The sequence below is a fragment of the Prenolepis imparis genome, unplaced genomic scaffold (genome assembly GCF_030444845.1).
Source record: "Prenolepis imparis isolate NDT839.2.m4 unplaced genomic scaffold, iyPreImpa1.0 SCAF_15, whole genome shotgun sequence".
Taxonomy (NCBI): Eukaryota; Metazoa; Arthropoda; class Insecta; order Hymenoptera; family Formicidae; genus Prenolepis; species Prenolepis imparis.
The window spans coordinates 6895176-6956123 of record NW_028141173.1 but is presented as its reverse complement, the minus strand read 5'-3'; the positions used below and the strand labels follow the sequence as shown (position 1 = coordinate 6956123).

The 60948-nt window shown below is 32.1% G+C and overlaps 7 protein-coding genes and 1 pseudogene across 7 annotated transcripts; 4 read left to right on the top strand and 4 right to left on the bottom strand.

The window, feature by feature from the left end:
- Positions 1-3607: 3607 nt before the first annotated feature.
- LOC145945949 (cytochrome P450 4C1-like) lies at positions 3608-10446 on the bottom strand. Its single transcript, XM_083055259.1, has 11 exons — positions 10239-10446; positions 8952-9042; positions 6612-6797; positions 6271-6364; positions 6073-6175; positions 5751-5856; positions 5408-5514; positions 5283-5351; positions 4842-5010; positions 4467-4646; positions 3608-4406 (listed from the first exon to the last, which is right to left on the bottom strand). Exons 3-11 carry the CDS (start codon positions 6697-6699, stop codon positions 4243-4245), a joined length of 1080 nt encoding a protein of 359 aa, XP_082911385.1. The 5' UTR covers positions 6700-6797; positions 8952-9042; positions 10239-10446; the 3' UTR covers positions 3608-4242.
- Positions 10447-12667: 2221 nt separating this feature from the next.
- LOC145946239 (uncharacterized) lies at positions 12668-13494 on the bottom strand. The gene is made up of 2 exons (XM_083055766.1): positions 13439-13494; positions 12668-13304 (listed from the first exon to the last, which is right to left on the bottom strand). Exons 1-2 carry the CDS (start codon positions 13492-13494, stop codon positions 12668-12670), a joined length of 693 nt encoding a protein of 230 aa, XP_082911892.1.
- Positions 13495-15415: 1921 nt separating this feature from the next.
- Positions 15416-17147, bottom strand: LOC145946133 (uncharacterized; annotated as a pseudogene).
- A 5274-nt stretch (positions 17148-22421) lies between these two features.
- LOC145946238 (uncharacterized) lies at positions 22422-26410 on the top strand. The gene is made up of 4 exons (XM_083055765.1): positions 22422-22924; positions 23003-23387; positions 23505-25644; positions 26343-26410. Exons 1-4 carry the CDS (start codon positions 22422-22424, stop codon positions 26408-26410), a joined length of 3096 nt encoding a protein of 1031 aa, XP_082911891.1.
- A 688-nt stretch (positions 26411-27098) lies between these two features.
- LOC145946237 (uncharacterized) lies at positions 27099-30744 on the bottom strand. Its single transcript, XM_083055764.1, has 3 exons — positions 29976-30744; positions 29432-29844; positions 27099-29378 (listed from the first exon to the last, which is right to left on the bottom strand). Exons 1-3 carry the CDS (start codon positions 30742-30744, stop codon positions 27099-27101), a joined length of 3462 nt encoding a protein of 1153 aa, XP_082911890.1.
- Positions 30745-32209: 1465 nt separating this feature from the next.
- On the top strand, positions 32210-33254 carry LOC145946236 (general transcription factor II-I repeat domain-containing protein 2-like). The gene is made up of 2 exons (XM_083055763.1): positions 32210-33106; positions 33225-33254. Exons 1-2 carry the CDS (start codon positions 32210-32212, stop codon positions 33252-33254), a joined length of 927 nt encoding a protein of 308 aa, XP_082911889.1.
- Positions 33255-34706: 1452 nt separating this feature from the next.
- On the top strand, positions 34707-35678 carry LOC145946235 (uncharacterized). The gene has a single exon (XM_083055762.1). It carries the CDS (start codon positions 34707-34709, stop codon positions 35676-35678), a length of 972 nt encoding a protein of 323 aa, XP_082911888.1.
- A 7616-nt stretch (positions 35679-43294) lies between these two features.
- Positions 43295-44663, top strand: LOC145946234 (uncharacterized). The gene is made up of 2 exons (XM_083055760.1): positions 43295-44228; positions 44406-44663. The coding sequence occupies exons 1-2, from the start codon at positions 43332-43334 to the stop codon at positions 44661-44663; spliced, it is 1155 nt and encodes a 384-aa protein (XP_082911886.1). The 5' UTR covers positions 43295-43331.
- The last annotated feature ends 16285 nt before the right edge of the window (positions 44664-60948 follow it).

Below are 60948 nucleotides of genomic sequence, written 5' to 3'. Positions count from 1 at the left end.
ACTTCTGAAGAAATTCATAATACATATGTTTGGGCGTGTGGATTGTACACATGTATATGTGTATATGGGACCTACAGTTTAACGCCGGTTCCAAACGGCCAATGATGTTTTTATTTACATCTTATTGTTAGAGAAGTTCTTATGGCAAGGTGTACTTACTCTCAGTGATTTGCCATTGCCTTCCGAGAGGAGAACGAGCGAATGTAATTTTTTGGTCTTACCGGGGATCGAACCCGGGACCTTCGGCTCTATAGACTATGTTCGCCCTCTATAGACCACGCTCGCCCACTTGTAATAATAATACACCGATAAAATAAAAATGAATAATAACAATATCGTGATAAACATTGTTTCCTTGATCTAATATCCTCAACGGTATAATTAGGTTCAATCTTTTTCAGGTTCCTGTTTCTCTGATTCTTGGATTAAAAATTATTGTCACGAAATAAATAATATTAATAAAAATTCAAGAATATTAATTTAAGAGTAAAATTCAAGATTATTGTTTATTTAAAAGATTTAAGATATTTAAAATATAAAATATAAAAGGGAAGTGTAAGTTTTGTGGTAATTAATATTGTAAATAAATAATAATTACTTATAATATAATTTATCACAAAATTTATACTTCCCTTTTTATATTTTAAATATCAATTAGGAACTCAATTAACCATATCAAGGGACACGATAGTGTCTCGCGCAAAGTTTAATAAGCGTAGCGACCGCGAGGCATGCCGTGTATCTATACGCAAGTTCTTTTTAAAAAAAGGTAAAAAAAAAACTTTTTTTTAACTAAAATTTTTTATTTTTTATTATTTGTATTAATTTATAATTTTCGCATAAGTTTTTAATTTTCAATTCTTTTGTATAAATTTTTATTTATTTGGCGCAACTTTTTGATGTCATTATTTTTTTTAGAAATATTAATTATACAACACAAGTTTACAGTATTTTAAAACACACTGTGTTTTCTATAACACTTTCACATGGCGCGAAAAATTGGCGCTTTTTTCTTACCTTTTCTTAAAAAAGTAAGTCTTTATGGATAAACTAAACGATTATTGAAATGAGTTAATGGTATATTTTTTTTGTAGTTAATGACTTTAAAGAACTAAAAAATATGATGAATTTGTTTATTTGTAATGGAAAAACATTATTCACGTAATAAAATAGTTGTATATTAAATGAAAACGTATTTTAATCAATTACTATGTGTTTAATTATTTCCTCATTTATAGTATAAAATAAAACCTCAAGTTTATCGATTTTTAAAATCTTACATTAATTATGATATTATTAATTATTGTTCAGATTTTATAATAGATTCTTATAAAATGTTATTTTATACAAATATTCCCGAATACTTGATAAACTTACTGACACGTAATCAGCTAAAACACCACTCAATATGTTTAAAATACAATTGCAAATCTCGTCAAGCAGATATACACATGTCAGCACAACAAATCTTCGCGAACTGACGATGCAAGTCTGAGACATATATATTTATAATCCTTCTTCCAGTCAAAAGCATTTTGATAATTAAAGTTTCATATCTTAAGAAGCAAAATGAACCCATTGAATATCAAATAATATTATACACTCATCAAAAAAATTATCGCAACACTTAATTAATATCAAAATTTAGCATAAATTCAAATAAGCGTATCTCTGCGAAAAATTGTCGTATTTCAAAAATTTTTTTTTGTTTTATAGCGTAAAGTTTCTACTTTAAAGAACTTTCGTTCGATTTTGATTTTATTCTCTCCCCCTTTCTCCAACCCTTTAAAAGGAGTGACATGTTTTTTTTTCAAAAATTGCATGGTTTGACGAATTTTACGGAGTGTACTAAATTTTTTTCGCAAATATCATAACTATCCTAAAATATGGACCTTTTCTACAAATTAAAAAAAAAATTGAATACCGTACGATTTTTTTTCGCGAAGTTACAGCATATCAAAGTTATCTATGCATTTTGCCTATGTATACAATTACCGCTAACATTAGCATTATCCGATGGGCATTACGGGGAAGTTGCTGGTCGGATTTTGCCCATCGCGTGTGTGTGTGTGTGTGTGTGTGTGTGTGCGTGCGTGCGTGCGTGCGTGCGTGCGTGCGTGCGTGCGTGCGTGTGTGTGTGTGTGTGTGTGTGTGTGTGTGTGTGTGTGTGTGTGTGTGTTGGGGCAGGGATATATGTTCGTATTTAAAATTGTGTATTTCTACCTCGTCTTCGGATGACCTTTTATGGGAAGATGGCTGCATGATTTTGAAAAAGTACCAACCAATTTCCAGCAATTGGAAGCAGCCCTACATCGAATATGGTTCGAAATTCTGCAAGCCACAATTAGAGCCTGTATTAATATGCGTGAGCGCCTGCAAGAGGTCATCCGAAGACGAGGCAGAAATATACAATTTTAAATACGAACTCATATATCCCTGCCTCCCCCCAAACACACACACACACACACGATGGGCAAAATCCGACCAGCAACCTCCCCGTAGTGCGGGGTATCGGGTAATGCTAATGTTGGCGGTAATTAAATATATAGGCAAAAATGCATAGGTAACTTTGATATGCTGTAACTTCGCGAAAAAAAATCGTTTTTTAATTTGTAGAAAAAAGTCCATATTTTACGATAGTTATGATGATATTTGCGAAAAAAATTTAGTACACTCCGTAGAGTTCGTCAAACTATGCAATTTTTTGAAAAAAAAAAACACGTCCCTTTTTTTAAAGGGATGGAGAAAGGTGGAGAGAATAAAATCAAAATCGAACGAAAGTTCTTTAAAGTAGAGACTTTACCCTTTAAAACAAAAAGAAAATTTTTGAAATACAATAATTTTTCGCGGAGATACGCTTATTTGAATTTATGCTAAATTTTGATATTAATTACGTGTTGCGATAATTTTTTTGACGAGTGTATTTAGGTAGATAATGTTAAATTCATGTTCATAAATAAAAAATAAAATATGATATTCGGAATGAATAAGTCTTTCTCACGTCATAGTTGTAATGTGACGGTTTCGGTTCATAATCTTTGAAACATTGGTCATGTTTTATGTATTACTTCAAGGTTGGTCAATCGAGAAGTAAAGTAGAGTAGTAGATCGTGGCTTTAAAATATACACGTTACGTAACGAAGATAGTGACATGATGAAGATGTCCGTCACGTTACAAAACTAGGCGTGTATCTGTATATAAAGATATTATGAAAATATAAAATAAAAGTTGAAGAAAGTAATATAATAAAAATTATAAAAATTAAAAATTGAAAAATTATAAAAATTAAATAGCTGCCAGACTTGCGTGAACATTATTTAAGTGTGGTAAACTTACGAACAAACACAGAAAATAGCTATAAAGTAAATGATTGGTAAGATACATTTAAAATGAATCTCGATACAGATACAAATACAAATACACAAATTAAAATATATATAGATACAGAGACTCAGCTACTTTAAAAATATCTCAGATACATATCAGATATTTTTAAATTATATTTTATCATAATAATTATAAATATGCACAAAATATACTGAATAAATTTTTTATTTATTAATATTTTTGTTTACGATTACGTTATTCGTTAGTCTTAATAACTCATCAAAAATGTCTCAAAGATATCGTCACTCAAACTATTTCTCCGTGATACTAAAACTTGATCACCAATGCTAAATAATCACTCAACCGGTGTTGACGTGACGATATATAATTGTGTTAAACTTTAAACTTAAAAACAAATGTTTCATATGAGGAAAACGTGTGATATATTAATGCAATATCTTTTTGCTTGTCTGACAAATAGAGAATGCCGATAGCACTGGCAGCTGTTTCTACGCGATGTCTTGATCTTTTAAAAATTTAAAGAATTGGTCAATTCAAAGAAATACGTGAAAATGTATCTAAAAATGTATCTGAAAAAATCGACTCAGATATGTTTTAAATCTAGATACAGATATTAAATTCGAATATATCTCACTCAGATACATGCTCAGATACACAAAATGTATTTAGACACTGTATACATGTAGCTAGATACTACCCAACACTGCTTACAAGTATATTTTCTTGTATTACAAATATAGTTTCTACATGTATAATTTCACGACAAATTATAAAGTTTACGCATAAAATATATATTTTGTTCAACATATAATATTCATAACGATTTTTTTCATTTTTGCAATACATCAACTTCTTTACACTTATGTGGTATTTGTGTTAGTTTCCAATGATTGTTAGCATCTGATTGGAACGAATTTTACACGAACTGGATGAGAAGGACGAATTATTATATCTGCCCTCAGCCGGACATCGTTTATATGATCAACTGGCTCCAAGTAAAAATTGTGCACCAAAGGAGCTATCATAGCCTTTAATTCCAGCAGACCGAATCGTTGACCTACAATTGGAAATGTATTAAAATTTATTGATACGAGAAATAAAATCGCATGTAATTTACCTATGCAATTCCTCGGTCCTGCGCTGAATGGTAAATAAGAGTAAGGATGACGATTCTGAATTTTCTCAGGCAAAAATCTATCCGGATCAAATACATCTGGATTTGGCCAAAAATTGGGATCTCTGTGAGTTCCATAGATATGAAGATGTAAAATCGTTCCAGCAGGCACGACATATGACTCTGAAAAAAATATTATAAAATTAGATATTATCTCTACAAAAATAAGAGTTTTCTTGAGAATTAAAATGGACATAATATTTTGTATGCTTAAAATGTTAAAAACCTTATTTCAAACTTATTTTACATTTAATAATACTCTTCGTGTAATGTGACATTTTTGAAGATTATATAAGAAGGAATAAAGTGATTAATTACGTAATTTTACGTCTTCCGTTGTTACTCGTGATATGAAAAACACGCTCGGATACAAACGTAGCGCTTCCTTCAAACATCTTTCTAAATATGGTAAATTTTGCAACAATCTCATGGTAAGTTTCCCTCCGTTCTCTTGCATCGCAGAATCGACTTCAAACCTCACACGTTCCTGTGCCATAATAAATAAAATTTATTCCTCAATATTCTAGTTTTTTTGTGCAGAATAGCAATAAATAAATCCTTAATAAATCAAAATTAATTTTTTTTAATTTTTATTTTAGAGACGTTTTAATTTTTTCGAAATATATCGATATACCCATATCGATATTTCGATATGTAGAGAGAAAATATGCAACGAAACTTAATGCCTGTACTGCTTTGAATAAAAATCGTAATAAAAATAAAATATCACAATATATTGAGATTGTGAATTAAAAATACCTGGATATCTTTATGTTCAGCTAATAATAATAAAGCGAAAGTCATAGCCATCGCTGTAGTATCATGTCCCTGCAATTGGAGTATTATACGCTTAGATAACTTGCACAAAAAATTATAGACAATACCTCCAACACAAAGGTATCGACTTCCTCTCTGATGTCCAAATCAGACAAAAAATCCTGGCGAGATGCGTCCAATAAGAGATCCAACATGGCTAGTCGCTTTTTTTTAACTAGAAATAAAAAAGACATTAGCGTCAATCTCATTTTGGCATGTTATATTTATTACCATATATTATATCGTTCTCGTTTAAAATTCAAACTTTGTTATAAATAATAATAATTTAATTTTATGCAGAAATATTTTGCATCATTACGATTATGTGCTTAATGTAAATACTACAAGCATAATTGGTAATATTAAATTGCACACAGAAACTTAAATTAGAATATTTCGATTCTTACGTACTTCCAAATACTTCTGCATCATCAATCTCCGTTTTTTTGTCATTTTCAAGGTTTCTCAAGTATCGGCCATTGGTGCGTTCGTGATAATGTCTTCTTTCAGCAATAATCTACACATATATTTTTTTTTTAAATAATGTGTTGTATTAAATAAGAGTTGTGTAAGATGTTGTGTAAAAATACATTATCTTATATTGTAGATATTAATAATATATAGTTATTAATATTCAATTGCGTAATCTTGCGAAATGAAGATTACGAAATTTATTGTAATTTTATATAAACGAGAAAAAAGAGAATCTTAAGTGATATGATTTATAGCGTACTTTTTCCGTAAATCCATACAATATTTTCAAAATCTTTTTTTGCTTTCTTCCTTGTGGCGTCAATGCGAATAACAATTTGTTATGGAGCAAAGGTCTCAGTATTCTAAATCGTAATTCAATAAGGATATATAATTCTAATAATTAAATGTGTATATATATATATATATATATATATATATATTATATTCGTTGAATTACCTATAAATTATTATTTCGATTATCTGATGCATCGCATCTCGATACTGTTGCTGAAATTCGCCGAGTTCTTGCAGAGAGATGCCCATGGAAGTTTCTGCAAAAACATTCTTTATATGTGTATGTACAAGCTCGAATATTTAGCCGCGAAAATTATTACAATTGAATATTCCTTTGTATATAATAAATCGAACATTATATATCTTATACGAATATTAGTATCAATGATACAATTAAAAATTATAAGTGTGTGATGTTCATATGCGAATAAATTCTTTTTCTGTTTTAAACTATTGTTATTTAGAATTAAATCATCGTACATAATAGGACAATAAGAATCTTACCGCATATTGCGTTTAGCGTATGTTTACTAATAAATGGTACCAAATCTTTTACAACTGTGCTTTTTTCGTTCTTCAAAGAATTTGTCATACAATCGCCCTCCTTGATCAAGACATCAACAAACTGATTTAATATATTGAAATGGAATGCAGATGTTAATAACTTTCGCCGCGTTTGCTACTTAGTGCCTAAAATGAAAACAAGGAATTGTGATATAATACATATATATATATATATATATATATATATATATATATATATAGGGTGTCACTTAAAGACTGCCCACTAAGTACATAGCGTTATTCTCCTTACCAAAAAATAAGTCGAAAAGTCCTGATCAATTTTTTTTTTAATACTTAATAATGGAGTAATAATTCAGTAATAATTTAGTATTGGAGTAATAAGTCACTTAATAATAGAGTAATAATTCAGTAAACCCTGATAATGTGTACTCACATACACTGTGCGACACTCACTGACGTGCGCCAGGATAAAACTCGGCGCTGTTTGACCGTTACTTTACTGAATTATTACTCCATTATTAAGTGTTCTAGAAAAAAAATTGTTCAGGACTTTTTGACTTATTTTTTGGTATGGAATAACGCTATGTATACTTATTGGGCGGTCTTTAACTGACACTCTGAATATATAATATCTTGTATATATAATACAAATGATATTATATAAGACGTTTTAATGTTTAAGTGCCCAATCCTTAAAAAATATTAATTACGTTTTTAATTTATTTTTTTGTATCACAAAATTCTTATATAAACTTTTAAATTTTCCTTTCTTGACATTTTTACGGTAAAATTAGTTACAAGAATCATTTTGAATGTAATTACATATTTTGTAATTGAAACTTTATGAATTGGCAAATAGACATAAATTCAAAATTAATATAATAAATATAATAATAAAAGTTTGGTATGTAATGGTGTACATCACGAGGAAGTTGTTCAGTCGGATTTTGCATGAAAATGCAGCACTTTGCTGTATTTGCGCATCATGCGATTGATCAACCGATAAATTAAAAAACTCGCCCCACGTGTACGATGTATGTCAGATCAGTTAGTATTAAATCCTGATCTATACATATATTAAAAACAAGAAACATTTGATTTTACGTAACGCAAGTCACCGTACACACGCCACACCATCTCACTTAATATTGATGCACACATGCATGCATGTATGATGCATCATACACATGATGTGCAAATTCCGATCGAGTAACTCTTCCTCGTGATGTATTATACATCAGATAACGTGAATGCCGGTGGCATTAGAAAAAATCTTACAAAACACAGAAATGATTAAGGAAAAATATATAATTGAGGAAAATGATTGAGGAAAAAAATATAATTTTGGTTAAAATTGATTAAAATATTATTAAATTAAAAAAAAAATTTTTTTCAATATTTTTTTTCGAGAAATACATTCAAAGATAAAAAAATGACCACCTTATTAATGACAATATTTTTATTTTTCTTCAAGTTATAAATATTTGAAATTTTCGAAAATTGTTAAAATTAATTTTTTTTTAAATGTGTAACTCGGAAATCGATAAAGATAAAAATCTAAAAAAATTCATGGAAGCTACTTTCAATGGATACAAAAACATATAAAAAATGAAGCAAGTCAAAAATGGTCGGGGAAAAAAGTCATTGATTTGGCGTGGAATGCCCCATATGTTTGCATAAACGTATGCTAAAGCTATGACAACAATAATTTAAAATTGAGTCAGCTATAATTTGCAATGTTAAAATAACTATAAAAATGTTGTTGTCCCCTAAACTTACTAAAAATTATAGTTAAATTGTGGTAATTGCAATTATTTTTTTCTCTCAATGTGATAGCTTAGCTCCTAGGTACGATAGAGCAATGTTTCTTGCACCATTTTAAACAGGAAGTTTCCTACTTCAAAACCAATGTGGTGACATTTTTGGTCCCGTCCCTCCTTTTTCTATAGACCGCTACAAAATCATGAAATTTCCAGACTTTTTTCACGATCCGATTTTGGGTCTCACAAGAAAAATAGTTCGATGAGGCGGACAATGCAACCTTATCCATCTTAAAGTCAAAGCTTACACTCGTTCAAACGCGCCTAGAAACATTGTCCTACGATCTCCCAAAGCTGAGATGTGGCTTCTTAAATATCGGTAAAATTTGCAAGTTTTAAAGCGCTCCCCTAATTGTTTTGCGTAATGTAATACTCAAATTTAATTATGTAAAATTATATTTGATTTGCTATAGAGACAAGCCGATTTATAACAGATTGTAATAGTAAAATAAAATAATAATAAAGTAGATATGCTTATACTTTAACGTCATTACGTTACCTGTACTGGTGAGAAGACCTCTGTTTAACCAAGGATGTAACATATCATATATACGGCTTTTCTCGATGTGTTTGGTGCTACTTAGTATTGTCTGAAATCACCGAAAATAATGTTAAGATAAAAACGTCAACATATTATTATAACACACTCAATCTTTCAGATACACACAGAGATTTATTATCTCAAATTATTATATAATCTTAATTAAATGTTTCTGATGTTCTTTCTTTTCATATATTTTTAAGAAACATTTTTTACCAATAAATATATTATTATAAAACAAGAATGCAAAATTCCAAAATCTAGATAAATTGTATAATGTCTACAGAGAATTAAATTTCATTTTTTACTTCTAAATCATCTGGATGACGAATAGAAACAACGGGAAGGTAATGTTACGTCCAGACTCGAGGAAGGGTGAGTCAAAGGAAGGGCGTAACTACTTAAATCTCGATACACGCGACGGGACGAGTGTTCGAGTCGAACGAATGCGGTAGGCCTGAAACAGGTCAACGATCCCAAAGGCCGCTCTTACTCTGTTTAAGGGACTATTCGTTCGTTGGTCCCTTTTCGACAAGAGAATTTAATCTCTTTTGCACGGGATGGGACCTAGTGCGATTTTTGATCAGGATAGATGGGTACTTGAATAACTTACTAATTAACAAAAAATTATCATTTATTTATGTGAACACGAATATATATATATATATATATATATATTAAAGTACTGGTATGTGTTTGATTGTGCGTGTGTGTAGATACAATTAATTTTATCGTTACGGTTCATGTGTGAGATCTATGAGGGAAGGAGGTGAGGGAGGAGAGTCGTAAATAATTATGACGGGAGGGGTAAGAGAACTGGACGGATATCGTTTCCGAAAGGATCTAGGAGGAGATTGGTAGTACAGGGTCATCTGTAGTTATTGGAATAGGTGAAAATAGAGAGGGGGAGTAGGATGGTCTTGAGTCGGAGGACGAAGGACCGGACAAAAAGAAAAAAGAGAGACAAGTACAGGTGGTTGGGGAAGTACACGATAGAGAGGGAGAGGGTGAACGTGGAATGTACGTGTGTTTGGTTATTAAATTAAATTCTTCCTTAAGGCGGTAGTATTGTGCTACTAAACGTTCCGCTCGCAGCGGAGTACGGCCGAAATCGTTGCGCTTCCACTTATGGGCGCGCTTGATCGCATTACAGGCAACGGAATTCACTGAGAATTATGTTGATTTTAGTCGCGTTGTTGGACTTTATTTGTTTTTGCGGGATTACGTTTGAATGAGTGTACTTACTATTTGATGTGATCTAGTTGCTGAACGGCGCTGACAAATCGGCTGGTTCTCAGGATTACTGGGTTCCCTCGAGTTCTCGAATGTGTCGATGAAGACGCTGGGTGGTTGTTAATTATTGCTGAGTCCGATCGTTACACTAATGGTTATTACGGTGCGCAAGTGCGTAACTGCCACGACGTAGGCGGAATTAAAAAAGAGAGCGTTCTTGGAAGATCTCTTCTTATAGAGCAAAGGGCGTCTTTTTTTCTTGTGACTCATAGTCATATGTTCGGTGTTTTAATCCCTTTTGCGCAACGTATTGCTCTCTTGTATGAAGTGTTTTTTCTTAATTCTGATCTTTGGTCCGCTGATAGCGTGTGTCGATCGTGATATTTCAACATTACATGACTTATTGATCAAAGTGTAGGTTTCGTAATCTCACCGGTCGAGTTGTTTCACAATTACTGTCTTTCTCCGTTTAATTCTTATAACTAATTTCGGTCTTATAATTAATATGTTCGCGGAACGCGAATCTGCGTAAATCGGGGAGGAGAAAAGAATCGTGCAGTCCACAGGACGTAACAGTAAAAAGCCCAGAATTTGAAAATGGGATAATATTCATTAGTGAGTTTACATAACAGGTTCCATAGATACTCTGAGAAAATATAAATATAGCTACAAAAATTTTTGTAAGATTATTTTTCATCATTATTTTCAATGTGTATCTTTACACTATGTGTACTTTTACTTATATGTATACCGTTTTTTAGATCCGTTGAAAGCAGACTAATTAAGAAAATGGAAGAATACTATTGCAAAGAAAAATGCTGATAAGCCTGAATAAATTATTTTATAAGTAATCAGCATGCAATAATATTGATAGATATTTGTTCAAAAACAGAATTTATGAATTTGACTTTGTTTATATATGTATGCGTATATGACGAGTTGTATGTTCATTAATGTAAAATAGATCATAAATTTCGTATTTACCTGGTGAACCACGTAAGGGTAATAAATAGCCAATAATCGGATAGCCTGATGGTCCCGGTATAAGATTAATGAGTCGTCCGTTTTTTCCATAATGCAAGTAATAATAATACACCAATAAAATAAAAATGAATAATAACAATATCGTGATAAACATTGTTTTCTTGACGTAATATCCTTAACTGTATAATTAGGTTCAATCTTCTTCAGGTTCCTGTTTCTCTGATTCTTGGATTAAAAATTATTGTCACGAAATAAATAATATTTATTTTACCACAAAACTCTTTTATATTTTAAATATCAATTATAAACTCAATTAATCATATAAACTTAACAATCATTGAAATGAGTTAATAGTACATCTTTTTGTAGTTAACAACTTTAAAGATTTAAAAAATATAATGAATTTGTTTGTAATGGAAAAACATTATTTGCCTAATAAAGTAGTTGTGAATTAAATAAAAACATTTATAATCAATTATTATATGTAATTATTTCTTTATTTATTGCATAAAATAAAATTTCAAGTTTATTAGATTTGCAAAATCTTACATTAATTATGATATTATTAATTATTATTCAGATTTCACAATAGATTCTTATAAAATGTTATTTTAAGCAAATACTTCCGATTACCTGATAGACTTTCTGATACGACAATCAGTTAAAACACTGTTCAATATGTTTAAAATGGAAACCTTGTCAAGCAGATAAACACATGTCAGCACAACAAATCTCCGCGAACTGACGATGCAAGTCTGAGACTTATATTTATAATCCTTCTTCAAGTTGTTTCGTCTTTGCTGTGATAATATATAATCGATAATTTCTGTTATCTCCTCTGACAGTAAGACTAATGAGTTTTCTGAACGGAACGTTTATTCAATATTGATTACAGAAACAAGACTATTACAAGATATATACGCGAGAAACGGAACAATGCAATCTGTCGAGAGCGAGAGATGTTCTCATGAAAACAGTCGACATCGAACTATATGAGTGTCGTCGACGATAGATGGCGCAAACGTTATATTATCGAACAGCTGATTTCGAAGTAACTTGGTGAGACAAGACGCGCGGCAAGACGAGGTTTGGAAAAGAAACGTAAACACGTTCTCTCGGGAAGTCGAGCTGCTGCACGACTTTCGCAGAACTATAAGCAAGAATTACATGACCCGATAAACTTAGAATTAAAACAGATGGACGGGAATTAAATTAGGTTATTTGAACATTACCGCCCGCCTCAGGAGCGTGATGAACGCCGCTGAAGTATTGCTTGACAAATAATGTTGATACCATACAATACAATAGATATCGCGTTGGAAGAAATAAGTTAAGGAGATTAATGACGATGAGCGCAATGGATGAAAATGATTGCGATAACGGTAGATGCGACGGAAATGGTCACTGAGTATGCTGGGCAAACATTTAATTACGGCTAGATATCGCATAATACAGGTTTACATTGATGCGTCTTGCGTTTCGATTGGAAGCGGACACAATTTTACGACGGGTCGTTTGAACTCCGACGCGGCGGTACAGAGGGTGACGACGCGAATTAGACCGTCAGACCCGGGATGTACAGCGATCACTCGGGCTAATGGCCATTTTGACGGTAGATATCGCTCGTCGAGGATTAACACGAGGGATCCGATGGAGATTGAATGAGATGACCGTCGCCACTTGTTACGAGTCTGAAACCGCTGAAAGTATTCCGTCGACCAACGGTGCCAAAATCGTTCCAGCATATGCCGGAGGAGTTGCCACCGTGATAAACGCGAGATCGCCGTTTCGGCTAACGATGGTTCCGGAATAACAATCAGAGATTCGCCGACGAGAAAATGAGCGGGAGTTAACGCAGTGACGTCAGCCGGATCGTCAGAGAGAGCGCATAGTGAACGCGAATTCAGGACGGCCTCGATCTGAGTTAGAAGCGTGGTGAATTCTTCATACGTGAGCACGGAATCGCCGAGAACGCGCCGAAGGTGAAATTTAGTCGATTTTACTGCAGCTTCCCATTTTCCACCGAAGTGTGGCGCCGAAGGAGGATTAAATTTCCACTGAGTACTATCGACGGCAAGGAGCTGAGCAAGTAAGCTGAGCAATAAAGTTACATTGTGTCATACAAAAAGAAACATCCGATCAACTTTTCACAAAAACATATTGCAACAACAAATAATGACAGTATCAATATACAAATAGAAGCCAATATGTTTATTAACAAAACAAACCATCCTTTAACATTAACAAACAATAAATGGTTTATCAACCTATCAAACACAGACATTCTGCCCAATGTCTCCAATCTTTTACAACTAGGTAGCAATTTTTGCCTTCCCAGTACTAACAAAAAAGAGGCGATTCACGAATTTATTAAAGATATAGAAAGTAATACTAAACGCCAGAACATCAACAATTTAAGAACAATCCGTAATATAGCCATTCCACAATTTTCACAATTATTAAACACCAAATACAAAACAGACCATATACAACAAAAGTTACTTTCAATGCAAAAAGAAACTAATAAATTTTGCCATAATAATCCCAACATAATTTTCACACGGGCAGACAAAGGCAATGTCACTGTTGCTATGGACAAAATAAATTATGTTAATAAAGTAGAGAATCTCTTGAATGATGAAAACACATATTCAATTATTTAAAAAAACCCATGTCAAAAAACAGAAAGAGAACTTAATAACATGTTAAAAACATGGTTAAATAAAAATTATATTACCAAAAAAGAATAATACAAATTATCCTCGAGCGATTCTCTCCTACCCAAAGCTTACGAACTACCAAAAATACACAAAGAGAACACTCCTTTTAGAATCATAGTTTCTTCCATTAACACAGCATTATATTCATTAGTTTCCTTTATGCACAAAATATTACTTTCCAGCCTTCCGACAGCAAAAAGTCACATTAACAATAGTTTTGATATGTATAACAGTCTATCAGGAAAAAGAATAGACGAAGATGAAGTGATGATTTCACTGGACGTAATCTCACTTTTTACTAATATTCCGTTAGATCTTGCAATAAACAGTATCAACATCAGATGAAGACATATCATAAATTGCACAAAAATACCACAGACAGAATTCACACATGCTAACACATTTATTTTAACATCAACATATTTTTTATTCAACGACAAAATTTATAAACAAACTTATGGGACCCCTATGGGGTCTCTATTATCTCCGATGATAGCTGATTTAGTTATGCAAGACCTTGAAGAAACAATATTTAACTCTATGGATAAAAAATTTTCATTGTATTTCCGATATGTTGACGATATAATATTAACTACTCCATCGAAAGACATAAGAAAAATTGTTAATATGTTTAATGACTATCATGAGAGAATACAATTTACAGTAGAATATGAGAGGGACCGTTGCTTAAGTTTTTTAGATCGTTCAATCATAATATTAAATAACAGAATATATTTAGACTGGTATCAAAAAGAAACGTTTTCTGGCAGGGTTTTATCATATTTTTCTAATCATCCTCATTGCCAAAAAATCGGAATAATTTATAATTTAACAGACAGGTGTCTACTATTATCACACCCACAATTTTACAATAAAAACATTAAATTAGTGGTCAATATCTTACTTACAAGGGACATGTCACAACTGTCCGGAACCGATTTGATTCTTCTTCAAATATGTTGTTAAATACACAAATCTAAAAGACACGTATTTTTTTATGTGCGGATATTGAGTTTTAAGGGGTGAAACACCCCTTTAAAGAAAAACGGTATTTTTCTTTAGGATCGAATATCTGGTAAACTATAAGAGGTAGAAAAAAAAGACGTACAACAAATTTTAATGGCTTGAAGAGTACTTTAAAGTTATATGAACAAAATTTTGTTATTTTTATTTTTTTTTAAATGCCCCCACCACTTAATTTTTTTTTTCAAAATTTAAAAAATTTTTTTACCTAATTTAAAGCTTATTTTTTTCCAAATTCAACCATGTGTAATAAAGTTATGTTACGAAATATCATTTTCGAAAATTAATTATAAACGCTCCCGTATACACTCATCCGTGCTATGTGCGTAAGTAATTACCGTCGAACAATAAGATATATAAAAAATGTTTATGTATAATTTTTATTTATGTTTTCTATGTATTTATAACTGCGTATTGTGTATATTTAGATTAAAAAAAATATATATTTGCATTTTATATTATTCACTCATTATATACATTACAATAATGATATTCGACAAAAAAATGTTTCAAGCATAATGACTTCTTGCACCAAGAACATTTTACTACAGCTATATTATTGCAACCTTCGATATCACATTTTGTTGACGTTTCGTCTAAACTAAAGTGTACTGGATTTTCAAATTCGTCTGGTCTTTCATTCGTATAACCACTTTTAAACCACGAATATTTAAATAAGTTTTGATATCGTGGGGATGACAATTGATTATGTATCAAAGATTGCAATTTTATTATATTATTTCGTTCATGTAAATTTATATTACTTTCCAACAGTAAAACCGCATCTGAAAATCTTTTAGCAAAATTTTTCCAAATTCTGAATCCATAAACATCTAATGGTTGTATTTTCCCTGTAGTTCCTTTCGGTATTATCATAGTAGTAATATGTGTTCCTGGAGGTGTTAAATCCGAAATAATATTGGGGCAATGTCCAGTCCATGAATCAATAAGAAGAACGCTATTAGGACCAATGTTTGCAAAATAAGCTTCTTCTAACCACATTTTAAAATGATCTGTATAAAATATAAATGTTAATTTAATAGTTTTTTATGACTCTTATTAAATTGTTAAATGAAATAAGTTTGTTAAAGAAAGTAATTATAAAAGGAAAATACATGATGTCATTTTACCAGATTTCGATGCTTCTACAATAACATTTTCTGGTTTAAATAAATTTTCTTCTACTCTTGGTCCAAATTTACCATTAGCTTCTTTTAATACAATAAATAAAGGCAACAAATGACAACAAATTGCCATTACAGGATATTATTGGTTGTATCGTATATGAATGGGTTGTTGATGATATGGATTGCACGACACGTTCTACTTTTTTTTCTCCCTGGTTAGACAATGATCTTCCAGAATGAATTTCCAATTGGAAATCACTTTGATCTGAATTGTAAATATTTTCAGACCCAAACTGTTCAATAAGAGGTTTTACTATTTCCAGAAAATCATCAGCTGATTTTTGCAAATCAACAGAATCTTCTAATGTTCTTCTAGTGACAAACTTCGTAACTTTTCTTGAAACAATTCGGTGAGACTTCTTGAATCTTGCTATCCAACTGTGAGATGCTTTAAATATAGGATTTAAATTTCCTATTTCTTCTTGAGCTTGTAAAGCCCATCTTTTTAGATCAATATCATGAACCATGAATCCTGATTCAACAGCTGCAGTAAATTTATCATGTGTAAATTTGGAGATGTAAGATAATTTTTCTATACGACTTCCACCTGATTGTATTTGTTCTTCCCATCTCCTTAACTGACGTTCAGATGAAACTCTTCTAAATTTACTTTGTACTACTTTTAGAGGACGATTCCTTTTTTTGTCATTACTGTTTTCATCAGTGTCCCGATGTTGCCAATACTCAACAGCTCGTCTTTTATAAGAACTATCAAAATTTGTATCATCATTTGAACAATGAGGATGAGAATTTAAATTATCTTCATTCCATGCTTCTTCGTCATCTTCAATTATTTCAAAACTATGTAATTTATAAAGTTCTTCATAATCGAGATATATTTCTTCCGTTACTTCCACTCCATTATAAAGAAAAACGCTATCCAGCAATATTTTTTTTATGTTTTCCTTTAATTCCACTTCTGCTTCAGTTACTGGCGTTTCTGTTAGATATATTGAATTTATTGACATCAATAAAAGTCTAACAACGTTAAGCTGATTGATAATCATATTCAAAGATGTTAAATTTTGCTTTTTATTGCAATAGAAAAACAGTTTACACAGATATTATTACAACGAAAAGACTACATTGGCTGTGAGAATTATGCTGCTACATGAACAATTTATATTAACTTATCAGAAACACGTAATCACATAATCTTATGATTCATTTAACGTAAGATATAAAATTTGTTTATGCCAAATATTGCGACATGTATTTATTTGCAAAGATTCAATTGTAAAATAATTTTATTATAGAATAAAATTGTTTTTAATTTTTATAGAAGAAATTAAATATTAAAGAAATAATAAAAGAACTGGGGGTATATTTAAAATAATTCTTATTAATTATATTTAAAAATGTTTTTAAAAATTTAAATATACACAATACGCAGTTATAAATACATAGAAAACATAAATAAAAATTATACATAAACATTTTTTATATATCTTATTGTTCGACGGTAATTACTTACGCACATAGCACGGATGAGCGTATATACGGGAGCGTTTATAATTAATTTTCGAAAATGATATTTCGTAACATAATTTTATTACACATGGTTGAATTTGGAAAAAAATAAGCTTTAAATTAGGTAAAAAAATTTTTTAAATTTTGAAAAAAAAAAATTAAGTGGTGGGGGCATTTAAAAAAAAATAAAAATAACAAAATTTTGTTCATATAACTTTAAAGTACTCTTCAAGCCATTAAAATTTGTTGTACGTCTTTTTTTTCTACCTCTTATAGTTTACCAGATATTCGATCCTAAAGAAAAATACCGTTTTTCTTTAAAGGGGTGTTTCACCCCTTAAAACTCAATATCCGCATATATAAAAAAATACGTGTCTTTTAGATTTGTGTATTTAACAACATATTTGAAGTAGAATCAAATCGGTTCCGGACAGTTGTGACATGTCCCTTGTAAGTTTTATTGGGATTATTCAGTGTCCCCCTTCCTTGCCGCAAGGTGATAGAATCCTCGCTAGACTCTTCTTCTAAAGTTTGCCGACGACCCCTTTTACAGGGCGAGGTGCACGATTCATTAGACTATCCCGCTTACTCAAATACAAGGTAACGAGTCCTAGTTCGACTCTTCATACTATTATTATGACGACATATCTTCCCCTCCCTTATAAGAGGAGAGGTATACAACAAGGAAGACTAGCTCTCTTCCACTAATAATTATATTTTGTTCCAGCGCTTAAAAATCAGTTGTATACTTTATGCAAACTTTCATACTCTGAATAATTAATAGTTAAATTAAAAGATATTTGTCATATGATGATTACGTACTAAAGAAAGTTCTAATAATATAATTGATTCTTTATTTTGATAAGAATAAAAAGTTTCAAGTTAAGAATATTGTTCCTTATTGAAAATGCTTCTTAGCATTATAAATTGCACTTAATTCATAATAATTCAATTAATTGTTGTAATGATGTTTCAAAAATAAATATATTAATGTATTCATTAATAATGTAAAAAAGATAATTATAAAATAAATGTATTATTATTTTCACCTAATTACAAGGAATTATTTACAGCAATTCCAACGATAAATTCCTAAAGCTCGTTAAGAAAAAACATCGAGACTATATTGCATGAGACTACATTTAGAACTCCATACATTTTTGTTCCTTCGAGCCGGATTACGCGCCATTCACCATGTCCAACACAGACGCAAGGATCGCACTGCAACAGAGTCGTTTTAACCTGATACAAGAAGCTGCTGAATTTAACGATATAGATGTCTCCCGAGTGTCTCGTGTCTCGTCATTTGGTTATTACACGACTGGATATGCTCGAACAAAATTGGGCAAGGTTTCAAGAGGAGCACGAGAATATGTGCCTCTCGGAAAGTGAGGCCTTGAGCGACCTGCCGTACATCAGAGAAAGAATATATGAGCGCTGTCAAGCCTTTTATGTTTTTTCTCGTGCCAAGTTGCTCACACAACGAGACGATTTCGACACCTTAGATTGTCATTCCAGAACAACGTTCTCGGATCAAGGAGCTTCCACATCAATGATGCCTCGCAGTGCTTTGCCTCGGATCAAGCTTCCGAGTTTCTCCGGAGATTACCAGTCTTGGAGGTCGTTTCACGACTTATTTACATCACTGATGTTACGTCCTGTGGACTCCACGATTCTTTTCTTTCAAAGAACGCAAGGCGATGATTGAAAAATCACAGGCGTGGGAATATGATCTGGCAGACGAAGCAGCTGACTGGAGACGGTTAATCGTAAAAATAAAAAAGAAAGGAGAGATACATACCAGATGTAACTCGCGGTGTCCGAAATTCTCGCTTTGACTAGTTGACAACTCGCGCTTGAAAAGCAATAAAAATCTTTCTTTTAAAGGAAAATTTTACTTAAAAAGTAATAAAAACTTTTTAGAAGGAAATCTCCACTTGAAAATCAATAAAAACTTTTTAGAAGGAAATCTCCACTTGAAAATCAATAAAAATTTAGAAGAAAACTTCCACTTGAAAACGAATAAAATTTTACTAACAACGATAACCGAATCCAAACAAATGCCGCCTGACAGATCACCGAGATAATCTCGAGAGGATAATAAAAATATAAATCTCAACAAATTCTCCATTGGTCAAAACCTAGGGCCCTAAACAAAAGCCCTGACCAATCCCGGTAAACTTTTAAAGTCAAGAGACGCCTCCGGGACTGAAAGGGCGTTATTGAAAAATTCCCTATTCGTCAGGAAATATTAACAAACTAAGGGGAAGGAGGAGCAAGAAGGTATATATACCCGCGACATCTCTCAGAGAATTTCAATCTTTTTCTCAAACCTACGCACGCGGATCATTCGCGAAAAGTTATACCACCATCCTTCGAGTCCGTAAATTGTTCGAATCTCGAACTCGTGAGCATTCGCAGTGACACTTGTGAGATCATCGTGTGCTCAGTGCTCACCGATTACGACAATTTTCGCGAGTGAACAACCGTGAGTGGAACACCATCCTCACGGAGGAGTCCTTAGCCAGATTCACACCTGGGATAATCAGAATAGTTAACACCTACCTACGCACTCAATAAGTAATAAGTGACCCTCTTAAATTCCTAATTTTATTTTATTTTATTTTATTTTTTTATTTTCTTTATTTTAAAAGGAATAACTCTCGGATCTTTCAATTATCTAATTTGAAGCGCAATCATTTACTTCTCTGAAAATTATCTTAGAATCCCATTAACTCTCCTCTTTCTCCCCTTTCCCAAAATCACTCAGGATTCTTTGTGTTAGCGAAGTAATCCGTGATTTTTCCCCTTTCCCAAAATCACTCAGGATTCTTTACTTTAGTAAAGTAATCCGTGAGTTCTTTTCCCACCTCTCTTCTCTTCAACCTTATTTAATTTAAGGAACAGAGAAATAAATGAGGAAACATTTATATAAAAATGTTTTTCATTATCCCTTGATCTAAGAATTTCCGAGAAATATTCTTGATAAATCCCCCTTATCAATTATTCCTTATTTCGTTCGTTCCCATAGTGAACGAACTCCGCAAACGACCCTCGCGAGCGGCAGCTAAATCAGCGCGAAACCGTCGGTTGAGGCGAGAATTGGCTCGGGCTACTGCGGCACTGCGCGACGATCTCCATCTAACTCGCGAGACACTAGAAAGATGGACTCAGGAGCACACTAGCATATCCAATAACTTTTCGAATACCACATTTAATATAAACACACCCATATCTCCCTATCAACCTAACACCTCCCCCATTTCCAATCCGGAAATCCAAGAACCTTCACGAACCCCTTCCCCCTCCCCTCTCGAATTAACAGAAGAAGACTCCCGATTTCCGTTCCCTTCTTATTCTCCCGTACCACCCGCTAAATTTCAGCGCATTCCTTTCCCCTCTTTCCAAGATCCACCTGAGTCCCTCTCTTTCCAAGATCCACCTGAGTCCCCCGCTGAGTTTCAGCGGAGTCCCTCTCCCTTCTTTCGCGATTCACCCGAGTCACCCGACGAATCTCAGCGGATCTCATCCCCGCTCCCCCCTTGTTTCTCCGAACCACCGAGGTCCCCTTCCCCAGCTCCTTCCACTATCATTCTCGGGGATTCTCCTCCTCCCTCCCCTACTTCCTTCGAAGCTCAGGAAGAAACCAAAGAACTCACGCAAGAAGAGTTCCGAGACTGGTTAATTGACCAGTTACCAGAATTAGCAGATGTCCGAGGACTCTTTCGTAATCGGGCCCAGTAGAACATGAGGCCCTGCGTCTTGCTTTAATCGACGCACCTATAGATGGGATAATCCTTTGGTATTTTCCTGGGCTCAATCGTCCACTGGGTGTCCCCGTTCAGCTCCTATTAAGGTCCTATCCCCGCTCCACTATCGAATTCCTCTCGTAAAACCCGTGGAATACATATATATACACACACACATGCATATGTATATATCCATGTTAGGCAAAAATAATTGTATCAGTCAATCGAGACCTTAGAATAATCAACACAAAACACTTTCCCTCGTTGTCTCGATTGACGCCCTCCGTACTAATATATCACCCGCGATCCATACACAAACACTCACACTTTCATTAGCAACTAAGTCCGTCGATTATATTATTATGTATATAATCTCTTTCGTCTCTATATTAGGAATAAATTTATAAATTTCAACACAAATGATTTTCATTTATTAACAACCCCGTTCCCACTCATTCCCGTAAACCGAGATCGCACAAGGTCCCATCCTGCGCAAAAGAAATTAAATTCTCTTGCCGAAAAGGGACCACTGAGCGAACGGCCCTTTAAATAGAGTAAGAGCGACCCTTGCGGTCGTTGACCTATTTGGGCCCAGACATTCGTTCGGGTCGAACAGACGGATAGTTTACCGTCGTTCGAAAATATAAATTTACTTACGTCCTTCCTTTCGACTCTTCCTTCCTTGAGTCTGGACGTAACACTGATAAGAGACAATCGAGATTTATCGAACGTAGAAAAAATGCACTATCTGAAGACGTGCGTTACTGGAGAGGCAGCTCGTTTAGTTTGCAATTTACCTGTTTCCGGTGACAATTTCGCAATTGCTTGGACCTTGCTAGTTTCCAGGTATGAAAATAAACGATTCCTAATAACTGCGCAATTAGATAGGATCACAAATTTGAAACCACTAAAGACGAAATCCGCTGAAGGCTTAAGAGCTCTCCTAACTACGATATCTGAATCTATGGGGACAATACGTGCTTTAGGATGCGCTGTGTATCATTGGGATCCGCTATTATTACATCTTCTCGTGAGGTTACTAGATCCTGAAACTCGTGAGGCATGGGAGGTAAAACTTGGGTCATCTTCAACCTATCCGACTTACACCCAGTTCGAGGAGTTTCTTGTTGGAAGAACAAGGGCCCAGGAATGGAAAATTTAAACTTACATGCCACGACTTCTGGATCTCATAAAGAATATTCTGTTAGCTCTTCAAGTAAACCACGCACTAAGATTGCTGCTCATATTGCTACCTCCTCTAATTCAGATAATTCTACATACCCACTGTGCGAATCATCGCATTACCTTGCAAAATGCGAACGCTACCAGTCAAAGACGCTCCAACAACGAAGGGACTTCATCTCTAAACAACGACGGTGCTTCAACTGCCTCGGTCCCCATGTTGCTAGTAAGTGCAACTCCACTAAACGTTGTCTAAAGTGTGGAAAGAAGCATCACACTTCGATCCATGACGCCAACAGCACGTATTCTTCTAAACATACTACTGATGAGCAAACGAGGAACGAAACTGCGCATTCTTCAGAGCTAGCTCAACCTTCTGCAAAGTGACAACTAAAGGTATGTGCTCTTCAAACCGGGCAATCGTTTTCATCTCGCAAACTTACATTGCTTGCGACGAGTAGAGCCTTATTAGAAAAGAAGAACGGTGAGCTTCATACAGTACGTTTATTGATCGATCAAGGATCAGAGTTGTCATTCATCTCGCAAGATTTGATGCAACGTGCACAGCTCAAACGTTCTGCAGCATCAATTCCGCTTCTCGGAATTGGTGGCACATACTCAGGCCGTACCAAAGGAATTGTCTCAATACAATTACACTCTATCCATGATCCAGAATCAAAATGCACAATAGATGCTTATGTCCTACCACGTTTAACAACGAAGTTACCTCCTTACGACAGTGCCTCTTATTCCTGGCCTCACATCACCGGACTTCAGTTAGCCGATCCTGATTACGCTTCCTCTGGACTCATTCACATCATTATCGGCTCTGATAATTATGGATCAGTGATTCTGCCGGGCTTAATTCGCGGCGAACCATCTTCACCTGTCGCGCAACAGACTATTTTTGGATGAGTTCTCTCCGGAACGATCTCGACGGATGACATTATCTTAAAAGCACAGGTTCATCATTGTACACTCGATCATGAGTTGCAAGAGCTTATTTCCAGATTTTGGATACAAGAGGAACTTCCAGTATCAAAGACTTTCAAACTAAATAAGGATGAAGAAGAGTGTGAACAACATTTTCTATCTACTCATTCGAGAGATGCAACGGGAAGATACATTATTCGTCTTCCTATAAGATTAGAACCTACAATCTTAGGAGATTCTAAACCGAGAGCACTTAATTGTTTAAATAGATTATCAAAAAAATTCTCATCAAATCCTAAGTACCAGCAGCTCTACAGTGACTTTATTGAGGAATACAAGAAACTGGGTCACATGGTAGCGATTAACCCTTCAGACAACCAAACCTCCCCCGCATATTATTTACCTCATCATGGCGTGATTAGAGAAAGCAGCCGCACTACCAAGCTAAGGGTTGTATTTAATGGATCTAGCCACACTAGCAGTGGACTCTCTCTTAACGACATTCTGCACGCAGGCACTAAGCTTCAGACGGGTATATCAGAAATTCTCCTCTGGACTCGTACACACCGAATCCTATTTTCCACAGATGTAGAGAAAATGTTTCAACAGATTGCTGTTCATCAGGATGACTGGGACTTGCAGAGGATATTATGGAGCGGACATGACGGCCGCCCTGTTGCCTACCGGCTTACGACCGTGACCTACGGTCTTAATTGCGCTCCGTCTCTCGCACTGCGCACGATTCAGCAACTGGTGAATGATGAAGGTCATCGATTTCCCAAGGCAGTTGTTCCCTTAACAAAGGGTAGATATGTCGACGACATCTTTGGAGGAGCAGATTCGATATCAGAAGTGAAAGAAATTGTGCAACAAGTTATACAACTCTGCGAAGCTGGCAGTTTTCCGTTACAAAAATGGAGCAGCAATTGTTCTGAAGTCATGCCTACCACCGGTAACAAATCGTTATCTGCTGTTGAGATCGAGCCTACACTTTGCAAAATCTTGGGTCTTATTTGGAAACCAGAATCCGATACACTTCATTTCTTAGCAACTGCTACACAAACTTCTAACGTTCCCACACTAACGAAGAGAGTGATATCGTCTGAAATAGCGAAACTGTATGATCTGCTGGGCTTAATCTCACCAATTCTCGTACGAGCTAAAATCATTCTTCAGGAACTCTGGTTAACAAAAATGGATTGGGACGATCAACTTCCACCAGAACTACAACTGCGTTGGACGAACTTCCGACAGCTGCAACAACTCAATCAAATATTAATACCAAGGTGGTTCGGCAACGTTCGTTCCAAAAATCCGGTTGAGATACACGGATTTTCGGACGCCTCGCAATTAGCGATGGCAGCGGCGATTTATGTGAGAGTTCCTGATGTTAATGGCAGATTTTCATCGCGATTGGTGTGTTCAAAAACAAAGATTGCACCAATCAAACGACTCTCCATCCCCCGCCTCGAGCTTACTGCCGCTCTGCTCCTGGCACGCTTGATGACAACTACGTTACGAGCACTCGAGCTAACGGACGCACCAGTGATTTGTTGGACCGATTCTTCCGTGACACTCACTTGGATTACCGCTCATCCAGCTCGCTGGAAGGACTTTGTCCATAACCGCGTATCCGCTATCCATGACCTTCTGCCGAATGGAAAATGGCGCTTTGTACCTGGTAAAGAAAACCCGGCGGATTGCGCATCTCGAGGCCTATCATCAGACCAGTTGGCTCGTCATGAATTATGGTGGACAGGACCCAGCTGGCTATCAGACTCTCAATCATCTTGGCCTTCATTTAGAGTTAAGCCTACGCAGGACAAAGACTTAGAAGAACGTCCAGGAAGTGTCATGGTGGCAATCGCTCAACAAGGTTCCTACTGGGAGTTACTAGATAAATACTCTTCTTTCACAAGGCTAATACGCATTACCACACTCTGTCGCAGGTTTATTTTATGTCTACGAAAGATACCACGATCATCTCCACTAGAACATCCATTGACACCAATGGAAAACGAGCAGAGTCGCAAGTTTTGGTTGAAAACGGTACAACAAGCATGGTTTACCTATGAGATAGGTATCATTTCTAGGAAAGAACAATTGCCAAAGTCCAATTCCTTAGTGCGACTTACTCCATTTCTGGACCAAGAGGGTTTGCTACGAGTTGGTGGGCGACTACATAATGCACAAATCCAGAGCTGTCCACGTTTTGCACTTTTCAGCCGATTTCCGAGGCTCACCGCCTAGCGGCCCCCACTTACGCTCGAGACCTTAGCAACGCGTGGTCCGATAACCGTAACTAAGACGCGCGGAGCTCTGTCTCAAGGACGGTGCATCTGTAACGCGATGCTGTTCCGTACCCCTTAACTAAATATTTTCAGTTTTTTAAAATCGTGATTTTTTAATTATTTTGTATTATTAATTATTATTTTATACTTATATGTATGTATGTATGTATGTATCATTTATTGCATATCCCCTCAGGGTTTACAAGGCGCTTTTCATAAGGAGCGTTCCCGAACCTTTTTACAACACACTTCTTCCACCTCTTTTTTACCCTGGCCATAGGCGACCTTACAATTATAAATACCATCCATAATATATACTATATATATAATATACACTATACTCTATTCAGCCACCCGTTTTCCAACACTCCTTCTTCCTCCACATCTCCCAGCAATCCTCCATCTCCTTCTTCCTATACTCCCCCTGGCTCCATTCTCCCTTCCAGCTTTCTCAAACTGTCCTCCCTCCTTCCATCCTCCTTCCTTCTCCCAGCAATCCTCCATCTCCTTTACTCATCCTGCTCTTCCCCCTTCCTTCAACATCATTGTCTCCCTTCTTCCACCGGTACTCGAGCAGGCATATGGGGTGTGTTGGTTCGAACTGGATTCGAACCCGGAACCTTCCGCATGCCAGCCAGATACTGAGCATGCGGGGCCACTTTTCACCCCATTTTATACTTATATTAATATATATTTATTATTAGATTATATTTATATTTATAATAATTTTGACAATAGATTTCCACATCACCCATGAGGTACTATTGTTGACGCGTTTTTTAAATAGTGGTTTCCCCTGTAGGCCTAATCCACTTAAAAAGAAGAATAAAAAAACGACCAAAAAGTGATGACCAAAAACGAGAAAAATTAGAACATTAAAATTTTGTACGACTACGGCGTTCGTAGTCGTACAAAGGATTCGTAGTCGTACGTAGGATTCGAGAACAGAAGGAATATCTATTTGAATATTTGAAGAACTTATTCGCATCAACGAAGATAATGATGCATCCTTCAAACAAGAGCGTCTGTCGGTTTTTATATATTTCATTTTTGAAAAAGAACATTCACATAAATAAGTCGAGCCAAACATAGAAAAAAATCGAAGACCGAAATTCCTAAGCCTCGGACAAGTCGCTACGTCTAAAATTTTATAAACTTCTATTCCTTTTTTCGGTCGCGTTTTAAGGGAAATATTAGATTGTAAATTTATTTATTTATTTATTTAATCATATAAACGGGAAAAAGATCCCTCTAGTACAGAAAAAATACAGTTATCATTGGTATATCAGAAAGGTGTAAAACACGGAGCAGAAAGTGAATTCTCGCTAACAGACTATCCAGCAAATACAGTACGATGCAGAGCACTCTTTATTGAGCCCGGACTCATAACAAAAAAGTCAATGTGAGCCGCAAAGTCATTAGCCAATGAGCATAAGCGGTTTAGCGGCTTATGCTTCCCATAGGACGTACGGTGAGACTCAAGTGCAAATAATTGGTTAAATCTAAGCGATCTGCCCGGCACATGCAGCCCGATGCACTCCAGTAAGTCCGGGCAATCAATAGAGCCATTCACTATTTTAGACAAAAAGACCAGGTCCAACATGGCTCTCCGATCCTTCAGGGTTAGCAAGTTTAACTCTCTCATTACGCCATCATAATTATGATCACAGATGCTCATTGGCCTGTTTAACTTAAAACTAACCCCACGAAGAAAACGATGCTGAGTTCTCTCAAGCACGGCACACTGATTCGCCTGATACGGAGCCCAGACAATCGAAGCATACTCCAAATGTGGCCTTACAAGGGAGCAGTACAATAGCTTAAGCGTATTAATGTTGTTGAAAAGTTTACACGAACGATTGACGAAGCCCAGCATTTTAAATGCAGATCCCGAGATATGAGAGATGTGTTGATCGAAGGATAGATCGCTGCTAAAAATAACGCCGAGATCACGAATGGAGTCAACGGCTGAGAGAGAGGTTTCATTCAACACATAATCACACGTAAATTTATCCCTCCTGCGACTAAAATGCACAACATGGCATTTGGCAATATTGAAGTCAAGCCGATTCGTTTTACTCCAAGCCTCCAAACCATGCAGATCCCGCTGCAATTGGGAAGCGTCGGCCACATTTGATACCCTCCGAAAGATCTTAAGGTCATCGGCATAAAGCAGAAACCTGGAGTGAGCAAAAACCTCTTTAATGTCATTAATAAAGACATTAAAAAGTAATGGGCCCAAATGTGATCCTTGAGGAACCCCCGATAAAACCGCAATACTTCTAGAATAGGCGCTATTAATTTTTATAGTTTGGGATCTATTAGAAACAAAGCTCGCTAGCCACTCCAAGAACCTACCATTTATACCGAGGGCACGCAACTTACCGATCAGGATCGTGTGATCTACGCTATCAAACGCTTTTCTAAAATCTGTATAGACCGCATCAACCTGGAAACCTTCCTCAAGCGCCGAAACAATATAATCATAATATAAAACCAGGTTGGTGGTTGTAGAGCGAGAATTCATGAACCCATGCTGTTCCTTAATGATTATGTTTTTTAGTAGTTGTGACAATTTCATTGTAATAATGTTTTCAAAAATTTTAGGTATTATGCATTGTTTACTAATAGGTCTGTAGTTCGAAGTCATGGTAAAATCTCCCCCTTTAAAAATCGGCGATACAATGCAGGTTTTCCACCGCTCGGGAAATGTACCACAAGCCAAAGACTTATTAAAAATCAGCCAGAGTACTCTGGCCATGATGAAATTGCATGCCTTAATAAATAGTGGGGGAATGCCGTCAATACCGGGACTAGCGTTAGTATTTAGCTTGTTTACAAAGTCTAAAACCTCTCCAATGCTTATATCAACGTTCGTTAAATTCAAGTCAAGCTCATCACTAACATCGACACACGCAGAATTGCTTCCGATGTAAACCGTCTCGAAATAGTCGACAAAAGAATTAGCGATGGCTAAATCATCTTCAATAAGTACATTGTTATTCTGTATGCACGACGGGGAGGAACTTTTATTTCGAATGTTGTTAACAAAGCTCCAAAAAATTTTAGTATTACTGGATATAGCGGATTCAGTACTCCGTAAGTAACCCTCCCATGCCTTCCTGGAGAGAGTCTTACAACTGGATCTAATGCTTGCGAACTCGAGGTAATCGGAAATTGATCCCGTTCTCTTATAATTGTAGTGAGCTCTCTTCTTATTTTTAATACTTGCAATTAGCTCCCCAGAAAACCAGGTGGGAAAGGATGACTTAAACACAGTGCACGCAGGCACAAAAAATGAGATCACATAATCCAAATGCATATATAAGAAATCTACAGCACAGTCGACTGATAAATCCCTCAACTCTTCATCCCAAAGGATTCCGCTTAAGTATTCATTAATAGCCGCATAGTTCGCACGTTTAAAGTTTCTTTTAACAGCCCAGGATTTGTTCCCCGATGGCTTAGTGGGCATCGGCAACGCGAAATACAGGGCCGAATGATAGCTGTCGCATTCAATTAAGTTTTCGGGAGCTCGTTCTACAGTAATCCCGGAAAGATTTGAAAGAACAAGATCTAACGTATATCCATGTACATTGTTAACAGAATTGTGCTGATAGAGATTAAGCTCGTTTAGATAACCCAAAAAACATTAGCATGACTGACCAGACTGCATGACCGTGCAGTGTTACAGTATAGGGCACCCTCGCTGCCGTTAACGAAAGAGAGACGTGGGAGGTTGAAATCACCGGCAATCAAAAAATCATTATCCGAATACTTTGACATTAAGTCTTCCATAACACAACATTGCGATTCGTAAACAGATACATCCGAGACCGGTGGTATATAAACCGCTCCCACAACAATATGTTTGTGACCCACACGAACGTCAACATATAGATGTTCGACACTAGATGTTGCGAGTATTAATTTTTTACATATAAAACAGTCTCGTATCGCAATTAGAACACCGCCACCCCGCGAAAGACCACAGACCTTGACATCTCTATCAACTCGGAAAATTTTAAATCTATCCATGCCAAGCTCGGCATCAACAATACTCTCATTTAACCATGTTTCTACGAAAATAATAATATCGTAGTTCACGGACGCCGACAACAAAGCACAACGAAGATCCGACAGTTTGGTTCTAAGACCCCGCACATTTTGAAAATATACTAGAGGGAAAGTTATTGGTTTTTTGTTTTACTGTGATGCACATTCACAATTTTTGGCGCTCCATTTATATAACGGATAGTCTTATTCTCTCCTGCATCCTGCGCCTCCCTCAATTGTGCCTGCAAGTTGTTCATGTGATCTCTTTGCTTCGGAGTCCTATCGAGGTAGATTTTTGCCGGTCCCCCATACTTCCTTCTCCCACGCAAGAAGAACAAGGCATCCTGCTTCGAAGGGAACGTTGCTCGGAGAGGTCTAGGATATCCCAGCCGCTTCGCTCCCAGTCTCGCAATTTTGACGCTTGGTACGTCATTGGGCCTTATTGTTTTTAGAATGTCCTTGACAAGGTTCAGATCCGTGATATTAGAGTCCGCTGAGGCCTCGGCCTCGTCCAAATTAAAGAATATGAGATTAGCGGATCTCCTCTCTCTCTCTGCAATTTCTACTAGAACCTCCTCCTCAAGGAGAATGCCATTTGAGTGCAATCCCGATTTTTCCAAATCGTCAATCCTATTCGAAAGACGCTGGATGTCACCATTTATTTTATCCATATCGGCTCTAAGCGTTTCCAAGAACTCTCCCTTAAAGACAGCGAATTCCGAACGAATTATATCGTGAATGCTATTAAGGAGAGTCTGGTTCAAGGTGTCAGAAACCGGCGTGCAATCGATGAACTGATTACCCCGATAAGGATGTCCCGTGCGAGAAATGCAACCAGGATGCGACGACGTACCGCATTTAGGGCAGACAGCAGGCTTGACTACCCCCGTACCGCACCCCTTGCAAGTTTTTCTTCCATCCATAGTAATAAAATTTTAAAACTTTAATCTCGATAATAAGAGTGCGAATTCGTGAAGATGGATAATTTCCAACCGAATGTATACAAACACACACTCCGAGAGACAACTCAAAAAACACGTCCTTTCGTTGTGCCTGACTGATATAGACTGAAATAGACTAAATTGCAAAGTTCTTGTTGCAATTCTATATTTTGTTCTTCGATTTGCGCAGTAAAAGGATTCTCGAGAAGAATAAGATCATTTCTGAACATTTCAAAATCTCTAAACCGTGTATTAAATTGACTAATGAGAGAATCGATTAAATAGAGATGCTTCTGAAAATTGTAGCTTTTGCCATGCTCTTCGAAAAGAACTTGACAAGATGGGAAGAAATATAAATTATCTGCCTCAATATGATTTTTAAATAATAATAATTGTCTACGGAAACAATCAATGGCGCTAACTAATTGAGAAATAACTTGATTCGTTCTTTGCAGATTCAAATTTAAAATATTTAAATGATTAGTCAAATCAGTAATAAAAGCGAGCTCACTGAGAAATTCTAAATCTTCTAGAAAAAATTTAAATTCGTCGCATTTTGTAACAGATATTTCTTGCAAAAAAAGGAAGATTTCTTTTCTTATTGCAAAAAATTTTTCTAAACATTTTCCGGCACTAAGCCAGCGGACTTCGCAATATAAAGGGACATCGGTATAAACCACGTTATGCTCTTCGAGAAAGTGTTGAAACTTTCGATGGGAAAGAAATTTATGACCACCTTTAATAAAATTAACAATATGCGTTACCGTTCGCAAAGCAGTACTAAGTTTAACAGCTTTCCCGCATAACGCTTCTTGATGAATAATGCAATGAATAATCGGAAATTTTAAATCTCGCTGTCTGATTTGACCGAAAAAACCAATTTTTGCGCCAGTCATCGCTTTGGCACCTGTTACTATAGCCGAACATTTTGTAAAATCTACATTAAATTTATTGAGAGTTTTTTCTACAGCTCTGAAGATATCTATACCCGTAGTTGTGTCATGCAAAGCAACAAAATCTAAAAGCTCCTCGACACATGAGAAATCGTTTTGGACGATTCGAGTAAAAATACTCAACTGGCTCACGTGTCGATTATCGGTGCTTTCATCAAGACACAATGAAAAGTACGAGCAAGTTGCTAACAAAGATTTTAATTTATCTTCAATAGAAAGCGCAATATTAGTAATTCTACGTCCTATTGTTTGATGACTGAGCGAAATACTTGTAGCTTCTTGTAGCTTCGTCAACTGTCAATTTACCGTCGAAGGATTTTACTGTCTCAACGAGACATATTATCGCGCGCAGAGTCTGCGCATATCAGTAATTCGTAACGCAATTGTTTTAACCGTAATCTTGACCGATTACTAACTGCCAAAGTGTGTCTCAGTATAACGTCTTACTGCGAGAGAGTGCTCAGATTCTCAAGATTTCATCGATTATTTGAAGGATGGCTGATGGAAGTAAGCAGAATTACGAACAGAGGTGTGATAGGATATGGGAAGATATTTTCTTCGTTTTTGTTCGCAATCGAACAACTTGTGTTCTCTGTGGTTACGAGCCGTCTGTCGTAAAAAAATACGTTTTCGAGAGACATTATAGAGTCAAACATTCCGGACAATATTCCAATTATACGTATCAGGAAAAATTAAACATACTCGAGGGTTTAAAATTAGTTTATCAGGCAGATAATAGCGTTTCTCATAATAATACATTAATTTCTAACGCCGACAATAATGATGCAAAAGCTTTAACTGCATCATACGCTATTTCGTTCCTCATCGCGAAGCATTCCAAATCGTTTAGTGATGGTGAGTTTATAAAAAAATGTCTCGTTGAGACAGTAAAATCCTTCGACGGTAAATTGACAGTTGACGAAGCTACAAGTATTTCGCTCAGTCATCAAACAATAGAACGTAGAATTACTAATATTGCGCTTTCTATTGAAGATAAATTAAAATCTTTGTTAGCAACTTGCTCGTACTTTTCATTGTGTCTTGATGAAAGCACCGATAATCGACACGTGAGCCAGTTGAGTATTTTTACTCGAATCGTCCAAAACGATTTCTCATGTGTCGAGGAGCTTTTAGATTTTGTTGCTTTGCATGACACAACTACGGGTATAGATATCTTCAGAGCTGTAGAAAAAACTCTCAATAAATTTAATGTAGATTTTACAAAATGTTCGGCTATAGTAACAGATGGTGCCAAAGCGATGACTGGCGCAAAAATTGGTTTTTTCGATCAAATCAGACAGCGAGATTTAAAATTTCCGATTATTCATTGCATTATTCATCAAGAAGCGTTATGCGGGAAAGCTGTTAAACTTAGTACTGCTTTGCGAACGGTAACGCATATTGTTAATTTTATTAAAGGTGGTCATAAATTTCTTTCCCATCGAAAGTTTCAACACTTTCTCGAAGAGCATAACGCGGTTTATACCGATGTCCCTTTATATTGCGAAGTCCACTGGCTTAGTGCCGGAAAATGTTTAGAAAAATTTTTTGCAATAAGAAAAGAAATCTTCCTTTTTTTGCAAGAAATATCTGTTACAAAATGCGACGAATTTAAATTTTTTCTAGAAGATTTAGAATTTTTCAGTGAGCTCGCTTTTATTACTGATTTGACTAATCATTTAAATATTTTAAATTTGAATCTGCAAAGAACGAATCAAGTTATTTCTCAATTAGTTAGCGCTATTGATTGTTTCCGTAGACAATTATTATTATTTAAAAATCATATTGAGGCAGATAATTTATATTTCTTCCCATCTTGTCAAGTTCTTTTCGAAGAGCATGGTAAAAGCTGCAATTTTCAGAAGCATCTCTATTTAATCGATTCTCTCATTAGTCAATTTAATACACGGTTTAGAGATTTTGAAATGTTCAGAAATGATCTTATTCTTCTCGAGAATCCTTTTACTGCCCAAATCGAAGAACAAAATATAGAATTGCAACAAGAACTTTGCAATTTACAATCTAATATTTCCCTTAAAACGCGACCGGAAAAAGGAATAGAAGTTTATAAAATTTTAGACGTAGCGACTTATCCGAGGCTTAGGAATTTCGGTCTTCGATTTTTTTCTATGTTTGGCTCGACTTATTTATGTGAATGTTCTTTTTCAAAAATGAAATATATAAAAACCGACAGACGCTCTTGTTTGAAGGATGCATCATTATCTTCGTTGATGCGAATAAGTTCTTCAAATATTCAAATAGATATTCCTTCTGTTCTCGAATCGTACGAACGCCGTAGTCGTACAAAATTTTAATGTTCTAATTTTTCTCGTTTTTGGTGATCGCTTTTTGGTCGTTTTTTTATTCTTCTTTTTAAGTGGATTAGGCCTACAGGGGAAACCACTATTAAAAAAACGCGTCAACAATAATACCTCATGGGTGATGTGGAAATCTATTGTCAAAATTATTATAAATATAAATATAATCTAATAATAAATATATATAAATATAAGTATAAAATAATAATTAATAATAAAAAATAATTAAAAAATCGCGATTTTAAAAAACTGAAAATATTTAGTTAAGGGGTACGGAACAGCATCGCGTTACAGATGCGCCGTCCTTGAGACAGAGCTCCGCGCGTCTTACAATTAGTTACGGTTATCGGACCACGCGTTGCTAAGGTCTCGAGCGTAAGTGGGGGCCGCTAGGCGGTGAGCCTCGGAAATCGGCCGAAAAGTGCAAAACGTGGACAGCTCTGCACAAATCGATACGGAATCAAAACATCCATACATCTTGCCAAGAAAATCACCCCTCAGCAGGCTGATTATAGAAGATGCTCATAAGAGAATGCTCCATGGGGGCACGCAAGTTACTCTAACTTTCATACGAAGATCGTATTGGATAGTCGGCGGAAGTGCGCCTGTGAGATCACACATTCTGAAATGCGGACGGTGTGCTCGGTTTTGAGGAATCCGAGCTCAGCAATTGATGGGCCAATTGCCAACGTCTCGATTAGCTCCCGCCAGACCTTTTTACAACACAGGCCTTGATTATGCCGGACCAGTAGCCTTAAAGACTTGGAGAGGGCGGGCGGCACGAACCTACAAAGGCTACCTGGCTATATTTATATGCCTGGCGACATCAGCCGTCCACATTGAGGTGGTCACTGATTACACGACCGATGCCTTTATTGCCGCCTATAAACGCTTTACGGGCAGAAGAGGCATATGTGCCACGCTGCAAAGTGATTGCGGAACGAATTTTATGGGATCTGACGCAGAGTTGAGACGTCAGTTTGAATCATCTTCAAAGGAGCTACATCATCTTGCCACACTCGCCAATGATAACACTAAATGGAGATTCAATCCTCCCTCTGCCCCCCACTTCGGAGGAAAGTGGGAGGCGGCTGTTAAATCCACAAAATATCACTTAAAGCGAGTGTTAAAGGATACCGTATTAACTTACGAAGAAATGACGACCATCACAGTGCAGATAGAAGCAGTCTTGAACTCCAGACCGTTATGCCCGCTATCGGATGACGCGACAGACTACAATGCTTTAACTCCAGGGCATTTTCTAATTGGTGAAGCGCCTACTGCAATTCCAGAACCTGACCTATCGTTGGAAAAAAATTCTAGGCTCTCACGTTGGCAGTTGCTCAGACAGAGAGTAGACCATTTCTGGTCAAGATGGTCTTCTGAGTGCCTACAGCGCTATCAAGCAGTGTACAAATGGCATCATCCTAACAACGACATTAAGGAAGGGTCCATGGTCTTGATCACCGATGAACGCTTTCCGCCGGGAAAGTGGCCCCTCGCTCGAGTGACGCATCTGCATCCAGGACAGGATGGGCTAACAAGGGTTGTCATCGTGAGGACAGCAACCTCCTCGTATAAACGACCCATAACCAAATTATGTGTTCTGCCAATAGATCCTAATGTTGTTAGTTCGACAGATTAATTGTCGATGGCGGGCGGAAATGTTACGTATATTAACCTCTGTTACCGACTTGAGTCCCATTTAGAAAGCGCTCGAATATAACACGAGAGCCGCTCCCTGTCGCGCCGGTCTCGTTGCCTAGGACGACGTGAGTTGTTTATTGTCTTTGAACGGTCCTTATCTTACACGTAAGACTTTCAGCTGTGACTACTTTTTCTTTGTGCCAAATAAACGGTCAACCTTCGTCCGATTGGGGACGAAAGCTTAAAGATATTTATCTCTCAATCGAATATCTCAGGAAGGTTTGCCGCAAGGTGATAATCATACGACTAAGTTCTATTGGGATTATTCAGTGTCCCCCTTCCTTGTCGCAAGGTGATAGAGTCCTCGCTAGACTCTTCTTCTAAAGTTTGCCGACGACCCCTTTTACAGGGCGAGGTGCACGATTCATTAGACTATCCCGCTTACTCAAACACAAGGTAACGAGTCCTAGTTCGACTCTTCATACTATTATTATGACGACTTATCTCCCTTATAAGAGGAGAAGTATACAACAAGGAATACTAGCTCTCTTCCACTAATAATTATATTTTTGTTCCAGCGCTTAAAAATCAGTTGTATACTTTATGCAAACTTTCATACTCTGAATAATTAATAGTTAAATTAAAAGATATTTGTCATATGATGATTACGTACTAAAGAAAGTTCTAATAATATAATTAATTCTTTATTTTGATAAGAATAAAAAGTTTCAAGTTAAGAATATTGTTCCTCATTGAAAATGCTTCTTAGCATTATAAATTGCACTTAATTCATAATAATTCAATTAAATGTTGTAATGATGTTTCAAAAATAAATATATTAATGTATTCATTAATAATGTAAAAAAGATAATTATAAAATAAATGTATTATTATTTTCACCTAATTACAAGGAATTATTTACAGCAATTCCAACGATAAATTCCTAAAGCTCGTTAAGAAAAAACATCGAGACTATATTGCATGAGACTATTTAGAACTCCATACAGATTTAACATTAATGTTTTTGGCCTTTGTAAACATAACTTGTGTATTTATAATGTTTTTCCAATTTGGATTAAGACTACTCAACCAATTTCGGCCTAACAATGGAATAAACTTAGTTTACTACTTAATACAATCAACGGTAATTTAAATTTTGTTTCATTATGTATGACTTTAACCAAGATTTGACCAACTATAAATACCTTTTCACCTGTTACTACTTTTAATTTGAAGTTCACGGATTCTACTTTAAGATGTGATAATATTTTGTTATAGTCTTCAATATGAATAACGGATTTGCATGCTCCTGAGTCGATTTCCATAAGGACTAATTTATCTTCAATCTGCAATTTCACCTTCAGGCTTCCATTCTCCTTAGTTTCCTTGATAGTATGCACATGATATAGCTCGACTTCTGTATTATGCTGTTGCTCATCTTCAGTGACCTCTTGTAAAAATCCCAATTCTAACGAATCTTCTTCTTCGATTGCTGTGTTGGTATTAATGTTTACGTCCTCTTCTCTCTCTAATTTATGGAAATTATTCTTACATAATGGAGATTTTGCCGTGTGTCCCATTTAATTACAAGCAAAATATTTCCAATTTATGGCTGGGCAGGAGTTACTCCCAATGAATACGTAGACACCTCTTGCATTTCGAATGACTTGACTGTTGTTTTTGTGAACTTGATGTACGACTTTGATAATTTTGTCCCTGAAATTGAGTGCTAGTGTTTCCCCGGCTTTGGTTTGTATTACCTTTTTGTTTTTGTCCACGTTGAAATTTTAATTTGTTGACTGAAATTGTTTTTGCTCCCATTACTTTAACTTGACCTTCCGCCAGTTCCATTCCTGTTGCTGTTTGGTATGCTCTCGTAAAAGTGAGGTTTTCTTCAGTCAATAGCTTCCATTTAATTGCTTCTGAGCGCAATCCACATACAAATTTATCACGTAATGCGACATCTAAAAAAGTAGCAAATTCACAATATTTAGCAAGATTTTTCAGACGCACTGCAAATGATTTTACGTCTTCGTCTCCCTCTTGATTTGCTGAGTAAAATTTATATCGCTCGGCTATTACTAAACGTCTTGGACTGTAATGATTCAACAATGTCGTTTTCAACTCCTCAAATGTTTTTCCACTTGGTGGTGATGGTGTTAGTAAATCTTTCAACACCCCGTATGCTTCTCCTCCGATTAATGTTAAAAATAAGAGTACCTTTTTTACTACTGCAATCTCGTTACAGGCAAATAATTGTTCAATTCGTTCTAGATATGCTGTGATATCTGCTTCTTTTGAATTGAATGGTTCAATTGTCCCGATTAATGCCATTTTCCTTTTAAGTTAGACTTTGACTTTTGACTGTAGTTGACTTTTCTTCGTTACGTTCGACGAATAACAACCCATACAGCAATTTAATATTGCGGCAATATAGCAATAATATTACAATATTGCGTAATATTACCTGGCAATATATCAGTAATATTGCATAAATATTGCTGTAATATTAAATAAATAATATAAATAATAATTGTAATATTAAGTAAATGTCCGCAGAAATTCATCGCTGAAATCTTTCTGCGATATTTTAGTAATATTTCTGTAATATATCTATAATAATGTAATAATATTTTTACAATATTATCATGATGTATTCGCAATATTACGGATATTATTCTACGATATTGCGATAATGATTCTGTAATATTACTGTGATGTTTATACAATATTATGGTAATATTATCTAAATAATGTATAAATATTTCGGTTATAAATTTTCACGTACATTTAAAGATACAGCAATATTATTGAAATATTATCACAATGGATGCATCCAGTATTAGTACTATAAAAATTAAAAACCGTTCATTGAATGGCTAAGTAGCAATTGATTATGATTTGTTGAATGCAAAGGTAGAAATCAATCACATTCATCATTAATTGCTACTTATAGCCGTTCAATGAGCAATAGTAGTACTGGATGCACTCATATTGTGGTAATATTTCAATAATATTGCCGTATCTTTAAATGTACATAAAAATTAACAAAATATTTATGCATTATTTAGATAATATTATAATATACTGCATAGATGTATGCAATATTTCCTTGCAATATTGTACATACCGCCATATGGTGATTATATTTTTAAAATTTATTGTAAAAAAATAATAAAGTAATTACATGTATACGAAATAATTGATTGTCATAATTTTTTATAAAAATTGGTTATTATTATAAACTTTTACATTATAAAACACACAACTATATTTTCTTATTTTTAAGTTTTATAATTATAATACTTACAATAACTTTTCTTATAAAAGTAAAAAAATAACTTTTCTTATAAAAACAAATAATAACTTTTTTTATAAAAGTCAAAATGCCATTAAACTTTAGATTTATACCATCTGTTTTTTATTATTATGTATATCAATGAGTGTTTACGACATATTTGAACAAACTTCTAGGACGTATTCCTCACGTCAAAATAAAAAAAATGTTTATATATACCCGTAGTCAAAAATGAATGGTTGCGAATTTATAGTAGAACAAAGTTAATGTTAATGTTATTATTAAATAATCGTAAGTAAGCACTTAACAGAAATGTACGAAATGGTCGCCATTTGATTTAAAAATTACGAGCAATGTTTTATCAAAATTATTTTTAAAACAAATTTGCTTCCAAATTCAGTTATTTCGGAAAACAAGAAGAAAGCTCTGTCCAAACTCAAAAAAAAATTATACTTGCTGTCTTCAATAAAAATTGCGGCCATTTTGAGCATTTCTTATGAGTTAAAGACTTACTTATGATTATTTAATAATAACATTAATATGTTTTATTATAACTTTGCAATCATTTTTTTTTACTACGAATATATATAAACTTTTTTTTTATTTTGACTTAAGGAATACTCTAGAAGTTTGTCTAAGTATTTCATTGAACACTTTGTATATATACATAGATATCTATATATCATCATCTATTATTCTTGTTCGTCATCATCTATACTATATGTACTATATTCTGTTCTATACTGAAAACCGTTCCAACAATGGAATACAACACAACAATGCTGCAACATAATAGAAAATAATAATTATTACTTATATATCAAACATAATAATGCGAAGTTAAGTATGACTGTATTCGCATATTCATATTCATTGTTAATATTGAAAATCTACAAATCTACGCAGTCAATGTTATACTTACTTCAGAAGATTAAGTATCTTGAGACGATATGAAAATTACAAAATTTTTTCTATCTCTGTCAGAACGTTCTGTATTATATGTATATTCTATATTGCGTGAGAATTGTTTTCTAAAGATGGAACACAACACAACAATACTGCAACATAATAAAAAATAACAATTATTACTTATATATTGAACAAAATATACAAAGTTAAGTATTCCCATATTCACTGTCCATACTAAAAAATAGTTAATATTACACATACTTCAAATTTTCAGTATCAACAATTAATATTGGAACGTAGCTTATATTACAAGAACAATAATTATAAAAAATCCTATGAATAATAAATTGTTAGTTTTTGCATATACAAGATGCGGAAGTACTTCTACAGCACTTTTTGTCGCATGGCAAGCGTTTTCGCGTCCTGTGTGCAAAAATTATATTAAACTGCTAAAGATTTTATTGAGGTTAAGTTATTATATTATATTAAAAGTTAAAGATTGTAACCGTTAATGAATAAGCCTGTGACTCATTATTTAATATTTACAAATACAAATTAATTTTATTTTAAAATTCATTGAAATGCTTTTTATGATCATAACAATAAAATATGATTTTCACACGATATAACCTCAATTTCTTATAATAATAATCAATTGCAAAATATATATGTACATTATATTAATAACATATGTACATTATATTAATATATGCAGGAATAATTTTAGAAAACATTCACGTGAATTTTATTGAAAGATTACCTGAAATTAAAATTATTCCTTTATCTGTAGGCTGGTGCTCATTGAAGCCATGCATGAAGACTGGGAAAGAACCGAGAAGACCGGAAATTGCAATAATTGCGCATGTGTATCTGCAAAACTGTCATGGCTACCATAAATGCGCGTAATTTCAAAAATTTTAGAAATATATTCATACAGTAATTTATAATTACTATATTAGTATTAATACAAATATTATATCTAAAATTCACCCATGCATTTTTTATAATCAAAACTTACTTACCAGCTTTTAATTAATAAATTTATACATATAATTATCTTTCATCATTAGAAGAAACACTTAAAAAGCTATTTATTTAAAATAATACTTTTTTAAAAATCTATATATTCACCAAAAAACATATATAACACTAATATAATTTCTAAAATAATTTATATATTGCATATGAAAAATGCAATATTAAAAAATTTCAATAACGTAACATTTTTTGATATCACGAAAATTGCAGTGCGATATATCACATTATGATATTTATACGATATTGCATAATATTAAAATGTAATATATCACATGGTAATATTTGTAAAATATTGTAGTAATATTCTAAAATCATATATTATACTGCAATATAACATAAATATTACAGTGTAATATATCACATAGTAATATTTGTAACATATTGTAGTAATATTTTAAAATCATATATTACACTGTAATATAACATAAATATTACAAAATATTATATTGTGATATATCGCAATGTAATATCTCAGTAATATTTCAACAATATATAAAACATTACTGTAATATTGTAATATCATTGTAATTTTGCTGCAATATCACATGCTGTGTGGGAATATGCGGGCTCGTCTCGTCGCCAATATATTGTTGTGTATTTACGAATAACTCTACTTGTATTATTCTGAATATCATATAAACTTTATTAATATCTGACATTACATATGTGACTGCTTTTCAAGATCGCTCTTGTAACAAAGCTGTATATATATATCGATGTCTCTCGATGCTTTACCGTAGGTACAGTCGATAAGACAGAGTCACAAACATAGCACTCATTAGGCGGATATAATATATGTATGAGTTGCGCGGTAATTGATGAACGTGATATAGTTATATATTATTCGTCATATGAACTTACGTCTGCCTAAAAAACTCAGACTAGTTATATGACTTTTATTTAATAATTTTTTTTAAACATCAGAAAATATTTTCAGAATCTCTCATTTTTTATCGGGCAATAACACAATATAATTCGTGGACGTGAATTATGAAATAAATGACACATTAATTTTTGTGATTAATTAACGCTACCTTTAAGTGTATTGAATGAATTATGAAACAAATGTAAATAAGGTACACATTCATTTACTAAAGTAATTAAACAGGTCGTTTTCGATATATTTTATCAGTGTCGAATACTAATGGGATAACACACACACGTATACAAAATTTAATTAATTTTTATAAACATCTAAAAATATTTGCATGCTTTATCGCTTTCATTATCATTATTTAAAGTTTCTTGAATAGAAAAATGACAATTGTAATAGATATAATAAACTTTTTGTATTGTCGTAATTAACATACGAATTGAAGTATTATTATTAAATGGATAGATATCAGAAAAATTATATTTTGCCTAAAAATATTTATATGACAACGTGGAAAATGACTAATTTACTACTATGTAAAACAGCTACAATAATTATTTCAACTGGATCTGCGCAATATGTAGTGATAGCTTGAAAAAAGATGTTAATTTTTATTCCATTTCTTTATATCTTTAATTTTATATACTATAGATTTATGAAAGATTTAATGAAAAAATGTAGATTTTTTACTCCAAAATTATTCTCTTTCATTCGGAATTCATTATAATTGGTCTATTAAATAAGAAAAATATCGCTATTTATTTTTTACTTGAAATTATATATAATTATATCAGTACTTGAAATTATATATAATTATATCAGACAAATATTATTTATATAATTATTACAATAAATATTATTTATATAATTATATAATTATATTGTAATATAATCCAATTTACGAAAATTTTTGTATGATATACTTTAATTATATAAAATATATATATATATATGTATATATATATATATATATATATATATATATATAAACTGCATCACAAAGTATTACATACATATATCTATATATTTTTATATTTATAATATATTACAAAATGCTTATTATACGGTACACGTTACATGTATTTTAAAATTATAATATTAACATTGACAATATTTTATCATTAATTGAAACGTGTCTACGACAATAAGAGATCGATTTTATCATATTGAAAATATTGAAAAACGTTTGACATTGTAGTTCATATTTAAACTCATGATTTTAGGGTAATGTTATTATATATTCCGAGAGGAAATCAGTCACAACTGACAATGAGACGTGAAAGTGATGTAAACTTACAAGTAATATAAACGTTGTCTGGTGTGAGTTAACGGGCATTTCAAATTTATTTTAATAGACTGTTTTTTTCTTGTCTACGTTATAAAGATATTATAGTTAAAAATGTATAAAGACTTTTTCGTTTGTTTGTAAGTGAATGAAGAACGTTTGTAAAAGCCACGCAAATTTAATTATCAACACTGCTCAACATTACATCAATTGTGTGAAGAAGAGATATTTGTATTGATAAACAAGAATGACTAATTTTAAAATTTCCGCACCGGGCAGAATCATTTTATGCGGAGAGCATTCGGCGATGTATGGAAAACATTTTGTTGCGGCCAGCTTAGATCTTCGCACCAAACTTGAATTCTGCGAACTACCTGATGAAACACAACAAATTGAGATAGACTTCCTTGATGTTAATCTACAGTTTAATATACCTTTAGAAGGAGTTCGAAGGTTCCTTTCTGAAAATGAAAACGTAAGAATGGATCCAATCCGTATTCTTAAATACGTGAAATTCTTGATTACTTCGAACGGTATGTGGTATACATTCAAGCAGAGATCTAGCTTAAAAATATTTTTTTTCTTGCTTTATACTATCGCTATCCAGCAGAATCTTGAAATAAAATCATTTCGCGTGCGCGTGTCCACAAATATACCTATCGGTGCTGGTCTTGGCAGTTCGACATCGTTCGCGGTTTGTCTCGCAGCCTGTTTTCTTCATTGGAAGAGTCTACAAACGGGAAACCTTAATTCTGATAATGATCTTTCTTTGAAGTATGTTAGATTTTACGCTAAATTTTGCGAGGAATTTATGCAAGACTATCAGTGTGCGTCGGTCGATACCGCTGTTTGTGTATACGGCGGTATAGTAAAAAGTCGACTTATCAATCACACAGAAATTACAGAGTTTGATGATATGACAAGAATGAAGATTCTACTGATCGATTCAGGTATTCGCCAGAAAAAATCCAATCAAGCAAGTCTAATGGCACAGCTAAAATTTGCAATTCCTCGCAAGTTTGAAACTATGTTAAATAGATTAGACAATTTAGCAATAAGAATGCATAATTTGCTCAATTTAATAAATGATACCATCGAAAATCCCAATTTGCTTCAATGCCAACAGCATTACAATTTATTACAGGTATTATTTTTTCGTGTTTATTTAACAGTATTATTATTTTATTATTATATATATATACTTTAGTTTTGCTGCGTTGACAAGATTGTCCAGTACATAATTATCGGTTAAATTAATATTATAAAGAAAAGAAATTAGAATATGTACCGTTTTATAACTAACATTTTTCATGTTTTGCAGCGATGCATTAGACGGACTCACAAATTATTGAAAAAATATTATTTGTCGAATGAGGCATTCGATCATACTTGTGAAACTGCACATTATATTGGTTTTGCGGGAAAGCTTACAGGTTTTGGAGCTGGATATGTATACATTCTGCTATCACCGAACATTACATACGAAGGATTCATAAATACTAAGAATTATTTTAGAGAAGAAGGTTTCAATGTCATACCTACTAGCATCAATTGTAATGGAGTGAGAATTGATATCTGATTCTATTAAAATTTTTGCGATTCTATATAAATGACTAAATAATAATAAATAACTAAATGTAAGAAACATGTGACAATATTATTAACTTAATTACTATTTAATTAGTATTAGTTTCAGGAAAGTAGGCTAACAATATATAATTTTGTTTAATATAAATATTCTGTTGCTTAAAGATAGCGGTCTCTTAATGTCATCGTATTGAATTATGAAATCAAAAGTGAGAAATCATTGAATGTTTTTCTTGTAAAATATATGGAAAAATATTAGTTTTTCATTATTATGTATTTTATTCTACATTGAAAATATAATTGATGATAATGTTGCGTCAAAAGATCATATACACTGTAATAAATATACAAAAGACATTTTCAATTTGTACATTAATTGATATACAGGATGCTTCATAATGTAAATTATATAATGTAATTTGTGACGGAAAAAAAATTGAAAAATTTGGAATTATATTTTTTCTGCGAAGCATAAGAAAAGAAATTTTGAAATAAAATATATTATCAGACTTATTTATCAGATGTACATATCTGGATGGATATATGTATATCTGTTAGCTGCAAGGTTGTTAGTTTCCGTATTAGACACTATCTGGCGCATGTTTTATTGATGTATTTGTGTAAAAAAATAGAGCAAGTACAGTGATTTTTATTTAATAATTTTTTCTTTGTTAAGCAACTGAAAACAATAGTTCAAAAATTTTTAATTTTTATTATATAATAACGCTATATAATTCATAAACACGAATTATGAAGTACGTTGTATATCTGTAATTTATTATCACATGTTCTACTTTTGGAAAGAGACATAATTAAATAAGTTATACATGCAATTATTTTGATAATAAAAAGTAATATTTTTGATATATTTTAGGATTATTGAAAACGAGTGCTATATGAAAAGAAAAATATATTTTCATAAACTCTTGAATTTACATGTTTTTCATTTTTAACTTCATTATTCAAAGTAACTTGAATAAAAAAAGAAGCGGAAACCATAATAAAGATTTTAAAATATTTGTCGAATTATAATATACGAAATGATATATTATTATTTGAAAAAATGACAGCAAAGTTTTCTTTTGCGCTAATAATGCTTGTAATAATGTGTAAATAACTATATCACTATATTACGGCGCAAATTAATTACGACAATTATTACAATTAAATTTTCATAATATTATATTAGAGATTGTCTGAATTAACAAGACAAGTATGTATTTCTATTCTTTTTTTATATCTTTAGTTTAATATATTAAATATAAAAGACTTTTCAATTCATAAAAAATAATTAAGAAATGGAAATGAAATATATTTCTCCATCAGTACTCTCGATCTGAAATTCGTGATACATTAATTTAATTTTTAAGTTACTTTTCAAGTTAATTTTTAAGTTAATTTTTAAGAAACATCATGGAGCTCTGTAAAATAACAGAGATTGTGATATATTCATCTTTTATGTCCAAATTATATAATTAAGTTATATTAAATAATATAATTTGACATAAATACTGTATTTTGAAATTTTGATATATCTCTATTATGTACTGATTGAAGAGAAAGTATATTTTTATTTGTAATATATATTGTATATTTATATATTGCGGAATTTCGACATGTAAATATGATGTACATAGTGTATGCAAATAAAATAATGACAATTTATCTGATTGTTAATTGCAATTAATGCATTTTATCATTTTCTAATTTTGTATAAGTATGTATAACTATAATTATTATACATAAGTTTTTAAATGATGAAGTTACCAATTATTATGTCAAAGTTTGATTAAAGTATCAAAAAGCTTTTACATTGTAATCGATGTTTAGGTTCACGTCTTTGAAGCGATATTATTGTTGACAAATCAGTCATAATCGAGACGCGGAATGGTATAACACTGGAAAATATAAGATCTGTCTTGTGACAACGAATGTTCTTGAATAATTATATATATATAATTATTATATTATTTATTTATATAATTATTATATTATTTTTTTATATTATCCACATTTTTTCTTATTTCTCTCTTTTTCTATAATTTAAAATTTTAATAATTGAAATATGTATTATTCAAGCTTGTTTGTGTAGATCTTTGAGGGAAGAGGCAAAGACAATTCACGACTATTTTGATAACAATAAGAAAAAACGAAAACTTGATTGAATCTAAGCAATTTTATAAATATAAAGTCGACAACATATAGATGACGAATTATTATTTTTATCACACATAAACGACATTACGTATCATCGACTTATATGAAATGAAAAGGATCGATAAATATTATCTTGGTATTTATGTATTTGTGTTATGCATATATACATTTTCTGAATTTTAATAAATATCTATAAGAGCTCTACGGCGCAAAACAGATATTTTACAATTTACTGGATAACATCAGTCTTTTGCAGTGCAAAAATTTTTATCCATAAAAGAGATGGTTAAATTCAAAATTTTTGTGTAGAATGATCTTATGCGGATCATGATGATGTATGGAAAATATGTTGTGGCGGCCAGCTCAGATCTTCGTACCACGTTCACTGCGAACTACCTAATGAGCCAATAACATTATTAGGATAAATTTCACTGATGTCGATTTAATGTTAAAAAATTAATGTTAAATGTTAAATGTGCATGTGGATGTGGAAGTCATTATCAACTTTATATTTATCGAGAAGTTTTAGTAGTATTTAATAAAATTTTTTTTTATTTTTAACTTCATTATTCAAAATAACTTGAATATAAAAACGGAAATTATAATAGAGGTAATAAAGTAATTGTTGAATTAATACACGATTTATTGTATTATTATTTGAAAAGATGACAGCAAATATTTCTTTTGCGCTAATAATGTTTATATGAATGACTATATGACGTAGATTAAATTAATTGCGACATTTATTACAACTGAATTTGCACAATAGAGATTGTCTAGGAACAATAGAGATTCTAAAGGAAATAGAAATACTTTTTATATTTCTTCAGTTTTATACCTATACATTAAAGATTTAATTTTTTATAAAATAATTAGAGATAGAGATAAAATGATTCTGTTTTTGTTTTTTCGAGTTTGTGATAGGTACATGTATAATATATTATATATTAATTGTGTCATAAATTGCATCCAAGTATTATATATTCTTTTATGTTTAAATGAAATATTAATGTATATATATATATATTATATATCGTCGAGAAATATATACTTAAAATTTAATCTACACAAATGACAGATTGTTTTTGCGCCACTCTTTTTTTTGGGCCCTTCTTTTTTTGCGACCGCTCTGGTCCTGTATAGCCTTTTATTATTTAATTTATTTATTTGTTATTATGGACCTTGACTTTTAATTTTATATAGATTACTAACTTAATTGCTGTCGTATTTTAAAGAAATGACATATGACAAACAATATACAATATAATTTTGTTTAATGTAAATAAATATATTCTGTTGCTTACAGTTCGCGGTCTTTTAATAACTGTCGTATTAAATTTTGAAAATAAAGGTGAGAAAAATCATTGAATATTTTTTTCGTAAAATATATTTAAAATATTAGTTTTTTCATCTTTTATTTCGTCTCATTTCAAAAATATAAATGATGAAAACGTTGCGCCAAGATTATATATTTATTGTAATATAAATATAGAAGACTCCCGATTTTGTAATTAATAGGTTATAAATTAGTTGATATACAGAGTGTTTTTGATCCCATGAATAACATTTCGTAATTTGCGACTAAAAAATGAGTCGAAAAGTTTTTGCAAGAGATTGTGCATTCGCGGGAAAGCTTATTAGCAGGTTTTGGAGGCGGATTTGTATACATTTTGCTACTACCGAGCATTTCAGACGAATATATCACGAATATTTCGACACACTTAATGGCAGAAGAAATTATAAATTTGCATATTGCTTCCTCAACATTTTATTTTGCTCACAAAGCTCCTCGTCAGAAGAAGCTTGTTTTGAAATTAAATCATAATTATTAGTATATAATAGTTTGGCTTCCTCATAAAGGAAGCTTTAGGAGCAAAATAAAATGTTGAGGAAGCAATATGCAAATTTCTAATTTGCACACTTGTTCTTTTGTTTTCTATTTATTTTAAATTTTTTTGTTTTTTATTAATACCAACCAATCTTTAATGATAATCTATTCTATGTAAAAAAATTTAACCCGATATTTCAAAATTTCAGAAGTTAGAGCAATCACGCCCTTTTTTTTAATTCAAAATTTTATTTTAAAAAACCCCCTTAGCCGATCCAAGCCAAATTCAATACCAACCAACCTTTAATGATAATCTATTCATATAAAAAAATTTAACCCGATATCTCAAAATTTACGGAAGTTAGAGCAATCACGCCTTTCCGTAGATGGATACATACATACACACATACATACGGACATTTTGTAAAAATGTGATTTTTCGACATTTTAAAACATTCTAAACACATTGACATCAAAAACTAGAACAAAATTTTTTTCAAGAAAACAAAGCTTTTTTTATGAGAAAGCAAAATTACGCTTTTCACTTTTTACGTCACTTAAAATTGTATGATTACATCAAACAATAATATAATTTATAAAATTACATTATTATATTGCAACGTAATTCAATATACAAATTCTTGTATGATATACTTTAATTATGTAAAATAAACTGTATCAAAATATTATATATGTATATATATGTATATATTTTTTTTTATATATTTATAATATAATATTACACATTTATATACTTATTATACGATACGGGTTACATATATTTTAAAATTATAACATCAACATTATTTGACATTATTTAAAACGTGTCTACGACAATAAAAAAACTGATTTATCATATTAAAAATAATTTATGTATTATTATTGGATTATGTGTAGGCACACATGTTTTCTAACGACTTCATAAAGTATTGAAAAAATTTGATATTGTAGATTGTAGTACATATTTAAAGCCATGACTGTGTGGTAATGTTATATGTTCCGAGACGAAATCAGTTACAATTGAGACGCGAAAATGTACAGAAAATATAAACACTATCTTGTGTGCACAATAACGAACGTTTTAAATTTATATTATTAATGGCTCTTTTTTTTCTTATCTATATATAGGTTACAAAGATTTAATAGTTAAAAATGTATAAAGACATATGTGCTGTGCTTTGAAAGAGAAAGTTGCGACAAATCTACTAATAAATAAAAACAAACGCATATTACGAAAAACAAAGAAAATGTGAGTACATTAATGTAAGTACTTACTATGTACAAATATGTATTTGATAATGTATAACCGATGAGATATTTTTATATAACTAATACATTACGCATTTCTAACATTTACAGAACGAAAAGAAACGACAAATACTCTAACCCTTCCTCACGTTACGAGAATATTTTTCATATATTGATTCTAAATTAAATGTGTGTTTGTAAGAGCTACGCAAATTTAATTATTATCAACTTTCTACTATTCAACGTTACATCAGTTCTGTGAAGAGAAGATATTTTTATTGATAAAAAGATGATTAAATTTAAAATTTCCGCACCGGGAAGAATCGTCTTATCCGGAGAGCACTCGGCGATGTTTGGAAAACATTTTGTTGTGGCCGGCTTAGATCTTCGCACCAAACTCGAATTCTGCGAACTACCTGAGTCAGAAAGAATTATTAAGATAGATTTCGCGCGTGTTGATCTACAGAAAGATATACTTTTAGAAAGTGTTGAAAGCTATTTTTTTAATAAAAAAGTCTCACAAATTCGGTCAAATCCAATCGAATTTCTTAAATACATGAATACTTCATCGACATAAACCATATGTGGGAGACACGTGAGCAGAGATTTAGCTTACAAATATTTTTTTACTTGTTTTATTTTATGACTTACAATATCGTGAGAAAATCTTTTTGCGTGCGCGTGTCCACGGATTTACCCAATAGCCCTGGTCTTGGCAGTTCGACATCATTTGCTGTATGTCTGGCAGCGTGTTTTCTTCATTGGAAATGTCTACAGAATGGTAATCATAATGAATTTAATAATCAGGAATTAGAGAAAATTGGACGTTACACTAAATTCTGTGAAGATATTATACAAGACGATGCCTTTGCATCGAAAGTATGCGTACACGGCCAAATAACAAAATGTCGACGTATGGATTATAAAAATTATTCTACGAAGAATATAACTTCAAGAATAGAAATGAGAATTCTATTGATCAATACAAATTTTCCCCACAATAAGGGACAACGAGCGCAACAAATGGTAGAGCAGCGATGTAGAAATTCCACCGGTTTCAATATTTTATTAAATACATTGGACACAATAGCAACAAAAATATGGGATAAAATTAATTGTATTGATAATAGGAACATCGAAAATCACAACCTTTTTCAGAATGCTTACCATCGCTTAGAAGTATGTTTTTCGTTTTTAGTTAACAGTGATAATATTTTATTATATACTATATTCTTTAGCCTTGTTGCGTTGACAAATTCCTCTAGTACATAATTATCTGCTAGAAACTGTACAGTTTTATAACTAACATTTTTCGTGTTTTGTAGATGGACATTTTGAAAAATCAACAATTATTGAGGAGAAATAAATTGTCGCATCAGGAATTTAATAAAGTTTGCTCGATTGGAAAAAAATTTGGATTGAGAGGAAAGCTTACAGGTTTTGGAGGCGGATATGTATACTTTCTGCTATCACCAAGGATTACAAACGAAGAAATCAGACATATTGAGGCACACTTCTTGGAACGACGTTTAGATTACAAACTTGCCACTATCGATTATGATGGAGTAAAAATTAATAATTAATTCTATTGACATTATAACAACTTTATATAAATGATTAAATAATAACAAATAACTAAATGTAAAAAAATGGGGCAAAATTATTAATTTAATAACTGTAGTTTTTTAAGGGATGTAAGACGAACAATATACATTTTTGTTTAATATATATATATTTTACTGCTTAAAAAAAGATAGCGGTTTCTTAATGACGTCATATTGAATTATGAAATCAAAGGTGAGAAATCATTGAATACTTTTTTGTAACATATATTGAAAAATATTAGTTTTTTGTATTCCATTCCAATCTACTTCGAAAATATAAGTGATGAAAATGTTCCGCCAAGATCATCCGCTGCAATAAAATATGTAGAAGACTTTTTCGATTTATAAATTAAATGATATATATGTATGTATATCATCTCGTAGTTAGCAGATAAATATTCTACTAACGAACAACGCTGATTATATATTTTAGTTCATAATCTCCTTTCTTAAGAATCGCAGAAAAAAATATAATTCAAAACTGTTCGACTCATTTTTCATTCAAATTGCATTATATAATTTAAATTATGAACCATTATGTATATATATAATAATTTAAATTATATAATGCAATTTGAATGAAAAATGAGTCGAACAGTTTTGAATTATATTTTTTTCTGCGATTCTTAAGAAAGGAAATTATGAACTAAAATATATAATCAGCGTTGTTCGTCAGTAGGACATTTATCTGCTAACTGCGAGATTGATATAGTTACATACTATCCGATGCCTTATATATGGATGTATGTCTATATAACAAATTCAACTGGTAGAATGATTTTTATTTAATAATTTTTCTTTGTTAAGCATGCAGAAACAATAGTTCAAAATTTTTAATTTTTTATTAAAGTAATAACGCTATATAATTTATAAACGTGAATTATGAAGCACGTTGTATATCTGTGATTTATTATTACATGTTCTACTTTTGAAAATATAAAGACGTTAATAAAAGACTTAAATAAGTATATTCGGGGGGGGGGGGGAACACACTGCCTTCACGCATACACTTGTCCATATGGGTTTACAACTTTCCACGCAAACCGATGTCCACCCCCATTTTCTACAAGTAAAGGATTTTCTACAGGTAAAGCATTATAACTTTTAAAATCCAATATCTAGAAAATTATTCATCATCATAGCGCAATGTGCTTTGCGGCATTTTTTTTCTTAATAAAAAATCTATTAAAACCACCCATCAAATATGAGGGGCCTGGAAATAACATTTTTACCTCTATAATTATTATATACAATAAGTTTTTAAATGATGAAATCAACAATTAAAGTTTGATTAAAGTATCAAAAAGCTTTAATATTGTAATCAATATTTAGTTTCACGTCTTTGAAGCGTTGTTATTGTTAAGAAATGAGTTATAATTGAGACGCGAAATGTTATAACACGAGAAAATATATGTATAAAGTCTGTTCTTATAGTAACGAATGTTCTTAAATAATTATTATATATACATATATATATATATTTCTGTATATTTATATTATTTATATTTTTGCATATTTCTCTTATTTTCTATAATAGAAAGGAGGGTGTCAAATTTGAGTCGATTTCTGCCCATCAGAAGTAACTTTAGTGGACCATAAATTTACATTATATAGGTTATCTAATATACAAGAATCATAATTATATCAGTGCTAGCCCGTGGAAACATTTTGAAAACCGCCCTGTCATATAGTCCAATAATTCGCTGATATGCGTTCTCTATGACTTATTTCTCCTTCGATATTACAAAAACTGTTACAAATACAATTCAATATTCTTCTTTTAGAGGTTTTCATATGAATTTAGAACATAATATAAATGCTAATTGCATACATAAGACAGGAAGGTAAAAGTGAAGACTCCGCGTTGTTACCTCGTGCATTTACAAATACTTTATTCTCGATTATGTCTGGGAATAAAAATAAATTACAATTGAATATGTCAGTAAATATGTTTTAGGAACACTATTGAATCAATGAAATAATATTATAATTGAGATCGTAATGATTGAATCTGAGAAATAGAGATAAGAACCCCACGGCGTCATTTGTGGATTTAAAGATTCAAAACCCTCTCTACTCTTGATTATAATTAGAAAAATAATTAATCATTATTGAATAAATCTGTAAATATTTCAGTTTCTGAATTTCAGAATTTTATTTTATGATGAATTTTAATGTTTCTGAATTTCAGAAACTGAAATATTTACAGATTTATTCAATGATGATTAATTATAATTGACTAATTATAATTGAAAATAGAGAGGGTTTTGAGTCTTTAAATTCACGAATGACGCCGTGGGGTTCTTATCTCTATTTCTCAGATTCAATCATTACGATATCATCTCAATTATAATATTATTTCATTGATTCAATAGTGTTCTTAAAACATATTTACTGACATATTCAATTGTAATTTATTCCTATTTCCAGACATAATCAAGAATAAAGTATTTGCAATTTATAAATACACGAGGTAACAACGCGGAGTCTTCACTTTTACCTTCCTGACTTATTATGTATGCAATTAGCATTTATATTATGTTCTAAATTCATATGAAAACCTCTAAAAGAAGAATATTGAATTGTATTTGTAACAGTTTTTGTAATATCGAATGAGATATAAGTCATAGAGAACGCATATCAGCGAATTATTAGACTATATAACAGGGCGATTTTCAAAATGTTCCCACGGGCTAGCAGTAATATAATTATGATTTTTGTATATTAGATAACCTATATAACGTAAATTTATAGTCTACTAAAGAGTTACTTCTGGTGGGCAGAAATCGACTAAAATTTGACACCCTCCTTTCAATAGTTGAAATAGGTATTACTCAAGGCTTGTGTGTGAATCATAAGATAGAACGAAAACTTGATTAAATTAAACTAGTATTTTTCTACATATATATTCGGGTTGTATAGGTTTCGGGGAAGGGTTTGTGAAACACAAGTCGCGGCGGTATTTCAAGTAAATTAAATAAATTCAAAAATAAAAGAAGAAACAATAGAACAGTAAAGAAATAGGATTATAATTTGCACCGCGTTTATATAAAAATTGTTTTTGTGCGCGATATGCGGCTCGCTATATGTCAGCGTCTATTTTTGATATTCGATACATAAACACGCATTCGCGGCGTGCGTCTAATGTAAGTCGCGGTGTTTACAGTCGTTTAAATCGCCGAGTCTTTAAATGCCCAGCCGCACGCGATGGTGTTATTGTTTTGATGCGTGTGTTCATCGGACCACGATCGGATGAATCGCGCGATATATCTAATTCTTAAAAAATATGGTTCATGCTGCATTGCCCGATTATATAGTTTAATAAAATTAATTAAACATATTTTATATATAATTGTAATAAATATTATTTTTTATTTTTTATTGTGATAAATATTGATCAGAGAAATTTTCATAAAATTCTTCCCATACCATATATTGTCCCACGATTACCATAATTTTTATTTTAAATTCTAACAAGAGAAAATTCTCTCTGTGGATCATTATAATATAATTAACATACGAATTATTGTATTATTGAATGTTAGAAAAGTTACTTTTGCCTAGAAGAATGAATTGTAGGAATAAAAGCGCCCGATCCCTTTCCGATCCCTTCCGGTCATTCTTTCGAGAGAACTACATCTGTATACATCTACAAGCTTTAAATAAAGAGCCATGCTGCAATATGTACAGTACCCTCCATAAGTTTGGAAACATTCTATAAAAGTATACAAAGGAAATACCATGAAGAATAGAGATAAGGAGGCCGAATTATGTGTTTGGGATGTGCGACCAAAACCGAGGCCCGATAGTAGTACCTATAGGTACCTATAGATGGCATTGCAATCACAAGATGCTCGTTAGTTTGAGAGAGAGGAGAGATTGCAGGATGTAGAGCAAGAAGGATAGAGAATGACTAACACAAAAGTCCACCGTGTACGTGTGAGTCCCGTGAGGCAAAAGCGCAACCTTGCGGAGCATTAATAAACTACAATTAGGCTCGACATTTGGTCGCACATTTCGATAATTCCTCAATGCTAGTTCGGCCTCCTTATCTCTATTCTTCATGGGAAATACATAATAAAATTGATTCATTTTGCTTTGTAAGTGTTTATTTAACAAATGTTGCAAATGTCCTAGATGGAAACATATATCGTCATTTAAATGTACAATATATTTATACCAAAAATCCGCGCAGATCGCTGCCGTGCGACTATCTATTTGTAAAACGTAGGTGTTTCCAAACTTATGGAGGGTACTGTATATATATATATATATATATATATATATATATATATATATATATAATAACGTGGAAAAATGACTAATTCACTAATAAAATAATTAAAATAATTATTTCAATTGAATTTGCGCAGTAATTATAACCTTATAAAAAAATGTTTACTTGTATTCTGTAGGAATAAAAGCGCCCGATCCCTTTCCGATCCCTTAATTGCTGCGATATCGAACCAGCGACTTATCGCGTAACTCTATCCCTTAAAGAAGCGAGCGTATAAGAAGCAAGCGCCCAACAGCGGGTCGGTCATTATTCGGTCATTCTTTCGAGAGAACTACATCTGTACACATCTATAAGTTTTAAATAAAGAGCCATCCTACAATTCTATTTTTTATATCTTCATTTTTATATAGTATAGATTTATGAAAGATTTAATGAAAAAAATGTACTTTATTTTACTCCGGAATTATTCTCTTTAGCCGTAGTGCATGATAAATTTTATTAAGTCGAATTAAGTTTTAACATAAATGCGATATATGAAATAAGAAAAATGGAGCTCTTCATTTTTTTACTTCACTTAAAATTATATGACTATATTAAACAATAATATAATTTATATTATTATATTATTAGATTGCAATGTAATTCAATATATGTGTATGATATATTTTACGTAATAAACTGTATCAAATTATTATATATTTTTATGTTTATAATCTAATATTACACGTTAATATACTTACATAGAAATAATTTTTTCTTAGAATACGATTTGACACATGAAGATACTTAATAATTTTTCAACCAATATTTATTACATAATTTATCATATATTAATTTCATGCAATTACTATAGGACTTTATAAGCAATGGTTCGTAACATTTGCAACTTTTTTATAAAGAAAGACTTAATTATAGTACATATTTCTACGATCTTTGTCGAATATTAAATTTTGCGTCAATAATAACGCGATAAATGATGGAAAATATAACTTTCTTTTGTTTTCTATTTTTCTGTACTATTATTCAAAATACATATTGAAAGTTATCATTTCATCTCCGATTCAGTAATCATTTAGACTGAAATTTCATAATCAACTGTTACAATTAAACAAAAAACACTTCGATAACACTCGTATCTCACAATCAGCGTTATCGTGTTTTTAGTTTAAAAACCTAATATATTGTCAAAAGTTGTGTAGCTAAAATTTTTTTAACACATCAAGAGATATTTATGTTTTTTTTAAATTCAATACTAGAATAAGCAATAATTTTGTATATAAGAGGATGGCGATGTCTAATTTTGTATGTCGATGTAAATTGAATCCCTTAGGGGACCAACAGAGATTTATTTATCTACTATCTATCTACTAGAATAAGCAACATATCTGTCGTGTATGAGTTCGTAAAATATCTATCAAAATGTGAAATTTTTTTTTATAGGTATAATAAAGCTAGTATCAGTTGGCAACATCTTGTTGTTATCTTCATCTATCTATTATTATTTATTACATCAAGTATATAGTAATTGATTAATGATAAAAATTAATAATTTTGTTTAGTTATTTAATACGTCATTTAAGTTCACTGAAATTAACCATTTTTATTATAGCTGATTCTATTGCTATAAAATATGTATATGCAAAATTATAAGAACATTTATTGATAATAATATGTATATACAGCAAACAGAACAAGCCCGTTTGTCTAATATTAATATTTGAATTACAATAGAATATTTTTTTATTCTAGAATTCTGTGCGACAGTGCCATAATGCTATTCTGTAATTCTCTCTCTCTTTCAGTCTTAAAATCGCACAGGTAGAAAAGAAATATTTGTCAGTTTCTTGTTCCTTTTGTGTGCATAACACGCCACGTCCTTATACAATCCTATGGAAAGAAGACCTTTAGGATTTCAGATCAGGATCTCAGATGGATTGGACAGAGGAAAACATCTGTAGTATATAGCTCGCATTTGTGCTCTCGGCAATCGGCGGACATATGCTAGCAGTGTCGCAGTAGATTAGTGTGTTTTTAAAGACTGAGAATTAATAAACGCACTTTGCGATCATTCCAATTTATTTTATGTTCTTGTGATCTATTGAAACTTTTTCATAATGGTTACGATAAAGTGTTTACCGGACGAAGTAATAGCCATCATACTCGGCTACAGTAATATCACTACTAACGATATCATTAACTTCAGATGCGTGTGTAAGCGTTTCCAGTTTGCAGCCAAATATGAGAAGTTTCGGAGGAAGAAGCTTTTTCAAAGGTTTCTTTTTGTCTTTTTATTTCATTAATCGTATAGTGTATCATTTGTGCAAAAAAAAATACATTTTAGATAAATAAAATAAGCACAGAATATTATAAATAAAGTGTAACAAAACAAACACATAAAATGATTCTAATTATTAATATTAACAGGGTAGTTAAATTAATCGACCACACTAGCCAATGAATTTGTCTAAGCTATGACTTTATCGACCATATGGTTGTGGTCTTTATAAAGTACAACTTGAAATTATTAATTACAAATTTTTCTTAAGTGAGAAAAATTAAATATTAATATTAAATTATCAATATTAAAACGCATAGGAACACGCGCTAATGAGAAACAAGACGCAAAAAGCAAAATGCGAGCAGTTATCTTCAAAACATTTTTTTCAATTGTTCAATTTATTCCGTTGAACTGAGACAGTTACATTTAATGAAATTTATTTTTTTAATATAAAAAAATTTTTTTTTTATTTAACAATTTCTATTATGCATTAACTTTCATTAGTTTATTTTTCTATCCATCTTCATAATATAATAAAAGAAAATATATAATATATATATTATATAATATAAAAGCTATCCCATATATACCCAGTGAATTACTGATTTACAGTAGATTTCTAACGATATTTGGAGACGATTTTTCTTCAGCGAAAATGTCGAGAGGGAGATCATCATTTTTTGCATGTTCCCAATCTTTGCCATCATGTATCTTTGTAACTTATCCTTAAATTAAAATTCTATTAAAGTAAACTCTGCATGAAATTAACTAAAAAATGTGGTTTTGTTAATATTTTGTTTTCACAAGAATTAGTTTACAAAAAACTTATTATTTTCAATAGCTTATAACTTGAAAATTATTATTGGTGCCTTACGGGACACCCTATAAAATGTAATATTATATAAAAATAATATATTAAAAATTAAAAATTTAGCATTTTTGTTTTATTAATAAAATTATCTTGTTTTATTTTTTTTTAATTAAAATAATGATTTTATTATTTTATTAATAAATTTCATGGATGAAATATGCTGTTTTATAAATATAAAATGTAAAAATAAAATAATTTTATTTAATTTTAGTTATATAATAAGATGATAACATAATATAGCTTTGTCTATTTGTATTTATTTTATTATGTATGCTGTGTAAAATTTAATTACAAATTAATGTTAAATATTATATATCAATATGTTTTTGTATTAAAACAAAAAGAATTAATATTTTGAATTATACTTTTATGTACTATTGTATATGTTATAAAATTTATTATTTTAAAAACTCATTACTAGTAGCAATAACATTGTTTATTATAATATATTTTAGATGGCATAAGCTTAATGCAGATAAATTTTATCGTGTACTTATGAAACACGGGGAAACTTGCTCAGAGAAGAAGAAGGGAAGAAATGTTTTAGTATAGTTGTAGTATAGTTTATTACATTATGTAATATTGGAAATATACAAAATCATTATTAATTATTATATTATGAAACTTGTTTAAAATATTACATTACAAAACTAAACATTACATATTATAACAAATTAAATGTATTATGTAAAACAATAAAAAATAAAATAATGTAACTGTAAAATGTTATAATTCTATAATTCACAAATATTTTACTTATTGAATAGAATTTGACACATGAAGATATCTAATAATTTTCCAACCAATACTTATTACATAATTTATCATATATTAATTTCATGCAATTACTATAGGACTTTGTAAGCAATGGTTCGTAACATCTGCAACTTTTTTATAAAAAAAGACTTAATTATAGTACATATTTCTACGATCTTTGTCGAATATTAAATTTTGCGTCAATAATAACGCGATAAATGATAGAAAATATAACTTTCTTTCGTTTTCTATTTTTCTGTACTGTTATTCAAACGTTGTATATAATACATGAACACATCCATTTTATTTTGAAAACAATTTATTTTGGAAAAATTTTGTTAAAAGAATACTGACACTAAAGATATACACTAAAGGTATATATATTGCTGCTCCTTTCCCATACTTTAGGCGATAAGATATCTTTGGAATATCTTCTAAATATCTTTTAGATATGCATGCTGTAAAGGTTCAGTTTTCTATCTTTTTCTCTCTTAAAGACGCATAGGTATGGAACTATTGTTTGTCAGTTTCTGAATTTTGTCTTCCTTTATTTGTGCGCATGACACGTCACAACCTTACAATGGGAGAAAGACCTTTAGATATTCAGGCAAAGATTTTACAAAAAGAGTGGACAGAGTATAGAAAACGTTTGTAGTAGATATAAAACCCGCACATGTGCTCCCTGCAATCGGCAGATACATACGCAGTATCGCAGTAAATTTCGTGTGTCTTTGCAAGCAGAGAATTAATTACGCGAATAGTGTGTGTTTATTGTGATTTACTTTAATTTATATTATTTTCTTGTGTTTTATTGATGGCTAAAATGATAACGTGTTTATCTGACGAAGTGATAGCCATCATTCTCGGTTACAATGATATCACTATTGAGGATGTAATTAACTTCAGATGCACGTGCCAGCAATTTCGATATGCAGCCAAATATAACAAGTTTTGGGAAAAGAAGTTTTTTCAGAGGTAATTCTCTTTTTTTTTGTAAAATTTTTGTAATTTTATTTTATTAATCTATCGCTTAATGCATATCACTTCTGCAAAAAATTTGAAATAATTCTATAAAAATAAAATAAATAAAAAATATTAAAAATATATAATGTAAAATAAAACAAAAACTATATATACATATAAGAATAATACGCAATATAAAACATTAATAGAAAAACAAATTAAAAAGAGACAAAATGTAGAAAGTAGGGTTAGTAATCTTTAAAATATTTTCTTCAATTGTACAATTTATTCTTTTTAATTAATTCAATTAAATTTAGTCAAATTAATTTTGTTTA

Excerpts from the sequence above, each read along its gene's own strand:
- LOC145945949 (XM_083055259.1), bottom strand. The coding sequence starts at position 6,699 with ATGACAAATTCTTTGAAGAACGAAAAAAGCACAGTTGTAAAAGATTTG. Across the intron at positions 6,176-6,270 it reads ATCGAAATAATAATTTATAG|AATACTGAGACCTTTGCTCC; the intron begins GTAATTCAACGA and ends ATTACGATTTAG. Across the intron at positions 4,647-4,841 it reads AACGGAAGACGTAAAATTAC|AGTCATATGTCGTGCCTGCT; the intron begins GTAATTAATCAC and ends TATTTTTTTCAG.
- LOC145946239 (XM_083055766.1), bottom strand. The coding sequence starts at position 13,494 with ATGTCTGTGTTTGATAGGTTGATAAACCATTTATTGTTTGTTAATGTT. Across the intron at positions 13,305-13,438 it reads TTTGTTAATGTTAAAGGATG|CTTACTTGCTCAGCTCCTTG; the intron begins GTTTGTTTTGTT and ends TTTATTGCTCAG.
- LOC145946238 (XM_083055765.1), top strand. The coding sequence starts at position 22,422 with ATGGGAGGTAAAACTTGGGTCATCTTCAACCTATCCGACTTACACCCA. Across the intron at positions 23,388-23,504 it reads GCTCTGATAATTATGGATCA|GTTCATCATTGTACACTCGA; the intron begins GTGATTCTGCCG and ends TTAAAAGCACAG. Across the intron at positions 25,645-26,342 it reads AGAGGGTTTGCTACGAGTTG|GCATATGGGGTGTGTTGGTT; the intron begins GTGGGCGACTAC and ends GTACTCGAGCAG.
- LOC145946237 (XM_083055764.1), bottom strand. The coding sequence starts at position 30,744 with ATGGATGGAAGAAAAACTTGCAAGGGGTGCGGTACGGGGGTAGTCAAG. Across the intron at positions 29,845-29,975 it reads AATTGTGAATGTGCATCACA|AAACATGGTTAAATGAGAGT; the intron begins GTAAAACAAAAA and ends TTATTTTCGTAG. Across the intron at positions 29,379-29,431 it reads CTGCACGGTCATGCAGTCTG|CACAATTCTGTTAACAATGT; the intron begins GTCAGTCATGCT and ends AATCTCTATCAG.
- LOC145946236 (XM_083055763.1), top strand. The coding sequence starts at position 32,210 with ATGGCTGATGGAAGTAAGCAGAATTACGAACAGAGGTGTGATAGGATA. Across the intron at positions 33,107-33,224 it reads TTAGTACTGCTTTGCGAACG|TCCACTGGCTTAGTGCCGGA; the intron begins GTAACGCATATT and ends TATATTGCGAAG.
- LOC145946235 (XM_083055762.1), top strand. The coding sequence starts at position 34,707 with ATGGGCCAATTGCCAACGTCTCGATTAGCTCCCGCCAGACCTTTTTAC.
- LOC145946234 (XM_083055760.1), top strand. The coding sequence starts at position 43,332 with ATGACTAATTTTAAAATTTCCGCACCGGGCAGAATCATTTTATGCGGA. Across the intron at positions 44,229-44,405 it reads AGCATTACAATTTATTACAG|CGATGCATTAGACGGACTCA; the intron begins GTATTATTTTTT and ends CATGTTTTGCAG.